The sequence below is a fragment of the Lepidochelys kempii genome, chromosome 25 (genome assembly GCF_965140265.1).
Source record: "Lepidochelys kempii isolate rLepKem1 chromosome 25, rLepKem1.hap2, whole genome shotgun sequence".
NCBI classification, from domain to species: domain Eukaryota; kingdom Metazoa; phylum Chordata; order Testudines; family Cheloniidae; genus Lepidochelys; species Lepidochelys kempii.
Genome location: NC_133280.1, coordinates 10,993,276 through 11,045,640, shown reverse-complemented (window position 1 = coordinate 11,045,640; position 52,365 = coordinate 10,993,276). Strand labels below are relative to the sequence as shown.

The window sequence follows — 52,365 nt, the reverse complement described above, 5'->3', positions numbered from 1 at the left end:
GGAGAGCGGGGCCCAAGGGCGAGTTGCGTCTCCCTCCTGGAGAGTGTTTGAAGAGAAGGAAGGCAGCGTGGGTGAGCGGTTAGAGTACTGCCCCGGCCCTGAGCACTGCTGGGTTTTAGCCCCTTTCCTGCTGACTTCCCCACCTGTAAAATGGGGCTGGGGGGGACCTTTGTAAAATGTCATGAGAGCTCCTCATGCAGAGAGCTTGGTATTAATACCAGAGCGCTGTCTACAGTGCGTGGGCATCGGTCTTGCCCACACCCTGCTGTGTGTTTTCCTACATGCTTTGCTTCCTCTGCCAGGACAGCACCAGCCTCTCCTTGCCCTCAGGCCAGGGCTGGGAGATGGAAGGGGAGGGTTACAGGGGTGCTTGGGCTTCCTTGGGTGTCTTGGAGGTGAGGCCCGGCGCTGCAGCAGACTCCAGCAGCGTGTTCCCCCCCCCGGAAGGGGAGAGACAGAGTAGAAGTTGGTCAGATCTACAGAAGCAGCAGGTGGGGGCGGTGAATTCAGTATCCGCATTATACCACCACGCACGCTGAGATAACGCAAGCCCCACTACAATGATCTACAGCCCAGGTGCCGGCCTCTGCAGCTGTCCAGCCCTTCACCCTCTCGGCCGGTGCAAGGGACAGTTGCCCCATCTCAGGGGTGACAGTAAAAGCCCAGGTTCTAGCTGAGCGCGGGACCGAGACTCTCCTTTACCGAACTATGCCGCTCCCCCCAGGCCCAGGCCCGTCCTGGCCGAGGTGCGTCCCAGCGCAGGAAGGGGGCTGCTCTTTCAGGATGAGCTTCGATGCTAAGCAAGGGCGTGCTGAGTTGGCAAGGGCTGGCCAGGCAGTTGGAAGGCGAGGTGGGTGGCAGCTCAGCCCCAGACTGGATCCGCCCTCTATTCAGCTGTCTCGAAACCTGCTTTTCCTCTTCAGTGGGCAGGGGCTGCTGCTGGGATCAAGCTGCCAGTGACTCTGGCTGGCTGGCCTCGGGCTCGGCTGCTCCAGCCTTTATTCTGCTTGGCAAGGGGCCGTGGTGATGGGGGTTGTGTCCTGGCAAGGAAGCTGGTGAAAAGGGGCAGGGGTGGGAAGGCACGGAGGGGGGAGTCTGAACGTGGGTAGGTTTGCCTCATGGCCTGACTGTTCCTGGTATTCGAGCTCCGACGTCAGCTGGGGCTGCAGCAGCCTTCCCTGGACCTGTTCCCGTGTCAGCTGGGGCTCAAAAGCCTGGGCACAGTCAGGTGCTGAGCTGCCCCTTGGCACTAAAAGGTGCTGTTCTGGCAACGTTGAAGCAATACTTGGCCGTGGCCGGGCCTGAGCTGGGCTGACCCAATGCTGAATTCCCTCCTCTCCCTGATTTGCAGTGAGCTCGGCTGGAAAAGATTCTGCATCAGGCCGAGCAAGGCCTTGAACCGGCCTCTCCCGCAGCTGGGGCTGGTGTTTGTTCCCCTGCAGCAGGAAAACAAATGCTGAAGCCCTACCCGGACGGGGCAGCCTCTAAGCCGCGCTACTGCTCCTAAGCCCTGGCAGGGCTGGTTCTCCCGCGTACGGCCGTCTCAGGACCTCGGCCACAGGGCATCACTGCGCCCAGCTGCCATGCATGCTGCAGCTAACGCCCCTGCCGTGGCTCCAGCTGGCGCAGCCGAGGCTCCGGGCAGCCCTTGAGCCCCTGCTTATTTCGCCAGCCTGTCGCTGGGACCTGTGCAGCCCCCTGCTGCTCCTTAGCATCACTCCCTGGAAGGACAGACCCCCTCACTCCCTGAGCCATCTCCCTGCCCCCCAGACATGGGGACTACGCCTGCTTTAATTAGGCAGCTGTAACATTTTCCACCTATTAGCCTAATTAGCATCTCCCGCCTCTCAGATCGGGCTCGACTGGCTAATCACACAAACCCAAACACCCTTGCCCCGCCCCCTGCCCCTTCTCAATACATTCCCCCCCCCCCCACTCACACTCTCCCACCCTCACTCTCTTTCACTGGTCTGGGGCAGGGGGTTTGGGATGCAGGAGGGCGTGCGGGGAGGGGGGGATGGCTCAGGGCTGGGGCAGGGGGGGCTGCAGGCTCTGGGAGGGAGTTTGGATGCAGGGGGTTGGGGGGGTGCAGGCTCTGGGAGGGCATATGGGTGCAGGAGGGGGCTCAGGGTTGGGGTTGTGGAGGGGGTTGCAGGCTTTGGGAGGCACTTATTTCCGATGGCTCCCAGAAGCAGCGCCATGCCCCTGCGGCTTCTAGGCGCAGGCAGGGGCAGCCAGGTGGCTTTGCGCACTGCCCTTGCCTGCAGGCACCATCCCTGCAGCTCCCATTGGGCACAGTTCCCGGCCAATGGGCGCTTCAGAGTCAGTGTGCCGAGACACCCCCTGGCTGCCCCTGCCTGCGCCTAGGAGCTGCAGGGACATGCCACTGCTTCTGGGAGCTGCGCAGAGCCAGGGCAGGTAGGGAGCCTGCCTTAGCCCCGCTGCACTGCCCCTGCCGACCAGACTTTTGGCCTGTTAAAATCTACTGGAGTCCTTTCAGTAGCAAGCGGGAGATTGAGGCCGATTGCAGGAAACTCCTGGCAACCCTAGGCACTGCGCATTCTCGGAGGGGGAGGCCCTGCATTGAAGAGCTCACAGTAAACCTCCAAAAGCCTGGGAGCCAGGCAGGATTATCCCCATTTTACAGGTGAGGGTCTGAGGCCTCACGAGAGGAAGTGACTTGCCCAAGGTCACCCAGAGAGGCAGTAGCAGAGCTGGGATACTCACCCAGCTTGCCCAAGGTCCAGCCCAGCACCTTAGCCCCAACCCTCACCCAGGAGAGGACCCAGCTGTCACCAGCATCTCTAGGGAGGACCCCAGCTCCTTTTTCACCAAGTCACCAAAGCAGCAGGGGTGTTTCATGGGGGCCCTGGCTGTAATCCGGGGCCTGTGCTTGTCCCCAGCCACACGGAAAATCCACACGTTTCATTACGCAGGGATTGAAACTACGGCCTGTTAAATACATTTATTTACTGAGGAGAAATTACAGCTGTTTTCTCAACAGAAAATTGGCGTCATTGAATCAGTAGCAATAATGTGGGAGAAGTGCCAGGCCCCAGCCCCTTTGCTCACTGAGTGATAACAGCATCACTTGCACCAGTAATAACTCCCCTCCGGCCCTTGGGATCCGGCCATTGCTCGTCCTCTAGCTGGGAAGCCCATCGGGCCCTGCCTCTCCAGCCAAACCCCCGCGCCGGTCAGATCCCAGCGACTCCTAACTCCCCCACATCTGCCCGGGGAGGAAGCGTGGAAGATGCCGAAAGGAAGCGAGGCGTCTCGTGTCTCCATCCGCCTGCACCTGTTTGCGAGTGGAGGGAGCGTCGCACTCAGACAAGGCCCACCTCCGAGCCGGGAACGACCGCGCGAGGCTCCGCAGCTGAAGCTGTGGGGAGGGGGGGGCCCGCTCCCAGCGCACGTGGCGTTCTGAGGCCCCGGCGGTCGGTTGGAAAGGCTGCCCTGGGTAACGCTGGTTTTGGTCCCGGTACAGCTCGGTCCCGGCAGCTCCAAGGCAGTGTTGCCGGCCTTTGCCGGCAGAGGGGGGAGGAGCGCCCCCCCCGCCACGCATGCTTCAGTACACCACTTCGTAGACGGTGGCTTTCTTGTCGCCGGAGCCTGTGACGATGAACTTGTCGTTGATCGAGATGTCACAGCTTAGCACTGATGAGGACTCTTTGGACTGAGAGAGAGAGAGAAAAGAGGGGAGGTTAGGAGAGGGCACCTGCCCCCTGGGCGGCCCCGATAGTGGGATAACGAGGTGGGGGCTGAGAGCAGGGCCAGGGAGACCAGTGGCAAAGACTGGCCGAGACCTTGTTCTCAGGTGAGTTAAAATCGGAGCCCAACTTTCTTTCTCTCAGCACTCCCTGATCTCTGCTAGGGCAGGGACGGCTGGTGCTAAAGGCCATTAAAACCAAGAGAAAGCCTCCCACTGATTGAACTGATGCTCTGGGTCAATCAGGAATTAATTCAGGACACTCCTGTTCTGCCTTGTGCAGGAGGTCAGACTCTGGTCCACTCTGGGTGAACCTGGCTTTGGGGCAGCCACTGATGGGCTGGGCAGTTGCTCCCACTCTCGGCATTGCCGGGGGTGAGGGATTTAAGCAGAACGTGCCTCCCGGCAGGGCACCCTACCACACCTGGAAGATGCTGGCTCCGTAGGGCGTCCTCCAGGCGTTCAGCAGGTTGTCCTTCCCTGTGCTCACGAACCATTTACCTGCAGCGGGAGAGTCCAATGGGTCAGCGGGGGCTGTCGTGTGCATGGACGAGAGATTCAGCAGAAGGGGAGACGCTGCCCATAGGCGCGGGGGGATCCCAACAGCATCCCACAAGCAACCACCTGCCCTGGGAGCAGAGGACGATGCACTGGGGACATCCAAAGCAAAGCCCAGGCTGGATCAACTTTCAGCCTGCCTGTAAACATGGAGTCCCACCCACGCAGCCTTCCAAGCTCTTCCCAGCTCCGTTCCATATTCCGGGGCTGGCCACGTAAACCCCATTGCGGAGCTCTGCCATCACGCTCAGATGAAATTTGTGTGACATTAGCAACTCCAGGCCACGACCAAGGTTGGGTCCCCATTGTGCCAGGGCCACACAGACACGAAGGGAAACGGCCCCTCATCTTCACAGACTGCGGGCGGGAGGGGAAACTGAGGCACAGAGCGAGGCCCAAGGTCACCCAGCAGGACAGCGGCAGAGCCAGGAACAGATGCCTATTCCTGAGTCCCAGTCACTGCCCAGCCATGCAACCCCTCGCCCAGCCTGAGCCCGCATCTGCATTTGCACACACTCCTACCGCAGGAGGCGAACTTGAGGGAGAGGACGCAGCTCTCGTGGAGGTGGAGCTGGTACTTCTCCGGCTTGGCCACGTGCAGGATCTCCACGTTGCTGCTCTCCATGCCGACGGCCAGCCACTCCCCTGAGGGACAGTAGCCCAGCGAGAAGATCTGGGGGAGAAGACAGAGTCAGGCCCCAGGAAACGGGTCCCTGCCCGGCTGGCTCTGCGGGAGATGGGAGAGCTCCGCGCGGCGACCGCCCCCACCCGCTCGGGCTCTGCGGCGCCCCCTACCTGGGAGCTGAAGTCGTGCTGCTGAAGCTGACGCCCCTCCCGCAGGTCCCAGCACCGCACCGTGTTATCCAGCCCCCCCGTCCACAGCTTGGTGCCGTAGTTGGAGATATCGATGCAGCTGGCGCCGTCCGTGTGGCCCTGGAACTGTCTGGAGGGGAGAGCGCGGCCGTCAGGCCCTGGAGCCTGCTGCAGGATCGGGTCCTGCGGCCAGGCAGCTCCTCCCCACTCCAGCGCCAGCCAGCCGCACCGCCCCGCACCCTGGGAAGGGATGCCTAGCCGGCGGCAGGCAGACCCCGGGCCTCACCTGACCAGAGTCTGGTTCAGCAGGTCCCACCCCAGCAGTCCATGCGCCCCGAGGTGTGACTGTCGCCAACCGGCAACGAGAGGTAGAGGTCACCCGGCTGATCCCAGCCGCATGTACTTGACCCGGGGGGGCCACACAGGGAAGGCCCTGCGAGCTACGGGGGCATGGAGCGGGCCTCACCTGACCATCGTCTGGTTCTGCAGGTCCCACACCACGATGTTGCCGTCGCTGCAGCAGGAGAAGCAGACCTTGGCGTCGGGGCTGATGGCCAGGGCGTAGCAGGCGGGCGCCGAGGAGGTCAGCTCTGCCTTGATGCGGGGGGTGGGCGCGGCCAGGTCCCAGATGGACAAGGTGCTGGCCTCGCCCCCCACAATGAGGCTGCGCCCGTCCGGGAGGAGCTTGCAGGAGCGGATGTAGTTGTCGCGGTTCTGGGGAAGGGAGAGGGAGGAGCAGCCTTAAAGCCAGTCACTGTGGAGTGCGGGGGTCCCTGATTCAATGCCCCTTAAGGGTCAGTGGATTGTCTCCCCTGATTTCAGCCTGCAGCCTCTCAGAGCCACCTATCCTGCAGGGAGGGGGCACCTGTGCCAGGGACTCAGTGGAGGTCAATGGAGTTCACCCTGCAGGGCTCAGCAGCCAGGCTCTAAAGCCCTCCAGGCCTTGAAGCAATTTCCACCTTTCTCCAAAGCAGCCTGGTTCCCCACCTCTGCTTCCCCCGCAACCTGACCTAGTGTCCTGCCCATTGCCAAGGGCCCCACGGTGCCAGGTGCTACACCCCCCCCCGAAAGGCTGGGCTCTGGCCCCAGGGGTTCACAAGTAGGAACACAGGGCAATTAAATGACTCGCCCGAGGTCACACAGCGAATCAGTGGCAGAGCCAGGAATTAAACCCGGATCTCCCGAAGCCCCAGCCAACACGTTACGCACAAGCCCATCCACTGTCCCGTGTGCCTGAGGGTGTGAGTGCCCAGTGACAGAGACTGGCCTGTTTTACCCGCCATCCCATGGGCGGTCGGGGTTTCTGCGGCATGGGGGAGACAGAGAGCACCCCACAAGCTCTTAAAAGCAGTGCAAAGCGCAGGGAGCTCTCAGCACGTACCACAGCCACCCAAACCTATCCAGCCCCCTTCAAGCACGCCCAGCACCGCAGCATCCAGCCTGGCTGAAGTGACCCCAAGCTGCGGCTGCTTCAGTCCCAGACCCGCCGCACTTGGGACAGTTCGTCGGGAGCTCTGTGTGTGTGTGTGGGGGGGGGAGCGGGCATGAGGGACAAAAATTGGAGCCCTGTTGGTCAAAGATGGGAGGGGAGCGAGTGCCCCCCGCCCTGCCTGTTTTGCAGTGATGAGCCGTCCTGCCACGCTCGTCGGCTCCGCAGCACCTTCCAGTAAGGGCAGGAGCGCCGGGATCTCTGGCATGCTAATGAACAGGGCCCCCGGGGGGGAAGCTCAATTATTAATCGCTTTTCCTTTTGACGAGGGTTTTCTAGCGACGGAGCAATTCCAGTCCCTGCCGATGCTCCAGACGCGCCGGGGAAGCTGGCCTGGAACGGCCCCAGCCGACGCACGCAGCTCCGTTCCGCTTTTAAAATGACCCTGGCAGAGGTCGTTTCCCACCACTGCCTGGGCACAGTTCCTTTGCCGGCTCGATGGGGGAAACTGAGGCAGGGCATCTCACACACACACACACGCACATGCACACAGAGCATTGGCCTAACCAGTGCAGAGCCCAGCCCACGGTGGGCACACAGCCGCAACGACAGGACCTGGAACTTGGGTATCCTGAGTCCAAACTCTATGGTCCAGTCTACCAGCCAAGGGGGGCCACGCCAACAAACCAAGTGACAATCTCCAGTGCGTCTCGCCTGCGATACAGAAACTGGCATCTTCAGCTGCTGCAGCACACAGGGCCAGATCCTCAGCTGAAGTCACCCCAGCAATGGCGATTTTCCCCAGCCAGGGATCTGGCCCTCAAGGGTAGCAAGGAATTGTGCTGGATCCAACAGAAGCCACCTTCCCCCTGCTCGTTTGTCCCCAGGCCCCTTCCCCTTACCAGGCAGTCCAGCTGCGCCACGGGCGTCTTGGTCCCAGGCTGCCCCACGTCCCACACCTTCACGCAGCCCTTGCCCCCCGTGTAGACGTGCTGGGTGGAGTTGCTGATGGTGACGGCGCAGACCACCTCGCCGTGGGTCAGGGTGTGGAGCTGGCGGGCGTGCCGGGGGATGCCGGTGCCGATAAGGGCGTCGGGAGGGAAGGGGACCGGCTGCATCTGCCCATCGGCGCTCACGTGGAAGGAGTAGGCGCTGGAGGAGGGGGAGAGGCAGGTAAGTGCTGGCAGGCCTTAAAGGGATGCAGCCCTCCTGGGCGTTACGCTCTGTGTCTGGGCATCTGTCACCCACTTTTGTCCGTAGCCTCTGGCTGGAGATTTCCCCTGCCAGGGAGGGTGGGGGTCACACACTAGACAAGGAGGGACCTCTCCAGGTAGGTAGGTACCCAGCCCCATTACTGTAGTAGCTGAGCCCCTCCCAGCCTTACTGTATTGGTCCTCACAGCCCCCTCCCTGCCCCAAGAGGCAGGGCTGTAAACTCCAGCGTCCAGATGGGGAAACTGAGTCACAACAATGAAGCGACTCTGTCAGGGACAGAGCAGAGAATTGAACCCAGGGCGCCGGAGTCTTACAGCAGAGCCCTAACCACTGGACCATCCTTCCTCCAGGCTGCAGCATGGCCTTGGCCTGTTTATTACCGCCTCCATGTGGGAGCTCCTGTGCGGAATGCTGCCGTGGGCCAGTGGGAGCCTGGCTTGGTGATGACCTGCATTCCACCACCTCCCCCTGGGGCGTTTCCACGATTTCCTCCCCCCGCCCCCAGCCCCTCTGCACAGATTTGGCTGCACTTACGGTTTCCCCCCGGGGATGGCCGGCAGAGAGGAGGAGATGGTGGAAGCCCTCAGGTGAGGGTGAGACTCAAAAGCCACCTGCAAAAGCAAAAGGGAGCCTGGTCCACCAAGCGGCGTGGTGGGGAAGGGCCACAGTGGCTGGGCCTACAGACGAGCAGGGTCCGGCCGCCCTGCGCTAAGACTGGCTTGGAACAACCTCTCTGGCTATCTCTGCAGCCTGTTTCCTCCAAGAATATATGGGAGGGGGCAGCGGCTGACCAGCCAATGGCCAATTCCTGCTCCTGGCAGCAAAACTCTGATGGGACCAGGGCTTGGCTGCAAAGGGCACCGCCCCGGCCATGTTCCAAGGGGGGAAGAGCTTTAAAGAGACAAAGGGCCATTACAAACTCACCCCCCACCCCAGCTGCCACTGGGAGCCGGGCACCTAACTGGCTGTATTCAACTGGCCCGTGCCCTGCACTGAGCTGCCCCCTGTTGAGTTCACCACTGCTACTCTCCATCCCACGCATGCACGGTATTCTGTGGTGAAGGTGGAGAAGGGCCTTTGCAGGAGGTGGCTGGAGCTGAGCTGGCCTCTGCCCCGGCCAGTCTGCGACTCACCAGAGGGGACCGTCCGTACATCACCGTGCCGCTGACTTGCGGAGAGAGGTGGATGCTCACGTAGGTGCTGGGGGCAGAGAGCTCGCCGTTGATGGTGGCGTGGGGCACCATGCCAAATGAAGACGCGTAGGTGCTGGGCACGCTCAGGGGGCTGCGCAGAGCTGGGGGTTCAAGAGAAGAGATGCAGCCACTGAGCAGCACCCCTGGGTGCTTGTTACCTGCATTATGGCAGCGTAACGCCTCAGGGTGGGTCCTGGTCAGCGGGGATTGAACCTGGGACCAATGGATCTAAATGCCTGACCACCCAGAGCCAGGAGCCAGGAACTTGTGAGTAGTTAATATTTGTACCACAGTAGCACCACGAAGCCCCAGCTGAGATCAGGGTCCTGTTATGTTAAGTGTTATACAGAGATATAGTGAGAAGCAGCTGCTGCCTCAAATGTCTTAGACAAGGCAGACAAAGAGGAAACTGAGGCACAAAGCGGCGACGGGACTTGCCCAAGGGATCAGTGGCAGAGCCAGGAAAAGAACTCAGGTCTCCTGAGCCCCAAGCCAGCAGCCCTAGACATGCTGAGACTCTGAAATTCCTTTAAACTGGGCTCATACTGAATTAAGCTAAATCAACGCAAGAGAGTTCTAAGCTGATCCGGGTGCATTTATCTCAGAAGTTCTCCTCGTTTATCAAGATCGATTTCCATCCCCTGGTCAGAATAATTTTCTAGCACAGACAAGGGCTTCATTTCTCAAAGTCTTGCTCTATTTCCACTTTGAAAACTGCCAGTCTCGATCCACGCTTTTCCCCACTACCCAGCTGTCAGCCTGGACACATTTTTATTAGCAGAAATCTCCACGACGCTCTACGGCTCCTCTCACAGGAGGGTTGCAAAAGCACTCTCCAAACACCAGTGCACAGCAACCCCTGTGAAGTCGGTAATGCTCCCGGTTTACAGATGGGGATACTGAGGCACCAAGCGGCAAAATAACTTGCCCAGCATCACCCAGATAGGCAGTGGCAGAGCTGATCCAAGGCACCCTACGGCCCTGTACCTTTAACATTAAACCACACCCCTGAGGACTTTCAAGTGAGCCCCACTTAAACAGCTGGATCTTCGGGGCAGGGACTTTGTCTCTTGCTGTCTGTAGGGCACCCAGCTCAATGGGGCCCTGATCTCAGTCGGGGCCTCTAGGCGCAACTGTGAAACAAACAACAAACAACAGTGCAGGGCCCAATCCTGCACTTACTCAAGGGAGTAATACAGCAATGGTGCGGCTTCTTCTGGCTACTGTGCACAGTACCAGAGGGGGCCCAGAGCCACAAATGACGGAGGACCGGGAAAAACTCTCCTAGGAAGAGAGATTGAACGGACTGGGAGCATCACCTGCGAGAGGAGACGAACAGAGGGCACAGGATAGAGTCTCGAAAACACTGAATGGTCCAGAGAATGGAGATCAGGAGCTTCCGTCCCGTCTCCTAGCACAAGACCAAGAGTGTCCAGTGTAAGAGTTCGCTTGTTTTCCATCTGCTTCTGTCTCTCTTTCCTGGTTCCTAAAATAACAATGTAGCCGCAGCGGCTCGGGCTCGCCACCTAGTACGTACTGATCAACTCTGATGGGGTTTCACTCGGGCAGCTAGCCCAAGCTGTTGCGGCTACATTGTCATTTTAGGCCCTCACTTAAGCAGAGCTAATACATGTGTCGAACCCAAGCTGGGAGTGACACCTTTCAGCTGCAGTGTAGACGTAGCCTCAGGGTACACACACACACGGCACCCAGAGACAAATCCAGCATTGGGCCCTGGTCTCTGGGAGTGGCCAGTATCTGATGTGTCAGAAGGAGATGAAAACTCTCCAAAGGCACCTGGACTACAGAACAGTATGCACCGTGGTGGGGAGGAAAATACACGAGGATCAAATAATTGTATCAAAATAACCCACCGCCCCCAATACCAGGGACCCTTTGTAACTAGGCACCGTGTAGACACATCGAAAGAGACGAAAAGCCAACGGTCTCTTTTTCACAGATGGGGTATTGAGGTGCAGAGAGAGTAAAGCCTAGATCCTCAAAAGGTATTGAGACACCTGAATCAATGGGAGTTAGGTGCCTTTGATAATCTGGGCCTAAATGACTTGCTCAGGGCCACCCAGGGAGTCTGTGGCAGAGCCGGGAACTGAATCCAGATCTCCCGAGTCCCTGTCCAGTGGCGTACCCACAAGACCATCCTTCCTCTGCCAGTTCCTTCCTGAGCCTGCCAGCTAATGTCTTGAAGCATGCGCATTGATCCCCCGTGTTTTCACATGTATAACCAGAAATATTATTAGTCAGAAACAATGCAGAACCCTTTCCAAAATCCAGACACAGTATTTGTCACTCTGAATTCCTGCAGCAGTGAGTTCCACAGGTTGACAAAAACCATACTATGGACCCACACCTGAGAAGTAAGGAGAGCCTTGCATTGCACAGCAGGCTCTCTTGATGCATTGAACCTGTTGGTGTAATTGACCGACAGGCCATATTAGCGCGGCAGAAGCACTTCCATAAAATTGGCTGTGATATGGGTGGAAATCCACCACTGACCCAGAGCCCTGTACATTGGTAACTGCACCAGCTGACATGCACAGAGCCCCCCTGCACACACACACGTGCTGTGTTACAGAGCCAGGCAGTTTCTCAGAAGGACGCGGATGCCTTAGAGAGACTCACTGATGGTGTCCGTGGCAGGTGGCTTGGAGGAGAGTTGCCGGAGATGGGAGGCCGAGCTTGGCCCAGGGCCAGGCGTTAGGGAGTCCCGTGGAGGAGAGGAGCTGGAGGACTTGGAGGTGGGAGTGTTGGCTGAGGCATCATTCTGCAATGGAAAGGAGATGTTACCCTGCCCTGCTTTACAGCCTTCCAGCCAAGGCCCCCCAGAGTGCTACCTGCACATTCACGAAACCTCACACACCTCGAGGGGGAAACTGAGGCACAGGGCAGTGCCTTAATTTACCCAAGCTCACGGAGAGATTCCATGGCTGGGTTTGGTACAGAGCCTAGGAGTCCTGGCTCTTGCTACTTCAACCACTGGGACTGGACCCCACTCCTTTCCAGAGCTGGGACGACAGCACAGGAGTCTTGACTCCCAGCCCCCTACTCTGACCCCCTAGAGAACACCCCCTTCCAGTTAATACTTGTACAGAGAGTCTGCAGCCCCCGCCCCAGGATTGTGTGCACCAGCCCCTTTGCAGGATCAGGCCCATCGACCAGCCGCCCCACTGTTTCACTGAAGTGGTGTCCAATAACCCCTGGTGCATTTTTGCTCGCCTGGGGGTTTTGTGCAGAACGGTAGAAATCCAAGCAGAGCCCGCAAATCTCACATCACTTAGGGCATTTCGTCTGCTCTAACCAGACTGTCCCGGGGAGAAATACCAGCAAGTGCCAGCAGCCCTAATGAGGGCTCCCAAACCCCTGCTGCCGACAGATTGCTCCTGCTGAATCTTATAAGTGCCTCTCGCTCCCTCACTTGATGGCTGGGCTGGGAATGACAGCGCAATCAATACCCTCCCTCCCCATGCTTCCCTCCCGCTGACGTTTCAATCTGAGAATCAGGTTGATGCTGGGCAAATCGATAGATTGCCCAGCGCGAGGAGGCGCCCAGGGGAATTTTGCAGGCAGCCGGATGGAAAATACCTGCAGAGCCAGGCTCCCGTTACCAGCGTATTAACCTCCCTTCCGAAGGCACTCGCCCCTTGCCAGGCAGCACGGGAGACCCGCTAGCGATGGAAGTGCTTCGGTACTAATTAATTAATCAGCACGCCAAGGATCTCCAAGCATCTGATGCATGCTCGTTAATTAGGGCCTCCTCGTGCTCCCACGGCACGGTAGACACGCTGTGCAGATGGGATGCGGCGAGGCCTGGGGCGGGGAACTGATTGGTCCAAGGATGTGCAGCGAGTCAGTACAGAGCTGGGAATAGTACCCAGGCATCCTGGCTCCCGGAGCCCACCCTGCTGCAACCACTTGGCAAGGCTGCCTGCGGATAGCACAGCGAAGTCCGCACGCTGCCTGCACCCCAAACTGTCCTGTCTCGCTCGACTGCTGTTAACCCTTAGAGCGCCGGAGAACCTCCAGGGGACACATAGACCCCGGATCTGACTCCAGTGTCTTGTGGCCTGGAGGGTTAACCCTTTGGGGACCAGGTTTTTTCCTAGGCTTCCAGCTGTCCCTCAGTGCTGGAGAGGGAGGGAGGGATCCCGGCAGAAGAGGATTGTTAGGAGGAGTAACCCCTGGTCTGTTGTGCCCTCCCCCCTCCCCAGCTCCCACTGCCACCTCTCCACCTGGCACAATCCCTCTTACCCCATTGCCAATCTATGACCCCCCCAGGGCTTGGAACCAGGAATGGGGGACGTGGGTTGCATCAGAATAGGGGGCACCATGCAACGGGCTGATGCTGGGGGGAGGGAGGGGCTGTGCAATGCAATTCTTCATCTCTGGAGGGGGCAGGGTTCTTTCCTCATGTCCGGCAGGGATGGGGGAGCCAGGGGAAGATGTGGGGTGGGCAGGAAGCAATAGGATGGCGGGGAGAGAGAGTGGCAAGACACTCTCTCATTAAGTGCTTGAGGGGTTAAGGACCAGACGGGAAGCCCGAGTAATTGCGTGTGATGGGGGAAAGGCACATGGGAGGGGATTGCAGGGGGCAGCATCCACTATAAATCCAGAGCTCCAGCAGGGGCAGCCCCCAGTGCAGCCTCCAGGCTGGATTGCCTGTGACATGCCCTCTAAGCAGGGACAGAGAATCCATGCCACTCGCAGATCCACCGGCGAGGAGCTTCGGACTCCCCCTCCCCACCCCATGTGCTGCAGCAGGGAGAGACGCTCTGGGATACAGAGTCAGGTGTCGATCCCCCCATCCCATGGCCTCTCTCCAGCTCGCAAGCCCATCTCCTTACCAGGCTCTGGTCCTTCAGTTTGAGGGGCGTTGTGCTCCGGCTGGAGGCCAGGGAGGCTGGGCTTTCGGGCATGTCCCTACGGGCGGGCGGGAGCTTAGTGCTGGGTGCGTGGGCAGGGCTGCTGGGCTCAGAGGGTGGGTCCTGCAGCGCGGAAGAGAAAAGCAGACGGCGCCTTCAGAGAGGAGGGAACCGGGGCCCACTGTGTGCCCACAGCACAGGGCCATCACGGCCAGCAGCAGAGCGGGCTCTCCCCGTGCCAGACCCTGGTGCCTTGGAGGCCATCCGCTGAGCCGAATGGAGACGCTCCAGGGTCACACAGCTGGTGGAGTGGGGTCCAGACCTGCTTTTGCAGATGTAGCCTAGGAGGACGGGGAAATTGGCTCTGCTTTTGAATGCCCTGGGAATTTTGCAAGCCATATTAATTCTCTCTCTCTCTTTTAATGCTTTGGGTGGTTTCCAATTGGCTGCATGGAGCAGATGGGTAGCAACTGGGAAGAACTGGGGGACGCCCACTGATCTGCTACAATATAATCAACCGGACAGACAAAACGACTGTTTGCAAGTCAGTCGAGTCTCCGCTCAGGGACAGGTGCCTCCAGCTTGCCGACCCATGGACCTGGCTGACCAGGGCGGTTTTTTCTTTTAAAATAACAGCTCTGGGGTTCTTTCTATTTGCCTTTCCGAGGTCACATTTCCCAGCTTCTCTCCACTGTCAGGAAGGCTAGAAACTGACTTCCTGTTTTTTTTTAAAAAAGAAAACTTGAGTTTCTGATACAGACACGTGACTTCCAGAACTGGGGCTTCCCAAAAACCACCACATATCACAAGGCTTGTGATAAACCGCCAGAGGTGGCAACTCTGTCTAACAGAGCAGCCTTCAGTTACCATCTTAGGCCTGGTTTATACACAGATTTCAGACCAGTGTCATTATTTCAGTTCGGGGAGAGACGTTTCCAGATCCGGTTTTATCTTACAGCTGCTAGAAGTGCCTTACCACAGCAGAATTCATTCCCCTTTCTGCGCAGCAATTACCTTCGCACTGAGAGAACTGCATCTACCCTAGGTTGCTGCTGAAACAGTACAGCTAAAGTACTACGAATTGTGTGTCTAGACAAGGCCTTAAGAGATCGAATTAAAATCTTCTCACTCACCTCATCCACTACTAAGTTATAATCACTCTTGTCCCCGTCGCTGTCCTGCTGAGGGGAGAAACAGAGCAAGGAACCATTAAAACAGCAAAATGCCGACACAGGACAGATTTCGAGGCAGTGCTGCCTAGTGGCTCAAGCACTGGATTGTGACTTGGAAGACCTGAGGTCTATCCTTAGCTCTGCCATTGGCCTGCTGGATGGGCAAGTTACGTCGCCTCTTTGTGCCTCAATTTTCCCATCTGGGAAATGGGCAGACTGATGCTGATGTCCTTTGTAAAGTGTTTTAAGATAACAGCTTGAAAACGCTAGATAAATCCTAAGGATTATTATTATCTATCCACTCTCTTGGCTTGTCTCCCTGACCCAAAGCCCAAGGAAGTGAGTGGTGACTTCAATGGGCTTTGGATCAGACACCACACAAGCAAAGGCTGTGTCAGATGAGCGGAGACCCAGAAACACCTCGGATTTAAGGTCTCCCTGTGGAATTCTTTTTTAAGGTATTTTCCCAAATATTTTCTGCAGCACTTTAAAGCTAGTAAGCAACGTTGAAAGGTCCCTTTTAGTTAAAAAGCTCTTCAGAGTTGTCATTTCCTATCTCCATAGGATCTGGACTGAATTTTCTTTTTTGAAGTGATCATCATCAGCCCCCAGATTTCTCCCCCAAAGCTCCTGCAGAATCTGGAAGAAAAATCCCATAGCATCTGGGCAACATTAAAAACAACAACAGGCTGGGCAGGTGTATAATTGTTAGTGGTATTGGAACAGAGCCAAACGCGCTCAACTGAGATCAGGTCTCCATTGCGCTAGGTGCTGTACGTACAACTAACGAGAGACAGCAAGACTGCAGTCTGACTAGACAAGAGAGGAAAAGATCAGAAGGGGAAACTGAGGCACAGGGAGGTGCTGTGACCTATTCAAGGTCAGTGGCAGAGCTGGGAAAAGAATGCGGGTCTCCTGAGCTCCAATCCAGTGAACATGCCACCTGCCTATGTGACCCCTAATGAGAGAGGCTGGAGCAGACCCCCTCTGGGGTTCTGTTCTGGACATCGCCCAAGGCCCCCTGCCTTGCCTCCAAAGGCTCCATAAGGGACTAGAGCTCCCCCAGGGTGCAGGTCACCCCAGCAGAGAATGTGGCTCATTGACTTTAATGGCATTGAAGCCAATTTACACCCTGTAAGCAAGATCAGAATCAGGCCCGCTCCGTTCCTGCCCCAGATGCTTCTGGAATGACTCCCAGTGAGGCACCCAGCTGCTCGTCTCCAAGGTCACCCAGCAGAGGCAGGAACAAAACTGAGATCCCCTGAGTCCCAGCCCAGTGCATTATACACTGAACCATGCGACCTTTCTACATGAGCCCCTAATGGGAGAGTCTGGTGATGACTGCCAGGCTGAAAAGCCCCCCCGGGGTTCTCTGATAGCCCTTTAGGGGTTCAGGGAGGCCTCAAGCTTCACACATGGGCAGCCCCCCCAGCCTGGTGCGGTGGAACATTGGTCCGCTGGAGTTTGCGACTGAATCATAGAACTGCAGGGCTGCAAGGGACCTCGAGTCATCATCAGGTCCAGCCCCCTGCACTGAAGCATGACCAAGTAAACCTAAGACCCTCCCAGACAGGAGTTTGTCTAACGTGTTCTTCTGAAACGCCCCAGAGGAGCGGGATCTGCCTTTTACATCACTGCATGGTAAACCCAGACCTTCAAACACCCGAGTGCCCTCTGCCACCTCCATAAGCGCCCTCCCCCCCCAGCAATACGCGACCCATCCTCCCAGGGGCAGGGATCCAGTGTCGCCCGCCAGACTCCATGGCTGCACTCACATAATGTCCTGGCAGGTCCTTCTCCTCCCGTTTCCGCTTGAGCCCTGCGCCGCCCGGCCGCTCCTCACCCTGCAGGCTCTCCGGAGGGGAGGCAGAAATGCTCTGCCCAGGGGAAGCGAGAGGAGACCAGAGTTAATGCACAGCAAGAGCGGAGAGTCCCAGAAGTTGCCAAGCCATTTCCCACAGCTTCCTCCCCAGAGGCCAAGGGGACCGGGGCTTAGCATGTACACGCCAGCTTTGCGGCTGGCCTTCAGCATGTGTGGCCTCGCTCTTTTCGGGGCGGGGAATTAACATCATGGGCCTCTGGCATCTGAGCCCCTTCAAAGGCCAGGGTGGAGACTTTGGGTCTCGTAAATGCTGCAGCTCACCCGATCTCCCTCGCTAGTCGGGGGGTCGGGGGAGTGAGAGTCGCTTGGCACTAGACCCCCATCGTATCCGCTCTCTTGGCAGCAGGTTGTAAAGGGGAGGTCAACTCAGGCCCTCAGCTCCCCCCACCCTCCAGTTGCCTTTTTAACACTCTGGGACCCTGCCCCTACCTGGACACACCCACAAGTTCTCAGATTGGCACTGTGCAAAATCACACCCCAAACGTTAAAAGGCAGAGGCAGGTTTTATCCTAGTGGTTAGAGCAGCCAGTGAGTATTAGGAATAGAATCCCAGAGTCCTGCCTCTGGGGAGGGAGTGGGGTCTAGCGGGTTAGAGCAGGGGCTTTGCTGCACCTCAGTTTCCCCATCTACACAATCAGGATAATGATCCTTACTTGCCTCCCAAGGAGCGGGGGGAAAGACCATGAGGCTTAATTCACTGAATGTTTATAAAGCACTTAAAGATCTCCCTGAAAAGGCACCAAACAGCTGCTGAGTTTTGTCAGTTTCACATTCTGCCCTTAGCTCCCATGGCCAAGAATCATCCAGCGCTGGCCGGGAGCCCATGCGACCGTCCAGATTGAGATCTGCCTGCTCCCCACACGCCTTCCTTTTAAAAAAACAAACATCTCTCCTCTCCCGGGCTCAGCCACCTTTGGGCACGAACATTGTTCAACTGCCAGCATGTCACTTCTTCAGTAAATCATTCCACAGCTGGGCTGGCAGGATTTTTGTGCTTGCGTTGAAGAAGAGGGAGAAATAAAAAAAATCCACCCAGCCCAACAAGGCCACATGCCTTTCCACAGTCAGGCACCGCCAGTGCATCTGGACTGGGCGGGGGAGAGGCGGGGGTCAGTTCAAGGAGAGATACCAGCCGCTGGGAGCTGGCACATGCAAACAGATCTTTGCGCGGCAGGTGGGCCTCGTAAATGACCTATTTAAATAAACATTTTCCAGAAAGAAAGTGGGGGGGGGTAGCTGGGAGCAGAAGCCCCCCCTGACACTCACACTGGAGGAAGCGCTGTGGTCTCTTTGCAGACCAGCCCTAACAGAGATATTTGTATACTGGCTAAATTAAAACAACAGTGGAATAACAGCAGCCTCCCTTAGTCCCTGGACTTGAAAGAAGTTCTGCCCCTTTGGGAGATAATGAGGCATGACAGGAATGGAAAATCCCCATCAGCAGTCTACTGTTTACTCTGCACTTCCCCGCCTTAACCTCTTCCCCGCTGGAACAAGGGATGCGGGGTATGAAGATCAGCTAGTACCTCCCTTCCCCCCACCCCACTGGCACTGGCCTGGTGTAGATCTGATTGTAACAAAACCTACGTGGGTGTCTTAAATCCCTTTATCCCCCGCTACCAGGCTTTTCGGTTTCCAACAATCAACTCTCTCCTTCCCCCCACCCCCACACACCTGCTCTGGCCAGATGCTGAGCTGGTGTAGTATCTGGAGTGACACAGGATGGACACTGGTGTTACAGGGACCCCAATCTACCCGATCAGGCTGAGAGGACACTGGTCTGCATGGGTTTCAAAGTGGGCACTGATGTCAGGGTGCTTGGGCTTTGGGGTGCTCCCCCAGACACATCCTGGGGCCTGATGTGCCCGGCTGCTGGGCACTCGCAGTTCCCAATGAGTTGTGCCCAGGATCTATGAAAATAAGGCCCTGAGGTGGCTCAGGTTGGGCACCTAGATCTGAAAACCAAATCAGGGGCCAGGCTGGAAAGTTTTGACCTAAGATTGGTCATTCCCTCCCCTCCCCCTCCTCTCCATGAATTGGCATTTGTTCGGAGCAAAGATCACCCCCTAGCAAACTCAGAGTGGACCAGAGGAAGCGACCTGTTCGCCCCACTGACAGTTAATGCACCGGACTCCCTGCTGCAGGAGAACGCAAACAGTTTCCAAGGATTAGACACTTGTCTGGCCTCTCCGGTGACAATGTGCCAAGATGAAAATTACCATCAATCCTCAGGCTTCAGGGCACAAGCTGATCCATAGCTATGGTCAGGCAGAATTTCCCCCAGTCCACCCCACTTATGTACTACAGTAATGCCTGGGAACCCCAGTCATGGCCCAGGACCCCACGGTGCAAGGTGCTGTATGAACACAGATCGTATGTGCCCCCAAAAAGCTCTAAGGATCTGGAATCGACCCCTTTTGGATCAATCCACCTGCTGTGGCACGGTAACCACTGTTCTTTCTTCCCGTGCCTCACGCTGGCTGCTGAGCACATCACCGGTCCAGCCCACGCCATTTCTCATCCTCGGAGGAATTACAAGACCGTCCTTCATGGTGGATCGATGCAAATAACTCGCCAGCTTGAGGGGCACAGTGAGATCTTTAACCCTTCCTTGCCCGGCCTCCACCATCCGCTACAGGCCACAAAGGCTGAACCACAAAGCAATTTAGCACACAGGCACCACCAGACCCTGTCGGTGCTAGCTGCCTCTGCCCGGAAGCATTCCCTAGCCTCCTATTGCACCAGGACAAATGCCTGAGTAGCAGGAATCTGGAATACCTTTGAATAGGGACTATTTGGCCCTACTGTGGAGATCAGAACACCCCTCCTCTTCCCCCTCCTCCCACCAGGCTACTGTCAAGTCACCTGGATTTCACAGGTGGACATGGCTCAGGTGAGAGACCAGTTCTCTGGGCTTTCACTCAGAGCACACACACATGGAAAGAGCGCTCTAAAGGCAGGAGGAGTGGTTCATGCCTAGAACTGGGGGCTCACGACACGTGGGTCGTATTCCTGGCTAGATCTTGGGCAATTCATTTCCCTGCCCCGTGCCTCAGTTTCCCTCTCCGTGACCCTTGGCTGGCTACAGCTAGGGACGCGCGAAGTGGGGGTTTGATGCCAGGCATGGATGCAAGGGAGCTGCTTTCACTGGAGTCCTCGAGGGCCACGCACAAACCCATGCGTGGCTGGGCCCAGGCTGTGGTGTGGAGAAATGCAACAACCAGGCCACCCCTACCCTGGCGCATCCCCTGGACCCCGGGCTCAGCCTGTTGAGGAGGTGACAGCGGTGTATCAGCAGGCAAGGCTGGAGTAAGGCAGCCCAGGGAGCGGGAGGCACGGCACTCGCAGTTGATCGCTGCCAGAGCGGGGCAGAACAGCTCTCTCTAGGGCCCCATTGTCTTGAGTGGGGGCAGGTCTTCCTGTGAGTGTTTAGAGCGCGCTCACCCCGGGGTCAGGGCAGGGGCTCAGGAGTCAGCGTGGGCGGGGCGGGGGGCTGGGAGGGTGTACCCTCTAGAGTCTCCTCCCAGGGTTTTGGCAGGGGGTAGGATTACCTGGGGGAGTGGGGGGCCCCGAGGGGATACTCCTGCTTGTTCAGCAGGAAACGCTCCCTCCTCGGACAGCACGTAAGAGGATATTTTGGGAGCAGCGCTCGACCTTCAGACACTTGCCTCAGCGAGCGGGCAAATGGGCCAAGTCAGGCTGAGAGCCTCCATCATTAAACTGCCCCCCCACACCCCCAACAGGAGCACCCCTGTCAAAGCAAGGGGGTTATTTTATCCACCAGCAAGGAACCCCTTTATCTTGCACACTCCCAGCTCAGACTGGATCACTGATTCCCTCCCCCGCCCCCAACTCTGCTCAGAGCTCCTAGCAGATTTCACCTGGATCCGTTACCCTTCGCTTCCCATTCCGAGCTGCTGTGTGGCGCTGTTAAATGGCCACCATGATCCACCCCAGAGGTGGCTGCATTTTAGGGGTGGGTGACTGGGTTTCCTGTGTGCTTTCTGTAGCGCTTTTAAGTAGGGTGAAGAGGACAGTAAGAGATATACTTTCTGATGTCAGGATCGATAGGATATGCCTGTTTCCTCTGGGGCTGGCTCGAGCGGACTGCACGGCCCTGAAGGAGGGGAGGCCCACCAATTCCCAGAAACCCCCTCAGTGGACCCAAGGGTGCAATGGACGCACCCCGTTTTACACGCTGCAACCTGCAGGCAGCCGCCCATGTTTATTACGGCGTGTACTTTACAGTCACTGCAGCTCTGAATTATGAGAGGTATGTGTCTGCTCCCAGGTCAGGGGAAGTGCCGGACACTTTGTACGGACCCACAAACAAGGGTGAGGCCGGTTCTGCACCCCTAACAGGTTGGGGCTCCCTTTCATCAGGCCAGCTCTGAGCGAAGCTGGTTTGTAGAGGAGGGGAAGGGATCTGGTGGGAGACGCAATTCCTCCGTCCACAGCCCAGGGCAGCCCTCCGGCAAGCTTCTCCTGCCAGCGGGCACTCACGCTGGGGATAGGAACGGGAGGGGAATTCAGCCTCTATGGTCCACTCGGTCCCCAGCCAGGGGCCGAGTTTGCTAAGTGCTCAGCATTGACACAGCCAGCCCTGCTCTTCCAAAGAGCACCCAGCATGAGGAGCCTTTGCAAGCCCAGCCCTTCGCCCCAAGAAGGCAAGTCATTCCTGGGACAAGTCACCCTAGGCACTTCCCTAGACCTTTCCTTCTGAAGATCACAGAGAATTGAGCTGCTAGACCTGCCCTGTGAGGATCACTGTCCCCGTTTGACAGCTGGGGGAAACTGAGGCACTGAGCAGGGAAGTGACTCAGCCGAGGCTGCACATCAGGTCAGTGGCACAAACTAGTAATCTTAGCATCTTGGGCCACGTCTTCATTACAAGGCCATCATCCTTCTCTACCAGCATGGGCCCATGGCTCACTCCTCACTCTGCAAGGCCACCAGACAGGCTGGATCCGAGTGCGAGTCATAGAGACAAAAGCCTCCCATGCTGTGCACCCCTCCCCGAGACAGCCAGTCCCTCCTCACCCTCGAGAGGGAAAAGCAAAGCTCTTTGGGGAATGCGTCAATGATCTTTGCTTCCTTGGTGCAAATTCCAGTTCTGGGCCAGATCCTTAGCAGGTGCAAACAGCGGTAGCTACATTTACGTCAATGGGTCTGGATCTCCGGACAGTGTAAACCGACATAGATCCATTGAAGGCAGTGGGGCCCAATCCCCAGCTACTGTCAATCAGCCTATCTCCACTGAAGTCCATGGGGTCCGCCCTCCAGGGCGGGGGAGAATCCCACTGGAGTCAGATCCCCAGCTGGTGTAGGTAGCAGTAGCTCCCCTGAAGTCAACGGAGTGATGCCAATTGACACCAGCTCCAAACGGGGCTCTCTGTCTTTGATACAACTCCACCCACAGCCCCTGGAAATAATCTGTCGACAGAAGCAAATTAAACGTGGATCCTGAGCGCTGCAGAAACAGCCCCCCTTTCTCTCCTGCTGGTTCCCTTCCAGCGGTGAATCGTTAGACTCCTGCCCTTTGTTTTCAGTGCCAGGGCTTCAGCAATGCTATCTCGGGGCTGTTTGCTTTGAAAAGGTCAGGCAACAAAACATTCCTGGGAATCCCAGTGCAACCACAAGAGAAGGGAGCCGGGCGCAGCGCTTGGAGAAAAGAGGCCACTCGCAGCTCTTCCGGGAGGCATCAAAAGATGGAGTCTGGCTGAGCCTGTCCCACCAACAGAGTGACCCCTCGGCCCTTCATTCTCCCTGCTGCTCTGGGGCCCCAAAGGGTGGCCCCCCAGGAATCCACCTGCCACGCAGGGGGCATAGCCAGTGTAAGGGCCCTGCACCAAACCTGCTCCCGCCTATGGCCTGGCCAGAGTACCTTGCATTGCGGCTAGCTTCTGCTTTCCAGTGCCCCACTGGGCACCCAAAGCCAGCGGCCTCTTTGCCCAGAGTCAGGTTGGGAGATGGGATTCAAACTCAGCTTCCAGCCCTGTGCACAGCCGAGCTGGCCTCCCGATCATTGCGGGCCGGGAAGGGATAAGATGTGCCCACCACCCGCCAAAGCAGCAAGACTGTGTCATTTCAGTACGTGCCCTCGCTCATTGTTTCAGGTCCAACACCTTCCTCTGTGCTAATTTCCACCCTCTTCCAGACAGGTGATCTCCAGGCCCCCGTTGCATAGCTTACCCGGCTTGGCGTGCGCTCTGGGCTCCGTCCAGCAGGAAGACACAGGTGCGTAGAGAGCCCCAGATTGGGAAAACACAAAGGGAGAACAAAGAGATTCGTTTAGTTCTGATGTCATGTGGCCAAGCCCAAACCAGAGAGGTCTGATCTGGGTTGTACGTCCCCAGCCTAATCAGGGCTATCAGCCAGGAAAGGCTGGACAGAGCCATTCCTGGCAAGCCGGCTATGGGGACACAATCACTTCCTTGCACTAGTGAAGGGATGGTCCAGATCATTTGGGACTAGAACTAGATCTTTCCACCCACTGGGCTTCATTCCAGCATCAAGGGTTACCCTGGAGGGAGGACTAGGGCCGGTCACCCCACATAATCACAGGTGAGAGCGTCTGAGACGCACCCATTGAGTCTGACGTGCAGCCCCGAAGCAGGAATTCAGAGAACCCCAAAGCCCGTGATGCCACAGCTTGTACCATAAAGAGCAACAGTCCGTGTAAAACAATAGTAAATTTTCTCTGGTGGAGGACAACGGGAACCCCTGATTCTTGGCCCGGGCTGCAGAGCTGACGTTGCTTGTACTCGTGACCGATATGGGAACTGTACAAAATCTCCATGTAGCCTGGATTTGCTCCTTTCTATCAGGGTGCTTCTTTGGCTCCCTCTCCCCGAGCCCAGTGGCTCTCCACCTTTAACCATCTGGGAGGACGCAGGCCGGGGGCGCCGCCGCAGAGGAGACGCAAGGGGCTGGGCTCGGCTGGGGCCCGGGACTTGCCGGCCAAGAGCAGCAGCAACAGTGAATGTCACCTGCCACACCAGCCTCAGTGCCCTGCCCCATACTGTCAGCCACCCCAAGCTCACTGTGACACCAGCACCCCTTGGCAAAGGGCCCCCTGATCTTCACAAACAGCTGTCACCGCAGGCCTGACAAACTCACTTCACCCCACATGCGTCTTACAGGGCACTTACCCACAAAGAGGAACGTGGAAGGGATCTACACAAGGCTGGTAACTTGTTAAGAGTGAGAATCTTTGAGAGATGTGTGCATGGGTAATGTTGAAGGAATAATGTATTTACCTTAAAAGTCTGCTTTACAGACTTGGAGTAGAAATTAGTCACCAGGGGATAATGGCCTTTTGGGGCAAGGGGGATTTGTCACCCGGCCTAACCTGGCTGGTGATGCAATGCAGGGCTCAATTGTTTAGCTTTGCACAATAGTAAGACTTTGAATGGGACACCACCAGAGAAAATGGCAAACAATTGAAACGCCTTAAAGGTAAAAAAGAAACATTACAACAGCCGTTACCTGTTCTGACAGGCTGTTTATAATGCTACGTTTACTAGTTTTCGGAGGTTGTAAGTGGGGGGGGGAGAGGAAGGGGGTGGAGGCGCAAAGTGGAAGTTTTGCCTCGGGCACAAAATATCCTTGCAGCGGCCCTGCCCCTTTCCGGAGTCTGCTTTGTCTCGCGGCCTGTCCCCCCAAGTTCCACCTCACTTCAAACAAGATCAGCCATGAAAGTACAAAAGTGTTACAGTACATGAGTACTGAACAGTGGCTGACTTTCTCCTTTCGACCATATGAGTATAAAATAAATCAACTGGAATATAAATATTGTATGTACATTTCCGCGCATAGTACATCGAGCAGCATAACCAAGCCATTGTCCGTATGCAATTTTAGTTTGTCCTGACTCGCTATCGCTTTTTACATAGCCTGTTGTAAAACTAAGTGACTGCCCCTGGGAAGACCTCTGCGTCCCCCCAGGGGTACGCGAACCCCCGGTTGAGAACCACTGCTCTAGACCATCCTTCCTCCCCTATCAGCGCGACCGTTAGCGTCAGACCACGTAAGCTACAAGGGGAGGGTCTGAACTTCTCCAAAGTTTGAAGATCCTCAGATTGGGGGCGGAAGGAAATGGAGATTGGGTGCAGCAGGTAGACACACTACACCTTGGCCAAAGGGAGACAGGCTAACTGATGCTGGACACAATTCTAGAAAAAAGCCAGGTGCATCCCCATACCCACAAGCCCTGTGTGTGCTTCCCCTCTTCAAAGGCTTTGCCCCGGCCTCTTTTGCATGCTATGCATGCAACACAAACACCATCTCCTCAGATGAGCCGAGATCACCGGGGGTCTGACTGCAAATTTCAGCATGAGGTTGTCTGTACAGCGCTCCCTGCTCCCGGAAGATCCTGGCTGGTAATGATCGCATCAGCATTTGGAGAAGATAAATGGGTTCTCCCAACAGAGTCCCAATCTTCTCTGGCAGGTGGACAGATGCTCAGGGATGAAGCAGACAGAAATCAAGAGACGGGGGAATGTGAACATATTTAACCGCTCCAGGGCTCACTGGTCAGCACAAAGGGGTGGGGGTGGGGGGTTACAATCTCATAATGCAGGATGGATTTAATAATACCAGTCTTGAATAATTCACCCCAGAGATACTAGGATTACCCCTTAGATATATGTAGCATCGCACGGGTTGTTAAGGGCGAAAGGGACCATCTAATCCATCACAACACAGCCCATAGGAGGACACCTACTGTCTCCTGTGTCTAGCCCAGCAGTGCACAGGACAGACTTCCTCTTAAAGCATCCAATGGCCTACCTATCTGGTTCTCAAAGGATTAAGCAAGAAAGAGTAAAAGCCAGCTTTTCTCCTCTTCCAACTGTTGTCTTTTCTTTGGGGGGTGGGGGGACTCTTAAAGAGACACTGTCAAAATTTAAAGCATGCAGTTACATGTGCGGAGGGGCCAGGGGTGTACACACACACACACCCCTCGATTGCTGGTGCCTCTCATGCCACTTAAAATGATCTAGTTTTGCTTTTAATAATGCTTTCACCATTTTTGTTCTTATTTATATAACCGTTGCACCTGAGAGTTCTCCATCAGGGAACCGTCTGAAGCAATGTAACGCTTATTGAAAAGACAAAAAAGAGTTTGCAATCTAGGTTTTGTTTGCAATTTAGCAGGGATCTTAGACTGGTCAGTTTCACTTCTGGTGTCTCATAAACCAGGCTAGTGCGCTTGTGTTTGGGTTGCTAACATTACATTGGGACCCCTGTGTGTAAAGAAACAAAACAAATGATTGAGTTGGTCCTTTTTTGTTTCCTTTAAATAAATCACAACAACTTTCCTAGTACCCTGGGTGCTCAGAACACACTCCTCTTAACCACAACCTATGTTTAACATACACTGCCCTGGAGAAAACCTGGATTTGTGCTGGAAATGGCCCACCTTGATTATCATACACATTGTAAGGAGAGTGATCACTTTACATAAGCTATTACCAGCAGGAGAGTAGGGTGGGGGGAGAGAAAACCTTTTGCAGTGATAATCACCCATTTTTTCATGGTTTGTGTGTATAAAAACGTCTTCTGTGTTTTCCACAGGATGCATCCGATGAAGTGAGCTGTAGCTCACGAAAGCTCATGCTCAAATAAATTGGTTAGTCTCTAAGGTGCCACAAGTCCTCCTTTTCTTTTTGCAAATACAGACTAACAGGGCTGTTACTCTGAAAACTGCCCCTACTGGAAGGCAGCATGGCCTAGTGGATAGAGCACCGGTGTGCCACCCAGGAGCCCTGGGTTTTATTTCTGGCTCTTCTGACTCTGGGCAAAGCACTTCACTACCCAATGCCTCAGTTTCCCCATATGTAAAATGGGGAGAGTGAGACCCCTGTTGCAAAGTGCTTTGAGATCTATGGATAAGACGCACTACAGAGCTAGAGACCGTGATGGTCCACAGTAGCTGAAGGAGCGTTCCGGGGAGGCGTGCGGAGCGAAGCGTCGAAGAAACAGCAGCAGCTCCAGCGGAGCCCGTCACACGCGCCTTTGTGTGTGCATTCACACGTGCACACTCATGTGTGCACACAAATACACACATGTACGGTGGCGCACACACCCCCCCGCACGCATGGGGCACACAGATAAAGACACACACGTCCTGCGCACGCACACGCAGGGTTGCACACGGAGACAACCAGGCACGCGTCCCTGCACACGTGTGGGCCTTCAGGCTTCCACGCTGCGCTGTGGCGGCTCCCGCCGTCAAAAATAGCCCCAACCTCGCGAGGTTCCAGAGACTGAATTAGCTTTATCTGTCACTCGCTGCGCCCGGCGCTTTCCCAGCCGGAGCCAGCAGCTGCCGCACACCAGTGAGCCCTGGGTAAAGGGCAAAGTGGGGCGATGTCTGCTCTCACCGCTGTGGTTTGCCGGGGCAGGGAGGGGGGCTGTTGGCTGGCACCAAATGGCAGCGCTCCTTAAGGACCAATCACTTCCTCTCCACTCCTAGCCAGCCTGGCTCTGCCCCCCAGGAGGAACGGGCGTCTCCTTAGCTAACCAGTATTCCCGAGCGATAGAAATGGCAGCTGCAGGATCCATAGAATATGAGCGGAGAAGCACAAGGAAACTCTCCAGCAGCTGGGCACTGTTCGTTCTGATGGGAGCTAAACTCCCAGGCACCAAGGACGCTGCCTCAGCACACGGGAAACACCCACTCTTTCAGGCTTCAAAGGGTTAATTGCCCCTTGTCCCGACCCACCCCCCCACCATACAAGTCCCTTACCTCTGTTATTCTCGGCATCCTGAGCCCCCCTGTCCTCCTTTGCGGCAAGCTGAGACTGGGCCACCAGTGCCCCCGACAGGGCCAGGAGTCCCGAGGCGCTGGCCAGGCTGGAAGGCTGCATGCCCGAGGGGTGCGGGGTGAGCGGGATGGGAGGCGCATGGTGGGAGAGGTGCTGGAGCTGCTGCTGCTGAAGGAGAAAGAGCCGGGGCTGCGGGGTATTGCTAGGAGACCCCCTTCCCCCCCTGTTTCAGCCCTGCCCCCTTCCTCCACCCAACCCCTCCAGCCCTGCTACCTGCCCCGAAGCAGTTCCAAGACCCTTTGCCCAGCTGCAGCCATGAGCCCAGGGCTGAGCACAAACAGGGACACTCGCTCAGAGGTGGCGGGGGGGTGATCAGGCTCTCTGCTGCAGGATGACCCCCAAGGCTCCCTGCGCGATTTCAACAGCTCTCCTTGAGACCTGCCCAGGGCCCGGAGCAGCTCCTAGGTCAATGGGACTTTGGCCATGGTTGTCAAAAGGCTCCTGGTCTCCACCCAGGCCTGTTCAATGCTGCCTTGAGGCCGAGATGTCCCCCCCACCCTCTCCCTGGCTTTCCTGCCTTTTGCTGCCAGTGCAACACGGTGAGGGGGTGGGGGGGAACACTGTCTGGCTTGCTCATCACATGGCTGCAAAGGAGGAAGACACAAGGTGAGGTCACAGGGGGGCATCCATCCAGCTGGCTGGGGGCAGCCCGGAGCTGTGGTCTGGGATTACCCTGCCAGGGGCATCCCAGCTCCCTGAGCAGAACTCCCTTCCCCTCCCCCATCGCGGGGCTACTCACCCCGATGATGCTGTTCAGTTCCCCCATGGTCACCTGCTTGGCCCGCTCCACGGCTTGCAGCACCTGCTGCTGGTGCTGGGAAAGGAAGGCACGGCGGGTCAGGAGCCTGGCTGGGCAGGGTATCACGCCCCATGGAAAAGACAACGGGGGACGAGGCGGGCTGGGTGCCGCGCAGTGCTGCCCACCTCCCAGGGGCAACACCCCAAGAGGCGCTCACCCTCCTGGGATCTCGCTCTTACACAGCACAACTATTCATCCCAGTGCAAGCTCGGGTCCCTCCTCCCCTCGCGCCTCCTAGTGCAACCTAGTGTCTTCCTCCTCCACGGCTCCACCACTCGACCCACCCCCCAAGCAGCCCGGGGCTCCCTCTTACCTCCTGCGTCAGGAACGGTATGATCTGGGCACAGATGGCACTCAGCCTCTTCACGATCTCAGCCTGAAAGGGGGAAAGGCAGCTCAGTCATGCCAGACGCCGGTACTGCTTAGAAGAATGGGGGCTCTTTAAATCAAGCCCCCTCCGCCCAAGCTCCATAGGAAGGCACAGGGCTAGGAGCTGCATTGATAGCGTGGGCTAAACTCCCAAACTCCCGTCCCAGCCTGCAGCGGGGCTCGGTGGAAAGACCAGGATGGATTCTTTAGGGATCACTACTCCAGAGTCCTGGTGGGGTCCTTGCAGGGCATGTCCCCGGGGTATTACGTGCACTGCCCCACCTCACTGGATTTCACGGGCTCCCCCAGTCCTGCCGGGCACAGACCCCGCCTGCAGCCTGTGCCTTTGGTCCATCGGTACAAGGGCTGGGTGCTTGGCCAGCCCCTGTTTTCTGGGGTTTGCGAAAGGAGTCGGTATTCATTCAGAACTCTTCCTAGGGGGGGTCTCTCGTCTGCCCCCTAGCATCACCGCCCAGACACACGGAGTTCATGACACCCCTCTGAGGAGGAGACCATTACGCTCCCCGGTGCACAGATGGGAAAACAGACAGAGAGAGACTAAGTATCTTACAAGACAGGATTTAACCCTGATCTCCTGAGCCCCGGGCCAGCACCTTAGCCACAAGGCTCTTCCCGCTCACCTAACACCTGTCTTTTCTTTCATGGCCGAGTCAACAGAAAAACTCTTCATAGCCAAAGGACAGGCTGTGACAGCGCCGGGCACAGAGGAGCCCCGAAACTTAGCTGGCCCATGGCTGGAGCAGAGGGACCGCCCTAGAGAGGACTGGCTCCTCTGAAGGATGTTTCTCTCCCTTCCCTGCCAAGTGGAACCTGATACCAACAGCATTCAAGCTGGAGTCAAACTTTCCAACCCACAGTGAGTTCGAGTGGGTTCAAAATAAGGCAAAAGCAGTTCATCCACCCGACACTAATTCCCTCCCTGAGCCCTTTCTGGCAGGCTGCTTGGGGGATCTGGGGCTCTTCCTTACAGGGCTGTAGCTATGGATATAAAAATCGGCCCCACTCCCTGCATGGGGCTTGATCCGTCATCCCCACCCGTGGGGTCTTTCTAAACTGCCTGAGCTGGTGGGCTGCCTCGACATAATTTGTGCCCTGATATTTATTTAGATGCATGATCACATTTAGCCCCTCAGCTGGCTTTTCCATGTACTGATCTCAGAGCACTTTACAAAGAGAGGACACCACAGTCATCTCAATTTTACAGAGGGGGAAACTGAGGCACCGTGAGGGGCAGTTACTTGCCCACAGTCTCAAAGGGAGTCAGTAGCAGGGAAAGGGGTAGAACCCAGGTCTCCCATCTCCCAGCCTTGTGTCCTACCCACTTGGATACGCTGCCTCCTGCAAGAGAACAGTTTCCCAAGGGAAGCAGTAAAAGCTTCAGAGCTTGATAACATTTAAACCACATGCCTCACACAGCAAATCCACCTTGGCACTCGCCTGGGGACGCAGATGAGCTGGTCTGCTATATTTTTCCATCTCAGATTTCTAGGACTCCCCGAGAGAGGTGCAGAGAGATTGAGAGCGCTAATAAAAAGCCCAGCAAAGAACAAAGGAAATCTGCCAGGCCCCCTAAGTAACACAGCCCTGGCAATTCCCAGTCACAGCCCGGGGGGGCACACAGCACAGGTAACACCGCCCAGCCTTCCCTCCTGACACCCACCCGTGACAGAGCGTCTGAGAGGCAGCAACCAGAAACCAACGGGATTAAATTCAGTCCAATAGAAATTAAAGCAGCTCTAACCCTCACCTGCAGCTCTAGTCCTGACTCCCGCTCCCTACCCTAACCACTCGAGCGTACTTCCACCTGAGCTAAAGACTAGAACCAGGAGTCCGCAGACCCAGTCTTCTGCTCTTAACACTAGACCACACACACATTCAGAGCTGGGAGTAGAACCCAGGAGTCCGGAGACCCACTCCCACATGCATTCCCAGAATTGGGATTAGAACCCAGGAGTCCTTGTTCCCAGGCTCCTTTGTTCTAACCACTTGGCAACACTCCTTTCCACAACACTGTATCTTCATTGCCTTGTTCAACAAACAAATATGGTATGTTCTCGTTCAGCTCCCGGGGCTCCTGCTGAATTTCGGGATCCCATCGGAGTTTGGAGTAAATTAGGAAGCTGAGAATGAAAGTGACTCTCACGCACCACCCTGCTAACAAAAGGAGCAAACTTGGAGGGCTGAGCCAGCTGGAGAAATATGGCAGTCGACTTGCCACTTTGTCAGGCACCGTTCCAAACTAATTTCCCTGGCAGAGAGCCCTGCGATGACTAGATTGATAAATCTGAAGAGGAAAGCAAATTACAGCTGGAACAAAAGGAGACTGGGATGGTGAAAAACACTCCAGCGTCTTTGGGAAGGAAAGAAAAAAAAAGAAAAAAGATCCATTTGATTTTCTGTTCCTGTGGGCCTTCTCTCCAGCTCCGCCAGCTCCCTGCTGTTCACCCGCAGCTTTCTCTGTAACAGAGGTGCCAGATAAACCATCCGCCTAAGAGCGCAGCGGGTGCTAATGGGGGGACCACCGGCCAGATTTTTAAAGGTCTTTTGGTGCCTACAAATGAAAACAGGCACCTAGTGGGATTTTCAGAAACGCCTTGAAATCAATGGCGCTGCGTCTTTAGATGCCGAAGCACCTTAACAAATCTGACCCTGAGCCCCCCCCTCAGACTGGCTGAGACCCAAAGGCAGCAAGCACCGACCTACCAGCCAATCTCTAGATTCTTTACCTAACCACAGATAACCACCAGCGTACAGCCTATGCTTAAGCCTGGTTCCACACCTGCCCCTCACACCTTTCTCCTTCTCAGCCTCCCTCTTCCCCTTGTCCTTCCATTTTAGCTGATCCCCTCCTAACTAAACCCACCCAAACATGATTAAACGAAAGAAAAATCATGGCTCTACCATGCTATTTGCAGCCATCACATCGATCATTCTGCTTAGGTCTTCGATCCCTTCCCCTGGGTCTGTCTTATCTCTTTAGATTGCAAGCACTTCAGGGTAAGGACAGTATCTTACACTGGGTTTGTACAGCACCTGGCCCAACACGGCTCCGTCCTCCATTGGTCCCGAGGTGCTACTGTACTAAACATAAATCATAACACCACCCAGAGGTTTTGCCATGTGCATTTTTCAATTGTTATCCATTTAAATTTTCACAGAAGTAGGGGTTTTAAGCATCCCCCCCCCAGTTTTTATCAATTTAAATTTTCACAGTTGCAGGCAATTTGGGAGGGGGAGGGAGCATCAGACAATAATTATTTAATGACAGTAGATGTTGAGATCCAGAAAGTTAAAGCTTTAGAACAGTTAAAACACAAACTGTCAACATCACATGTCAAAATCCACATAGGAAATAGCCTTAAATCAAAAGTTTTCTCCGGCAGAATTGTTCTTGCTTTGCCCATCTATAAATTTAGATGATCACTGATGGAAAAATTTCCCCTGGTTTGTGTGTGCGCGGTGAAATTGACGTTTACCGACATTTACCAATACAAATGGAACTCTTCCAAGTTTACATACAGGCCACCAGTGAGTGAGTCCATGCTCTGGCATGAGCTTACACGCTGAATCAGGTATGTGGCTGGCTGGCTAACAGGGCCTTGGGAATGCCTTGCACTGGTCTCGTCACCTGGCTGCCTATTGAATTCAAGTCCCTGAGCAGACCGGAGGTCCAGCCCCCAAGTGAACCTCAATTTCCAATCACCAGGCTGCATTCCCATGGGATTAAGCAAATTCTCCCAGCCCTGGGTTTAAGCCGGAAGCTCCGCGTTCAGATCCAGCCCCAGACGAAGACACAGAATGGTCTGCATCGGAGATAACCAGGGTTGGGGTGGGAAACAGTTTCCAGAGACGCTGAGCACCCACAGTGGGGGGTTCCTCCTATATCCTTCCCCCGATTCCCCGCAGCTAATCAAGAGCCCACCTTACTCACCTGCTTGTGCATTTCAATGTTCAGCCCATAGGACATTTCATAGTACTGAAAGCAAATCAGAACACAGCTGGTTAGAAGAGGACTCCCCATTCACCACCAGATAACGAAGCAGTTACCAGCAGGTCTTGGTAGCTACTCCACATGGCTCCCCCCTGCCAAACTGGCCCTGGTGTAACTCCATCAGTAGTCAATTACAGAGATGGGTTTTGCTTTTCCCAGGGTCAGGCCCAGATTTATGAACTGAGGGACAGATCAGGGAGCTCTAGTTCTATCCGGCTTTAGCGCATGGTGATAGGTGCTGGCCTCTTTCAGCTCTGGGAAGGTGGGAAGAGCCCACAGAAGGCCTGGCCCCTCGGATGAGGGCGGGGCCACAGGACCAAGATTCAGCTAAGCAAGGAGGACGAAAACAAGGACAGGGAGATGATTCACCAGCCCTGGAAATTGATGGCCTGTGTGTAGTCACCTGGACAGTAGCAGGGCAAGCTTCCTCAGCATTGTCCCTGGAGGGTAGTTCAGTCTCCAGAGCCCAATCTAATCCAGGCCAACTCTGATGGGCCTGCCACAGCTGATCACCACTGAGCGCTGGACTCTGAGTCTCTAGCCCACCCAAAGATTAAGGGGCTGACTTCTCTGGCTCCAGCTCTAACCATTGGATAATACGTCCCCTGGCAATGGGCTCCAATGGCAACAATGGGCTTTTGTGATGGTGGGAGGGGCACTTGTCCACCAGGGACTGGACTGAGACCCACCAAACTCGTATCACCAGAAACAGACGAATGGAAATGATTTTTCAGTCACAACTTAGCACAAGTTCAGGATGGTGACCTGGAGAAGGTATATTAGGGTTTAAAGAAGGTCGCTCAGGATCTTTGATTTGCCCTGTTGTCATAATACCAGGATGAAGGAGCAGTCAATGAAACAGAAAGGTGGAAAATTCAAAACTGATCACAGGAAATGATTTTTTTCCTCCAGACAAAGCTCCGTTTAGCCTGCGAAACTCCTTGCCACAAGAAGTCACTGAGGCTGAGAACTTGGCAGGATTTGGACAGGGATCAGACATTTGTATGAACAAGGACAGCCAGAGCGACAACAGTAAAGATTAAAGAATCAATGAGTGTTCTGGAAGAGAAATAAACCCTCATGCTTCAGGGCATGCACAACCCCTAGCTATTGGGGTTAGGAAGAAGTTTTCCCTGGAGGCAGCTTGTCCCATAACTGCCTACTGAGGGGTTTCTTGCACCTTCCTCTGAAGCAGCCGATAATGTCAGAGACAAGATATTGGGCTAAAATCAGACCCTGGGTTTAATTCACCATGGCAATTCCTGTGTCCCTATCCCGTTTCCAACCTCAGCCCTAACCCCACCAGGCTGATTTGCTTGGAGATGAATCCAGCCGGAAGCCTATAATTTGCTGGAATTATGGGCAGTGGTAAGTAGCAATTCTGATTAACCCCACAATGGCCATTTCAAGAGGCCCTGGTCAGAGTCCATCCTCTCTGGAAGGGGTTTTATGAAACGGCCCTCGGGTTCGGTTTAGGCTGGGTTTTTGCTTCCAGCCACCCCCTCTCCACCTGGAAGGGCTGGACATTAATAGTTAAGAAGCCAAATGCAAAAATGGCATCGTTCCCAACATCTAACAGCATCATGGCAGTGGCAGCAGACGGCGCGGCAGGAACCAACCGTTGCTAGGAATAGATGTTAACTCCTTCCGAACCAGTGCCCTTCTCCCCGCCCCGGGAAAGCACCCATAGGCAGTTCAGAGCAACATCATCCAGCTAGGAGTGGCAGTCCTTGGAGGCCAGCTCTCAGGCTGAATGGCTTGTTGACCTGCCCCAGTAGGATGATTACGGGGCCCCTGGTGTGTGTGTGTGTGTGTATGGGGGTGGGGGGTCAAGAGGCCCCTGCTGGTTCACAGGGGCAGGTGGAGGGTCTCTTACCATGACATAATGTCTCTGCATCTCAGTCTTCTCGCTCGCCAGCTTCTCACATTCCAGCTTCAGGCTGCAAGGGGAAAGCGTTTTCATTTGCAACCCTGCTCGGATCCACCTCCACCCCCAGGGGAGCTGGCTGCAGGAGCCACCCTGCACACGTCCCACCCATCCCCGCTACAGGGGAAGGGACCACCCCTGCAGCAGGAGTCGGGTGCCAACGCTCCATGCCACGCATGGCCCTAGCAGGGTTCCACCAGGTAGTCAGTGTCTTGGAGCCTGGCTTGGAAAGGTATAAATCTGGCCCCCCACCTGCCCAGCCCCACTCCCCTGAGCTCCTCTCCCATCGCTGTCCCCCTGTGCTACGCACCTGTAACACCGAGTCCAGCGAGGCCTTGCTCTGGATTGAGAAAATAAACCTGCCTCCTCCCACTTTGCCTGTGACCCTGAGCACAGCTCAGCTGTCTCCTGACATCCCTCCGGCTCCTTGTATCCCCTGAACGGCCTGTGTCCCACCCACCCCGCAGCTCCCTCTCCCTGATCTGTGACGTGAAGACCCCTCGGAACTCCCCCTCTGATTTATGTGTGCCCAGCCCAGCCTCGAACTCCTGCTCCCGGTACCTGGGATCCTAGGCACCACTCTCTCAACCCCATCCCTCTTTTCCCTGTGATCCTAGACGCTTGTCTATCTGCGTCACTCACCCGACCCCAGGACTGTCCCTTCCCCCTGACCCCCTCCCCCACACCTGCCTGCCCCTCCCCAAACGCCCTGCCCCTCACCTGTGATACTGAGCCTGCAGGAACTGGAATTCTTCCTTAATCCGGTCACAGATTTCCAAAATCGAGAACTTGAAGGGCTGCCCAGACTGAAGTGGAGTCTAGAGTGGATCAGTAACAACAACGCTGTGGCCAGCCCAGCCCACCCCATCGCCAACGCACTACCCTGACCCACCTTCCAACCCCAGTCCTCTCCTCTCCCTTAGCTCATGGCCCAGGGACCGCCCCCCGCCCCCCATTCCAAAATTCAACCCGTCTCCTCACTCCCAGCCCGTCCGGCACACCCGGAGCCCAGGATGGTACTTACAGGGTGCCGTCCTTGTGGGTACATCCTGGGGGACTTGCCCAAACTTGATGCCCAACGGAGGAGGGAGAACACCCTCTTTAACCTCCCCACCCTGGCTTCTTCTTTAACTTCTCCAACAGCCGCTGGTAACCAGGAGAACAAGAGGGCGAAGGAATCCTGTCTCCGGGAGGGACGGACGGACGGATATTGGAATCTTCCTCCGATGGGCTTTTTTTTTTTTTTTTAAATACAATTATTTATTGTTGTGGGTATGGCTCAGCCGGGGCGAAGAACATTTCCATCGGGCGAAAGGGGAGAGAGAATTCCTCCCCAGCGGGTCGTGCTTGGCCGGGTCGCCTCGGTCCCCCCATCGGACACGGGGCCTGGGGGGAAATATAATCTGTCTTAAAGCACCAAAAAAAAAAAAAAAAAAAAGGCAGGAACAGAAGGTCAGTAGAAAATCTGGCCGGATTTCAATAGCGGTCCCTGGCTAGAATGAAAACTGCCTCCTGGCAAAGCAAAGGGAGAGCAGGGGACTCTGTCGAACTGGATCCTTAAGGTGGTCCTTTCTCCATAGGAGATAGCACCGGGGGCTTTGCCCGCTGGCTCTGGGAGCCATGCCAGAGACGCTTCCCACCCACAAGAGGTGTCAGAGGGTGGCAAGGCCTGGGAGAGAGATTCCCCCCACCACACGCCCACCGTGGTGGGAAGGCAAACTGAACGGAGGGAAGCAGCTGCTCCCACTTCCCTAGCGGCTCCCCCACATCCTGCTGGGCTGGGGGAGGACGGGTTGCTAGCCGACTGGCCCGCTCAGTCTCCTGCTCGCTTGGCCTTTGAGGACAGGGCCCCGGATTCAGGTGGGGGTGGCCTCCTCGTTGGCCTTTCGTGTCACTGGCTCTGCTATATCCCTGCGTGGGCCCCCTTTAGGTGTGGGGCTGGGCTGCCTCAACCAGAATGATGGGACCCCCACCCCCAAATCTCCCCCCACTCCTGTGCAGCCCCCCACTCACTGACTGTCCCTCCCTCACGCCCCAGACACACCCACCTCTCCTAGCCCACCCCCCTTGTCCCTCCTCTTTGCCCCAACAGTCTCTTCCCCCTCCTCTGCCCCCATACCTCTCCTCCATACAGGGCCCCCACCCCACTGGCCTCTGGGATCTTCCACTCCCACAGAGATCCATGCTGCCCCACTGCCAGTGTCTCAGACAGGCGGGCCCAGATCTGAAGGGGCCTGGGTATAAGCCCCCGCCCCGACCTAAACGAAGCCAACCTTAATAAGCTTTGCCCTCTGGAAGCCTGCGCTGCCTCCATCAGCCTGGTTTCATTCTTCCTGGCCCTTTGGTCAGCAGAGCTGCCTGCCGGCGTTATGCAGCAGCATCTCGCTAGTCCATGGCTTGACACTGGGCGCTGGAAATAGCACGTGCTGTTTGCACAGCCATAAAGGCATCATAAATATATAATCGTAAAATATACTCAGGGTTTTAGAGCCTCCGTCTGACCCAGTGATCCAAGCCAGGCTGCAGCCGGGGGGGGCGTTCCCTGGGCCGGGTTTCCTTGGAGAGAAAGGGAAAAAATTCGGAGCTGGTTTTCGTGGTAGGACGGCACAGGCTGTTAGCCGCCCCACAGCTGTGCCATCTGCACCGCTCCTTCCAGCGCCTCCTGCTGGGAGCAGACTGGCCTGGCTCCCTGGAGGGTTTGGTGGCACGGTTCTTACTGAGGGAAGCTACACCTGACCCAAGGGGGACTTGGAAGCTCCCCACACCCACCTCTCCTGCACCCTTCCCTACCGGGCCTCCTGCTGGCAGGGACTGAGCCTGGGCCAGCTGTGAACGGCCATTCAGCCAGCATCCCCTCCAGCGCCTCCTGCTGGCACAGCGGTGAGAAGCAATTTCTCCACACATCTGTGGGTGTACGTGTGTGACCCCAACAGGAGAGAGTCCCCCTAAATGACAACGGCGGATTATGAGGCAGGGAGGCAGCGTGGCGTTCCAGGAGCCCGAAAAGCCAGGCCATGGATGCCTCCTCCTTCCCGAAGCAGAATCCTCCAAAAGGGCCCCCCCCCTCCCCGCAGGATCATTATTAATTATTAATTATTATTATTACACCCAAGCCTTCATGCTGGTGAGAAAACCAGCCCCTGGGTCCACCTTAACCAGCTTTGCAGCCTCGGCTACTGGGGGCCTGCTTCCATTGGCTGCGAGCGCCAGCCAATCGGCCCCGCCCGTTCCCACATGGGTCTCTGATGTCAAAGGCTTCGGAGGCTAATCAGGAGCGAGGGATGCGGGAGGATAAACAGGAGGGAGCTGGGGGGTGGGGGAGGGAACCGCCCCGGGGCAGGCTGGGATTTGTAGTCCTCTCTGCCCCACCCCCTCCGGCGCCTGCCTTGCCAAGGCGCAGCTGCAGCTGGGGCAGCTCCCAGAGTTAGTTTTTGTTGGAGGTCGCAGGTTGCACGGCCTGGGGGCTGGCGTGCTCCAGTCAAGCCAATGGGGCCATGGGTGAAGGAGCAAATTCCACACTTGCCCTAGGCTTGCATTTCAGGGCGGGGGGCAGGACAACCCCCGCATTGTCCTCCAAACTAGGCCCATAGGGCCTGTGTCCTTTTGGCGACAGACTGAGAGCTGCTGGGTCACACCTCAGTTTCCCCAGTTGTAAAAGGGGGAGAAGGAGCCTGAGCCCCTTTGGAAAGCGATGGGAGATCTGCAGCTGATAAGAGCTAGGGGTTATGATTTATTGCCAGGGTCCTTCTCCTCCCTACCTGGCCCCCGCCTGGCAATTCTTTGGGGCCAGGGGCTGTCTTTGCTCTCTGCCCGAGCCAGCTGCTCTGCCCCCGCCCCCTCTTGGCAAACACATTAACCCCCTGATCTTCCAACCCCAGGCTTGCTCCAGCAACCCCAAAGCCCCAGGCTGCTGCAAACTACATTGCCCACAAGCTCCTGCGACTCTACCCTCTGCCTGTCAGTCAAAGTAACGTGGGCCCTGCTCCCTCCTCAGCATCCCCACCCGAAGTGGCTGGATGGTATAATTACAGCACATTGATCTAACTGAGCAAGGCTTTCCTGCTGGCCATGAATCAGGCTTTCCAGAGAGGAGCACATCCCTTTAACATTAAGCACAGCACCTTCCATCACCACAGGGCCTCTGCAGACACACACACATATATCCCAGCTCCCTCTCCACTAGGCTTAGCCTGCAGCAGCCTGAGAAGGAAACAGAGCTAGGCTCTCCCACCTGTGAAAGTGAAAACAAGCAGAATAAAAACCCAGCGGACCTTTGTCTCTTCCCCTCAAACTTCCCCAAAGACAGAGCCCCCTTTCTGGGGAGTGATCTGAGCATCCAGGCCCTTGGAACCCTAAAAATTCCAACCCGCAGCTGGGTCAACACAGCCCCGAGTTCCGCTCTGCAGCCCACTTTACAAGCTGAGGTCTTGTCCCATCTGCAGGGATGTTTAAGATCCTCACGTTGTTGGGATCATCCGAACAGCCCCCCAGCCCAAAAAGCAAATGTCCTTTCCTCCCAGTAAAAACAATAAAGAGTCCGGTGGCACCTTAAACACTAACAGATTTATTTGGGCATAAGCTTTCGTGGGTAAAAAACCCACTTCTTCAGATGCATCTGAAGGCAGAGGCATCTGAAGAAGTGGGTTTTTTACCCACAAAACTTATGCCCAAATAAATCTGTTAGTCTTCAAGGTGCCACCGGACTCCTCGTTGTTTTTGTAGATACAGACTAACATGGCGACCCCCTCTGATACTTTCCTCCCAGTATTGTGTGGCGTGCTGTGGGCCAGCGGCCACGCACCACCCCAGAAGTGGCTGCTTTTGTGTGGCTGTCTGTAGTGGTGGACCATGGTTGTCCAGGCTGCTGGATGGTTTGCTTACATATAATAAGTTGTTGGTTCTCAGACCAATTTCTAGTGGGGAAAAGCCCACCACCACTGTCAGCCCTTGTTAGCCCCCTTGTTGTCAGCCTCATCAGAGAGACCAAAGATGGAAGGACACGCAGCTGGGGTTCCCATGCTGGCAGTTATGACCAGGTGCCAGGGGGTGATCACTACCTTGCCCTTCCCATATTGCTAAAACCTGGATTAGATAATGTAGCTAGCTTTTATACCATGCTTTTCATCGGGAAGTCTCAACATGCTTTACAAAAGGGGGTGAGCATCATTATCCCCATTTTGCAAATGGGGAAACTGAGGCAGAGAGCAGGAAAGTGACTTGCCCAAGGTCACCCAGCAGGTCAGTGGCAGAGTTGGGCATAGAACCCAGGTCACCTGAGTCCCAGTCAAGAGAGAAAGGGGATCCCAGCACGGAAAAGACTGAGAACCACCGAGTCACAGGGACTGATTCATCTCACCCATCAAGCCAGAAAGAACCAGTGGATAGATCATAAGTTCAGGAACCAGGACTCCTGTGTCCTATTCTGGGCTGTGCCACCAATTTGCTATATCCCCTTTGGTGAGTCCCCGTGTCTCAGTTTCCCCAGCTGTGAAAAAAGGATAATGCTATAGCCCCCCTGAGAGATTGACAGATGGAAGATGCTATGTGTGGTTATTCACTGGATTTCAGCAGGCCTTTTTTTTTCCCCCGAGGAGAGAGACTTGGGGGGGAGGGACCTAGACAAAACCAGAAAAACAAACCCCGGAGTGCTAGGATTTTTGCCAAAAAGATTCCAAGGGATGATTTCACCCATTCTGCATGTTTCGCTGTAAACATAAAAGCTGCAATTAGGAAAGTGGCTACTGTAAGCCAGCGAGTGCATGGGCCGTAGCATCAATACCACCCCACCAACCGCTCCTGACCACCATAAATTCCCAGGATTTCAGGGTATTAACCAAACTTGGCTTGGCATCAGGCTAATATGCAACAAAACTTTTATTGCCTCTGCTAACCGACCGCTGATTTCTTGGGGATTGCCGTCCAATTAAACCTCTGTTCAGGGCTCAGGAGCAGGGATGATCCTGAAATGCATGGGGCTGCCCCTCCCTCCCCTCCCCAGTCTCAGCTCCTGGAATAACAAAACTTCGCTGTTCCTTAAAACCCTTCGGCACAGGAGCACTCAAATCAGCTAAGCGTTGCAGCACCCCTGGGAGGCAGGGAAGGATTACTCTCGCTGTGTCACATGAGGGGAAACCGAGGCAAAGAGATTTTCCTAAGAGGCACAGCAGTGAGCGAGGGGCAGAGCGCAGAACAGAACCCAAGAATCCCCATGCTCTAACCACTAGACTAGAACCCAGGCATCTTGGCTCCCAGCCCGTGCCTCTGCCCACTAGACAATTCCTCTCCTAATGAGAGTGCCTTAACATTAGAGCTGGAAGAGACCTGTTGTGGCACCCAATCCATCGCTCTGGCCAGGGCACAACCGCGCCCTACTGTAGGTGCATGGCTGTACCGTGAAGGGAAGTTGTTAGCCACAGACAGCAGAGGTCCCAGAAAAGATAAGTGGCCAGCCTCAGCTATGAGGGCATGTAGTTCCCAGGCCTGGAGAGGGCAGATATTCCCAGCCGAAGGCACCGGCTGAGTGGCTATGCACCCAGGAGGGACAAGCTGGCTGCCACAGGTGCCCCCGTTCAAAACCAAGGTGGGAGGTGACAGCTCCTGGTTCTGGAAAAGGGCTGATTCTTTCCCAGGCACACAGGAGCTGAGGTTCCCAGTGTGGAGAGGGGCTTTGCTGCCAGCCACAAAGGAAGAGAGAGATCCTGGCTGTAGATAATGGCTGAGTTCCCAGCTGCAGAAAGCCTGAGTTGTTTCTCTCTCACCAATGCCTGTATCTCACTCACCAGCCCCATGTGCCCCCACAGGGCACCCCCGTGCCTGGAAGGGTTCATCCATCCCTGCCTGCGCTGCCTCCCGCGCTGGCCTACACTTCTGGAGAGTTCCCACTTTTGGCGGGAGGAGACGGGGAAGAGCCAACCCTTAAATATTGCAGGAGCCAGCTGTCCCTGGCCCTCCGCACACAGGTTAAATATTTAATGTGCCACATTTCTTCCTAATCTTTTATTAATTATGTTATTTACTTGCCGCAGGATGGAGGCTACTGGAGGAGGCAGAGATGACAAACATACAGACTAAGACTCCTCCAAACCCCCAGCCCTAAAATCACCTGCGGTTGTTACCGCTGGAGCAGCTGCAACAGAGCATTAGTGTAGACGGATGCCTGCCCCTGCTCAGAGCAGGGCTAGACGGTGGTGAGGTCACCCCGTGAGGCCACGTCTGTGCCGGGAGCTCCCACCGGTGGGACAAGCCTGGCATGTGTGTACACAGAACAAGAGCAGAGGGAGGGGGGCTTGGTGGTGAGGGTACGGGGCTGGGATTCAGAAGATCTGGGTTGGATTGCCAGCTCTGCCCTGGAGGCCGTAGGTGACCGTGGACAAGTCACTGAATAGCGCTCGGTGCGCTGGGTTTATTAAAAGCTGCCCCATTATTCTGGTGCCTAAATAGGTGCCGAGATCTTTTCAAAATCCGACCCTGTAATCTTGCCGTGCCTCAGTTTCCCCATATGCAAAATAGGGAGAATAATCCTTTCTTTCTCCCACCCTGGGTCAGTCTTGTTGATTTAGATGGGCAGCGCTTTAGGGCAGGGACTGTGTCGGACTATGTGTCCATGCAGCCTAGCACATGGGCCCTGCTCTTTCTACTACAACAACATGGGGCAGATCCTAGCAGAGGAGAGGCCAAGCCCTTTCACACTTGCTTGATGAAGAGCCTGTCTCCCTCTCTCGTGGAGCTCCTCTCCCTGCATGCCCAGCTGGCCCATTTCTGTAGGGTTAATCGGCTGCCTGAAAAATCGCTAGGTAATTGCATCCTGTCCAGACTACAGGGGCTGCCTGGTGGCACGAGAACGCATCCGTGGCATAAGTGGTTGATCGAACCTACGATGGAGGCTATCGGACCAGCGAAGGCACATTGGAGCTCTTCAGCTCACACACAGTGTTGAATTGAATCTCTCTTACTAAAAAGCAGCTGGTATTTTCCCCCACTTCACCTCCAGGTACATCCCTCCAGTGCAAAACAGCGGCTTTCCCTGCAGCAGTTAAATGCTTAAATGAGGCTCCAACCTGCCTCCCTGCCCAGCAAACTCCTTCCTCTTGCTGCTTTTCCTTTTCTTCATTAAAAAATCCCCCTTGGACATTTCTCAGGAGCGAAGGCAGCACGGACCTCAAGCAATAAGCTACAATTAACTGCCCTGGGCATAAGAGGGGAGAACGCTGTTGCTCCTCTCAAGCAGAGCTCCCTGGTAGAGCTGGCAGAAACGTTTGTGTTGAGTAATTTCAACAGAAAATGGCGTTTTGTTGGAAAAAAATATTCCAGAGGAAAATTTCAGGTTTTGACCAAAAACTATATATATATATAAAAAAACACAAACCGATTGTTTTCAACTTTTTTCATTTTTTATAAACTGAATTTTTTTTAACCCAAAAATCTGAAATGGGGGAAGGGTTGTTTTCATATTTGGAAAGGTGAAAATGTTTCAATTTTGGATTTTTGTGGTAAAACCAGGGGTTTGGTGGGACATTTTGACAAAAACGAAAAAACAATTTTTTTTTCCTGGTCTTCTAAAACCAAACTAACCAACCCAAAGCATTTTTTAACCTGGATCTAGCCACTATTCTGTCTCCAACCTTGACCGGTACAAGATGCTTCAGAAGAAGTTACAAGTAACTCTGAAATAGGCAGTTATGGTATAACCAGGGTGAGGAGGAAAAGTCTTCAGAACCCTGACTCAGTGATTGGTTCATCCCTTGTAGCAGGTTAGTTCAGAGCCCGGAGAGTAATTTGGGCCCGTGTGCACGAGAACTAGACCATAACAACCACCCAGTGCTTAACATCGGTAGATATGGGAGCGCTTTGCACAGGACGTCATTATCATTATCTCTGTTTTACAGATGGGGAAACTGAGGCATGGGACGGGGAAGTGACTTGCCCAAGGTCACCCAGCAGGTCAGTGGCAGAGCCAGGAATAGCAGCCAGGTGTCCTGAGTCCCAGTCCAGTTGTCTGTCCATTAGCAGTGTGGCCTTCCACATGTAGCTATGTCTGTTTGTCGGTCAGCAATGAGACCGACCAATGTCAGTGTAACGGGGGTGTTTGAAATCAAAGCCAGGATTCAGCAGTGTGTGTTGAAGACAGCCCTTCTCTTTATAGCAGGCTAAACCCAACAAGCCGGATCCACCACCCTGCCTGTCCCAGGGCACTCCTGAGCTGGGGTTTGCACTTTCAGTCCGACCCAAACAAAACTGGGTTAGTTTAAGAAATGTGGCCCCCACCAAACAGCCACCATTAACGTTGCCAGGCGGGGAACGGTTGCTGCAGCACCTCCCAAATGTACCTGCGCATCATCTCAGCTGAAGAGTCAGCCAGGTGAGCCCCTATCTGCGGGCAAGCCAGGTTCAACCCTTTCTGCTCCCCAGCTCTGGTGACCCTGGAGGGCGGGATCCCCGGCCCAGCCTGCCTGTTTCAACACGATTCGTTTGCTGCTTTTGAAATCTGACTGGACCCTAGCTGGCTCTCAAACAGGTGGGTCAGGAGATGAGATTCTGGGGAACGCTTGGTCTTGACTCCCCTGCACCCCCCACAGTAGGAGGAAGGGTGGTCTGAGGGTTAAGGTCCTGGGCTAGGGCTCAGGAGATCTGGCCTCAATTCCCGGCTCTGCCGCTGACTCTCTGCATAACCTTGGGCAAGTCTTTTCCCCACTCTGTGCCTCAGTTTCCCCATTTGTAAAAAATCCTCCTACTCTTTCTCTGTTTAGGGTATAAACTCTTTGGGGAAGGGATTGTCTCTATGCATATGGACAGCGCCTAGCACAACGGGGCCCCAGTCTGCTAGGGTCTCCAGCTGTGACGGGCAATTTAAATTAGAGCACCCTCTTGGGGCTTCCTCTCTCTAGACCCCCCCATCCCCAAACCCAGCCTTCCTTTTTGCAGCTCATTTTGAAAACAAGAGGAGACCACCTTTGCTGGGAGCCAAAAGTCAAGCCAAGCCCCCCCTGCAAGAGCACGGATGCTGCTCAAGCTGCTGAGAGCCTCCGCCAGAGAGCCAGGGCCTGTGCCAAGCTGGGCGGGCGCTGGCAGGATTCCCTCTGTGCCTTGCCAGCGGCTCAGTGACAGCGTTGGACAGCAGGAGCTTTTGCTGTCAGCTACCACGAACCCCATTTGCTCATGCCAGCTGGAGAGACCCGACGGGCTGCCCCTCCCCACCCGGCCATGGAGGCAGCGCGGTGGTGCCGGATGCCCTCTCCATTCCAATCCAGTAAGGGCTGCCCCTTGTTAAGATTGAGTGGATAAGGTATGGAGCTGGGAAGCAGGAGACCTGTGCTTTGCACCCACCTCCGCCACTGACCTGCTAGAAGACCCTGGGCAAGTCACTTCCCCTCACTGGACTGCTGTCTCCTCTCCCAACCCTCTGCCCATCCCATCTGTTTAGGCTGTAGGCTCTTTGGGGGAGGGGCTGTCTCGTATGTCTGTGCAGCACCTGGCACACCAGGGGCTTGATCTCAACTGGTGTCTCTAGGGGCAGCTGATAGAAATGACCCACGCACACACCCGGGCTCTCCCCTGTAGTCCCAGTTCCCAGCTCCTCTCACACCGGCTCCGATTTAAGATGAGAACAAAGGGTGCAATAGAACCCCCTGCCATACACACACTCACCCTCCCCCGTTTCTGTCTTCTCACCCTCCCTGAATCCATCATCCTTCTTCCTTACCTTTCTCCATCTCAGACCTCCTGCGCCACACAGCCCCAGCGGCTGGCCCCGACCCCTTGTGCCGATCTGCAAAGCTGCTCTTCGCACAGAGTTCTCTCTCCCCTGCTTCAACCCGGCTGGTAGCCAAGGGCTGGAAGCTGGGCAAATCCCGACATGAAATGAGGGTATGCTTCTTGCAGACCGGACCTACCTTCTCTTCTTCGGCCTTGCCCACCTGGGAAAATTTCTGCTGCTGGGACTGTCCCTATGCTGGTGGGAACGGCCTCACGTCCACACACAAGGGGTCTCCCATTGACGGGTCTTTGGGCATCTGTCAGTGGAAGTTACTCTGGTTGCCATCCAAAATATGGCTGGGAGTTCAACCTCGGCTGCACAAACCGATTTTCATTGTAACTCAAGTGGAGCAAACACCCATTATTATTCTGCATAAGCATGTGGAGGCCTCGACCAAGATCAGGGCCCCATTGTGTTAGGTGCTGTACAAATATTCAGGGAGACCCAATCCTTGTCCCAAAGAGCTCCCAATCTATAAAGACAGACCTATGGTGGGAGGGGAAACTGAGGCCAGAGAGGGGATGTGACCCAGCTGGTCAGTGCCGAGTTGGGAACAGAACCCAGGGCTGTGTACTGGCTGCCCCTCAACCTTTCCAAGAGACTCTAAACACAATCATTTACAAAAAGCCACACGTGATAAATAACTCAAGATCTTAAGGGCCTTGATTTTGAGCTTGCAAATTAATTGTGAGTGCAATTTTGCAGGTGCATTCAATAGCAAATTGGGCGGCTTGAGGTCGTGAAGTGGCAGCAGATATACCTGCAGTTATTCGCCCTAGTGAAAAATTCACTTAGAAAAATAACTTATAGGGAAACGATTGGTGGAAAAATCCTCCCTCAAAGTACCAGGCAAAACTGCTGATGATTTTGGAGCTGGGAGGCAATCCTGGGGCTGAAGGGGTTATGGTTAAAATACCAGTAAACACCCCCCACATTAGGAAATGAAAAATTCTGCTCAGTCTGTGAAATCAGATTTACAACGATCATCTCCAGAGTCTCCGTTGCTTTGCAGTTTGGGGGTCAGCAAGAGATTCTTGAGCACAGAAGATTTGGTGGGGACAGAAGATTAGATGTATGGTACCCACCATGCACTCACTTCGATTACAGGCCACAGGCTCCACTCTATTCAACTCCAGATCGGCTCCCTGCGTAACTTTCTCGCGCGTCCGGCGGTCTCAGATCAGGCACCGGCAGGGTAAGCGATTGTTGGCTGCGGCTCAGTGCCCTGTTTGCTTAGAAGCATGTGGGAGTGGAGACACGGTGCTTCCTGGCAGCCAGGCTGAACCGAGATTGCGCTCGCATGGGGGCTGGTCGCTGGCTCACTTGCAGCAGTTCGGTAGCAGAGGGGCCAGCAGCTATTGAAAGGCAGTGGCTAGTGCAGTGAATTGGGACCCAGGAGACCTGGGTTCTATTCCCGGCTCTGCCACTGACCTACTGGGTGTTCTTATGCAAGTCACTTGCCCTCTCTGTGCCTCAGTTTCCCCTCCCACCCATGCCTATTTAGACTGTAAAGTCTATGAGGCAGGCTCTGTCTATCTGCAATGCCCAAGACAATAGGGCGTTGATCTCAGCTGGGGCCTCCATACATAATTTTTCAGGATCTAAATACATTTTTATGACTTTGGACACAAGCTCTTCTCTCCAGCACCTGGGGGGGTCTCACCCCAAATCAACAGATCCTGCAGGCGACTTGGGTGCAAAGCACCCCCTCGATGCTGATCCTAGAGCCCAGTGTGCTCCTTCGGGGTTTTTTCCCCTGCATGACCTCTCCAGGGCCTGCTGCAGAGCCACTGGTGCCCAGGGGAAGCTGAGGAAATGAGAGCAGGCGGGGGGGGGGGGGGGGGCTGCAGGCGTGGGGCTGGAGGCGCCCTCCTGTGGCTGCAGCATCCTCCTCGACTGCTGCAAACCCCTCTCTCCCTGCCCACCATGGAGACACCGTTTGGCCATTGGATCTCTGGAACTGCTAGACTCAAACCTCCCAGGGCACTTGGAGCATTGTGCTCCATGCAAGTAGGAGCTGCAGGACACCTGTAGAGACTCCCCATACCCTGCCCCCCTACTGGCCCTGTTGCATTCAGGTCCTTCCTTGGCCATTGGGATATAAAGGCAGGGTTTGCCCTGCCCCTCCGGTGACAGGCCTGTTCTCAGTGTAGCCGGTTTCACAGATGCTTTGCTGTTGAAACTAACCCCACACCTCATCCTACAGGCGGGTCTGGCCTGTCCGTAAGCACAGCACCAAGGTCTCGGGAACCCCGGCCTTTGCCTGGGGCAAATGTCTCACCTGGATGGCTGATGGGATGCAGCTGCCTGCTGCAGATGGTCTCTCTGACCGTACCTACGCACTTTCCATAGGGCTGGCAAAGGCCAACAGAGCCTTTCGCCTCCAAGTCGCTGGCTCGAATTCCACCCAAGCTGGCAGCGGCTGAAGTTTGCTACCATCTGACTTGGTTCTAGGGCTGTGTGAGATGAGTTTGGAGGGTCTCAGCCCACCAGCTGGCTATCCACATGGCACAGCTCTCCTGGCACTCATTTACCTCTTTGTGGGCAGCCTCAGCAGAGAGGCCAAGGACACAATGCCCCATGGAGACAGGATTCCCTTCTTGCTCCTTGCAGGGTGGAGACACACCATAAGAACATAAGAGTGGCCATAGTGGGTCAGACCAAAGGTCCATCTAGCCCAGTATCCTGTCTTCAGACAGTGGCCAATGCCAGTTGCCCCAGAGAGAATGAACAGAACAGGAAATCATCAAGTGATCCATTTCCTGTCGCCCATTCCCAGCTCCTGGCAAACAGAGGCTAGGGACACCATCCCTGCCCATCCTGGCTAACAGCCATTGATGGACCTATCCTCCGTGAACTTACCTAGTTCTTTTTGAACCCTATTATAGTCTTGGCCTTCACAACATCCTCTGGCAAGGAGTTCCACAGATCGACTCTGCACTGTGCGAAGAAATACTTCCTTTTGTTTGTTTTAAACCTGCTGCCTATTCATTTCATTGGGTGACCCCTAGTCTTGTGTTATACCAGTAGACAGGCGCTCCCGCTGCCCCCAATCTGCTAACAATCTGTCTCCAGGGCTGTTGAAACATGCACTCCCCTCTAACCCAGGAAGGGCCCCCCACAGCCCTCTCCCCACGGCAATCAGCCAACACTGACTGTGCGAGTCCTTAGAGACCTCCAACAAGATCTGACGGACGCAGCCCCGCTCTGAGCGTACACAAGACACAGGACCGGCTCCAGGCCCCAGCAAGGCAACCACATGCTTCGTGAGGCACAGTTCCAGGGGCGGCTTTCCGGCCCCCCCCCCCTTTTCTTTTTTGCTTGGGCAGTTGCTCTCTCGGAGCGCGAGGCGGCCAACTTTTTGCCTGGGGCGGCAAAAAACCTAGAGCCGGCCCTGACAAGACACACCGCAGGACAGGAAGGAAAACTGAGGCACGGGGCGGTGACGTGACTTGCCCAAGCTCTCCCAGCAGGGTCTCCTGAGTGCTAGTCCAGTGCTCCATCCATTGGACTTCGCTGCCTCCCATTAAAGTGATCAGCGGCAGGCCTGGGAAAAGAAGCTCGATCTCGGAACCTCTTCCTGATCTCTAACGCCACATGCTCCCGCCTCCCCCCTCCCCCCGTGCTCAGATTTGTGGCTGTGGCCATGCCGAGGGCCCTGGGCTGCTCTAGCAGACCAGCCGCTGCTGTTAATAGGCCCCGGGAGGCTGTTTACCTCCAGGAAGCTAAATTCTCAGCTCCTGCCATGCTGGGCAAGGAGCTCGCTGCCTCGTTACAGAGGAGACAGGCGGGGCCCAGCCACCAAGCTGTTACACTTCCAGGACACCTTGTCACCACATCACCGCAGGGGTCGGGGTCAGGGGCAGGAGGCAAAAAGCCAGGAGTCCTTAAAGGAACACAGCAGCTGCCAGAGCCTCTCCGCCGGCATTCCCTTCGATCTGCTCCTGGATGCACTTACCGGCTCCTGAGTGGTTTTTAATTATTGATGCCTCTTTTAGCTTTTATCTCGTGTTCGCCGCAGCCGCGAGGGGCTGGCGGCTCCTGCATTAGTGATGAATTGGGAAGAAGGAACCGTTCCCCCCAGCCAGCTCCCGCCGTTACAAAGCACTCCCGGTTTGTGGCTTATGGCACCGTTTCAAGGCAGCGGAAAGCAAAGCTGTGGCCCCCCCCTAGCCCAGGCACCCAGGGGAGCTGCTGCAGCAGAGGTGACAGGGATCTCGCTGGCTCAGTCATTAGAAAGGGAGGCCGCAGTAGGGAAGATGGTGACGAAACCCACCAGACCCAACCCTTGCCACCTCGTAGCACTTATATGCTGGGCTTAATTTGTAATGAAAGAGATGCCAGGGCTCAAACAATTTTTTACTTTCATAACTGACGTGGCAAGCCCAGAGGTGCCAGGGCTCTGAACTGCCGAGCCCAGAGGGGCCGAGGCTCTGAACTGCTCAGCCCTAGCACAAAATAAGCACAGCTTCTATGTCACTTTCCACCCATAAACCTCAAAGCGCTTTACAAAGGAAGCCAGTATCATCATCCCCATTTTACAGATAGGGAAACTGAGGCACAGAGAGGGGAACATGGCTTGCACTAGGCCACCTATCATGCCCTGGCAGAACCAGGAATAGAAGCCCCGTCTCCTGAATCCCAGGCCAGTGCTCTATCCACTAGGCAAGGCTGCCTCCTAAAACAAATACCAGCTGCTTCTGTCTTGCACATGTTAATCCCCTAATGAGGCAGGGAGGTGCTTTTATCCCTGCCACAGAGCTGGGGAAACTGAGGCAGCCGAGTTTAACTGATTCACCCAAGGCTGCAAGCAGGAGTCGAGTCAGTGTTAGAGCCAGGATAACAGGCAGCGCTGTCCAGTGGGTAGGGCACTAGGCTGAGCAAAGACTTGGGTTCTACGCCCATCTCCCTCTTGCAGGTACTGCTGTACCAAGAGGCAGTGTGTCCCATGGGAAGGCACTGGGCTGGGAACCAGGACACCAGCTTCTTTTCCTGGCTCCGTCACTGACCTAGCAGGTGACCTCGGGCAAGACACCTCTCCACTCTGGTGTTCCTGTTTCTCCTCCCATCCTGGGTCTGTTGTGTCTATTTAGCTTGTGAGATCTTTGGGACAGGGATTGTCTCTTGCAATGTACACACAGTGCCTAGCACAATGGGGCCCTGCTCTCAGCTATGGCCCTTGGGACTATGACCATACAAATATTAACTACTGTGGAGGTCCTGGCCCCAAGCCCTGTGCTGGGGAGCAATTAAGCATGTTCCACCAGTAGGATGAGCCCTACACAAACAACACAGGACTGTGGGTTATTCCAAGACCCTGAACTCCATCCCAGCGGTGAACATCACCAGCACCAGCTCCGCTAAAATTCTTACCTCTTACTGTATGATCTTTGTCGGAAAGCCAGGGGCAGCAGAGCCAGCTCTGAGAAGAGGCCCCTGGAGAAGCAGGGCCTGCATTTGTTATGGGTATGATAGGAGTGTGTAGAGGCCCCAGCTGAGAGCAGGGCCCCACTGTGCTAGGCACATGGCAAAACACAGTCCTTGCCCTGAAGAGTTTCCCATCTACATAGACAAGACAGATAAAGGATGGGAGGGGAATTAGAAACCCAGAGGGGAAGTGACTTGCCCAAGATCACCCAGCAGGTCAGTGGAAGAGAACCCAAGTGTTCTGACTCCCAGCCCCGTGCCCTGAATGCTGGACACATTGCCTCCCACGACAGCAGCATCTGCAGGAAGCAGCGGGTGGGAAGGAGTTAAATTATTTTTTTTTCTTCTCTTCACTGAAGAGAAATTTACCTTCAAGCTACAGCTCTGGAGTTTCAGATCTTCACTGTAGCATTTCAAAGGAAAATTTGCCTCTGTATTTTTCACCTAAGCTTGGGTAAGTTTCTGCTTTGCAATTTTGAGTGCCCACCCAATAAAACTGGCTTTGTCTATGTTCACAGCACTGGCTCCTAGACTAGACTGGAGCCAAGACTCCTGGGTTCTATTCTCAGCACTGCCTCCCTTCCCCTAACTAGGATCAGAAACACCGGCTAGAGCAACAAGGCACTGGCTACATTCTGTACTCACCTGGCTTCATTTCCCTTCTCAAACACAGCTGGTGCTAAAGCCAGCAGGCTCTAAGCAGCAGTTTTAAAATACTTGGATTCCCCGAAACGACAAGTTCCAATCCTGACTGGGTCAGCTCAGACTTTTGTCCTCCTATGATGGATAAACTGAGCACTGGTTAGTGTTGCCTAGATGTCAGAGTTCCCCAGGGAGCTCTTCATAAGAGCAAGGATCAACCTAGGTGTCTCCCGCCAACATTTCCCCTCCTCCCACATTCTACCCCAGAGATGGCTGCATTTCACTGCTGCTATGGAGTATGGTTGTGAGGCCCTTTGGGTTTAAAGGCACTACAGACATGCCAAATAAATCCCAGGTGAGACACACCCAGCCAAAGGCAAGGTGCTGGGAGCCAGACAGCCCAGCGAGGCAAACACCACGGGGGGGTCCCCTTTAAGAACTGCGTTTCTGTAGGATTTAAGGATCCTGGTGCCAGGGGCTGTTTATCAACCTGTCTGCCTGGGTTCCTCTTTCGACATTAACAAGCGTCTAGTGCTTTAACCTCCTGCTCAGAAAGCAGAGCTGCCTTGAATCCAAGAGCTAGTCTTAAATCACACTAACAGGGCTCTGGAAAAATCCAGCCATTTGCCTCTTGCACTAGGGCTGGAGAGGAGCTTGTACTGAGGAGAGAAGAGGCCGAGAGGGACAAGCTCATTTGGAACCAGAGTGACACATCTCCTTGGTTTCAGCTAGCAAAAGGGGAGATTTTAGGGTGAATTTT

General features: G+C 55.4%; 1 protein-coding gene across 8 annotated transcripts; it reads right to left on the bottom strand.

Moving 5' to 3' along the window:
- Positions 1 to 2,939: 2,939 nt before the first annotated feature.
- Positions 2,940 to 37,300, bottom strand: TLE2 (TLE family member 2, transcriptional corepressor). 8 transcript variants are annotated; one of them, XM_073323750.1, is made up of 21 exons: positions 37,057 to 37,300; positions 35,808 to 36,169; positions 35,504 to 35,601; positions 34,733 to 34,796; positions 32,797 to 32,841; positions 28,789 to 28,851; positions 28,416 to 28,490; positions 27,598 to 27,784; positions 23,040 to 23,056; positions 16,741 to 16,842; positions 14,927 to 14,974; positions 13,776 to 13,916; positions 11,557 to 11,698; positions 8,857 to 9,017; positions 8,258 to 8,334; positions 7,412 to 7,661; positions 5,547 to 5,794; positions 5,063 to 5,210; positions 4,790 to 4,940; positions 4,134 to 4,210; positions 2,940 to 3,676 (listed from the first exon to the last, which is right to left on the bottom strand). In XM_073323750.1, the coding sequence occupies exons 2-21, from the start codon at positions 35,829 to 35,831 to the stop codon at positions 3,569 to 3,571; spliced, it is 2,226 nt and encodes a 741-aa protein (XP_073179851.1). In that variant the 5' UTR covers positions 35,832 to 36,169; positions 37,057 to 37,300; the 3' UTR covers positions 2,940 to 3,568. The 8 variants fall into 8 exon arrangements, with proteins under 8 accessions (XP_073179851.1, XP_073179852.1, XP_073179853.1 ...); XM_073323751.1 differs by having other exon boundaries at positions 35,808 to 36,190; positions 37,057 to 37,281; XM_073323752.1 differs by having other exon boundaries at positions 14,927 to 14,971; positions 37,057 to 37,280.
- Between the last annotated feature and the right edge of the window lie 15,065 nt (positions 37,301 to 52,365).

What these genes read in the sequence shown, in the direction of transcription:
- TLE2 (XM_073323750.1), bottom strand. Translation starts at nt 35,831, where the DNA reads ATGTACCCACAAGGACGGCACCCT. An exon ending in ATAACTTAGTAGTGGATGAG is followed by an intron (nt 13,917 to 14,926) that starts GTGAGTGAGAAG and finishes TCCGCGCTGCAG; the next exon opens with GACCCACCCTCTGAGCCCAG. An exon ending in TGGCGCAGCTGGACTGCCTG is followed by an intron (nt 5,795 to 7,411) that starts GTAAGGGGAAGG and finishes TCCCTTCCCCAG; the next exon opens with AACCGCGACAACTACATCCG.